Genomic DNA, 72,089 nt, shown 5'->3' on the forward strand with positions numbered 1-72,089 from the left:
AAGGCAAAGAAAAAAACAAATGACTCATTAAAATCATATCATATCTCAAAACTTGAATATTTGTACTTGCAACCGTTATAATAGAATTTTCTATTTTGTGTTCTTGGCTCCATTCCTGGAGATAAAGAGAAACATCAGTAATGACCTTCCTTGGTATTGTAGTTTCAAAATGGGATATCCAGATCAAACAGTAGACTTATGTTTCAGGGCACTCTGAAGAAAGTTGATTGATGATCTGAACAGGTGAGGGGATTTGCTATTTGTAATTTTAGACACCATCAAGAATGAACATGATGCCAAAACAAGATGATCAAATTGCATCCATTCTTTTGGAGATTCTTATCATCTACTTCGGCCAAAATTATCATTCTTTGTTTGGAGAAGATGGGTATAGTTGAGTCTCAAGATTATAAAATGTCAATACTGATAGTTCATACCTTGAAATTACATGTAATGTAGGATAAATCTAACAACTGTTAAAACCTCAACATTACACTTGTTAGGGCAACTGAAAACCATTACATATGCTCCACTCTTCAATCCTAAAATCATCTTCCTGTCTTGAACTGACTCTGAATTATATCTCTAGAATATTGCATTAACTGCTGAGGAGCTATAATGTACTATGGTATGAATGAAGCAAATGCTTTTCAAAACGTTTGATTCGAAAACCATTTAGCCAATAATCAAAGCATTCTTCTTTTCCATAAAGTACATAAGGGATAAAATTTGGCTTCATACAGCCTATATCTTTGATTTTCAGGTGCTATTTTGAATGTAAATTGACATCCACTCCTTGGCTGCGCAGTTGCAAAGCAGATTTAACCAAATGCCATGATGGTGAGGATGTTACTATGGATATTAGTAATGTGTGCTGAAAAGCACGACAAATAACAAATAATGATGAGTCAGTGTGTATGTAAACCATGTTTAACTTCAATGCTCCTTTGCTTTAGCATGTGCAGCTGAACATATGTTCAAAAGCAGAGGGATGCCACTAGTGCTATTTAAAGAAACCATCAGCTACTTTCAGGTTAGTGGCTGATAGATTTTGACTGGCTGTTGCTGAATTTGTAGAGAGAGTGCCATCAGAAAAGAAGAACATAAGGAACAAAATCAGGCATAGATGGCCACTCGACCCTGCTTCATTATTTCATACTTTATGCTGATAAAATCTTGAGTCATCTCAGGGCTGTGAGTTAGAAGGAATTTGGGGATTTACATATACATAGTAATCTATTAAAACCTTCTAACTGGTTATAGATTTAACAGCATCTCAGGCTTGTTTAATACATCCTGATCAGTGGGGTGTGACCCTTTGATTTTTTGCTTATAAATTCTGTATCTCATACCATCTCTCTTACTAACACCTGAAGGAGAGAGGCTCCGAAAGCTTGTGTTTTCAGATAAATCTGTTGGACTATAACCTGGTGATTTCTGATCCCTTGTCCACCCCAGGCCAACACCCACACCTCCACATTATGGGACAATCATGACTGACCTGGGGCTTCAATTCTGTTTACTCACCCACTGCGTACCTCTTGACCTTTGAGACATTAAAAATCTGTCTGTCTCTGCCTTTTGAGTGACAGTGCATTCACAATCTTCTGGGGAACTCCAAAGAATCTCAATCTTTGAATAAAGGAATTTCTCTCCATCTCAGTCCAAAATGCTTTTCCCCTTTATCCTGAGATTTTCTTTCCATGTTTTTAGATTCTCTATCCAGAGGAAGCAACCTGTTAATGTCTATACTGTCAAGGCACTTCAGAATATCAAATATAAAAGCACTACGATGAAATAAATATCCCATAATCTTTTAAGCTCCAGAGGATATGATGCCAATTTATTTAGAATCTCATCATAGGATAACCTTCTCGTTCCAGTTCCAATCTGCTGTGCCTTTGCCATATTGTATGCAGGTACACCCTTCCTTAATTGTGGAGAACAAAACTGCTCACGGCCTTTCAGGTATGGTCTCATCAAAGCCCTTAAAATTCTACTGAGACTTATTTATTCTCATATTGCAATCCTCTTATAATTAAAGTCACGTTCCTATTTGCCTTTCTTATGGTTTGCTGTACTTGCATGCTAACTCTCTAGTATTCCTGGTAACAGCATAGTCACCCTCCAAATCCGCCCCCACACCCATAGCCTCCCTGTCTATACCTTGCTTTCACTGGTGAGTCCCAGAAACCCAGGATCCTCTGGAGCCAATACTCAGCTGCAAGCCAGTGTGATTTCATATTCAAGTAATAACATATTGAAACTGACAGCCTGTCTCTCCCTATGAGCTAGTACATAGCCTGGTGCATTGGAATGAAATGTAAAGCTTACGGATTACAGCAGGTTTACCAACATGCTCACGTTTTCCTTGGATTTTGCCCCCTACTTGCACCAAAACCTAAGGGCTCTCTAACATTAATTTTCACTTTCTCTTGCCGAAAAATCCACAACAAGTTTGTAGTTCACGGTTAAATACTGTCTCTGCCATTTCCAATGTCGTAAAGCCCATGACCTCAGTGTACATCCTGGAAGTATTTTCATGATATTAATATAGTTCTTGTTAACAGAATGAAATGTATGGGGCCTTGTTCACTTCGGAAATTGAAAAGTGATTGTTCACTTAGAGTTGTGTGTAAAAGCTGCTGGCTGGAATTTTACCAACAACATCAAAATCTTGATGTTGGGACTGCAAGACAATGAAATCACTGCATGCATGTGGTGTGGAAACATGAATATGATAATGTTGGGGCTGGCACTTAACAATCGGTGGCCACAGGAACCCACAAGTTAAGATGTGGTTGGAAGGAAGTCAGTCATGTTGGCATAGTCTTACCAGACCATGGGGCTCCTCTTTCTTTAAAGAGAGAGATAACTAGTGGCAATTTAACCTGAGGACCACCATATCTCAGGAAAGGAGAAAGATTGATAGGGAGAGTCCTTCATGGTAACCTCAACTGGTGATGCGAACTGAACCCCACACTGTGGGCATCACGCTGTTTCACAAAACAACCATCCAGCCCGACTGAGCTAAACTCACCCCCATGGAAGGAAGTACCCAGTATATAGGAGAAGAGAACTCACTGAGTGAGAGAAAGATCATGAGCTGGGCGTGCAAATCATGCTGATCTTGACTGCAACTGGACTTTTGAGTGTCACAAAAAAAAAGAAATTGCAAGAAAACCTCAGCAGCTCTGGCAGCATCCGTGGACAGAAATCAGAGTTAACATTTCAGGTTTAGTGACCCGAAATGTTAACTCTGATTTCTTTGCACAGATGCTGCCAGACCTGCTGAGTTTTTCCAGCAATTTCGGTTTCTGATTTCCAACATCCACGGTTCCTTCAGTTTTTAATGATTTCAGCTGTATCTCTGGCGTCCTCATTTGCCATCCTCCATCAGAAGACTAGCATCATCTTGGCAGCAGACTTCACAGTGGATGAATGATGGACCTGCACATCACCATCGCCTCCAGTCTGTCTCCACTGTGCTGACAAAATTCTTCCATTTACTGTAACATCAACCATGAAATGTGCTGCCTGCGGCATCTTAATTGGTGATTGGATTTTCTCAGTTTGTCAACTGTATTATGCACAGTGATCCACACATCATACAAAAAAAAAGAAGCTGCTTTGCATTTGGTAAAGTGGCTAAAGAGTTATGCGAGCTTCATATTTTAGCAGAAGACATTTCCAGTGATAGATAACACTGGCTTTCCCAAGCATGGCCATCTGGATGGCTGTCTGTTGCCTACAGGTTCAGGGGCCTGGCTGTCCTGGTTTACTATTCACTGTTTATGCTGTATGTACACAGCAAAAGTACAAATGAAATATTTCAAAAAAAGCAGAAACCAGTTATTGCAATGCAGGGTTTGGTATGCAGCATTGTTTAAAATATGCAAACACATTGTTAAGTTATAATAAGTAAATGCTGCAAATGATGAAACAGAAGCAGAGAATCCTGGAAACACAAGTTTTGGTCAGTTAGGATCGGAGGAGGGAGAATGTGGAACACAACTCAATGAAAAATGAAAGTGGAGCATGAAAGGGAAGGAGATGAAGGCTGAATTCTGATCTGTAGTGACCGTAGGAACATAGGAATAGACCATTCTATGACGCGGTGACTCAGTGGTTAGTGCTGCTGCCTCTTAGCACCAGGAGCCCGAGTTTGCCCCCAGCCATGAGTGACTGTCTGTGAGGGTGTGATCCCATTCTCTCCCACAGTCCAAACATGTAGAGGTTAGTCGGGTTGACCATGTTAAGTTGCCTATAGTCCCCAGGTTTGGGTTAGCTATGGGAAATGCAAGGTTACAGGGAGAGGGCAGGGGGCTGGGACTGGGTGGGATGCTTTTTGGAGGGTTGATGTGCACTCAATGGGCCGAATGGTCTACTTTCACACTGTAAGGATTCTACTCCTTGAGCCTGCTCTGCTATTTAATTGGTTAATATTCTAATCAGTGGCATAATTTTGACACTGTAGTCATTTGGAGTCATCGAGCCTATTATGGGACAGAAGGTCATTTGGCCCATGTGACCCTACAAAAGCTATCAAAATGAATCCCATGCTGCTGGCCCTCATAACAGCCTAATCCTTGTGGAGCACTGACGGTCATTAGTGTTACAGCAGATTGGACACATTGTGACATCAATCAAAGTCTAAAACTGATTTGATGCCAGCATTTTGCCAGTTGAGCTAACCTCTTAACCGTGTCCAGTTACAGAAAGGACAGCCTAGTCTGTATTTAAAAGGACCATCTTTAACTGGCAGGTAAGCTGTTGATTATCAATGGGGTGCACAGGCTGCTTTTCCAGGGCAGGAGCTGCCTGTGGTGCAGCATCCTATTACACACATGGCCCAGTGACATGCTATCTAATTGCAAAGTTTATTATTCAAGCTCATTTGGCCTCTGACCATATTCAACATATCATGCTGAATACATTCCATCTGGCAGCATCCACAATGCAACTATTTTGTTCTAGTCCACTTGCTATGCCATTAATATTTCACTGTCAGAGTTTGGCTGCAACAGGGGATGTCTACTCCATACCAGGCTCATGATACACCTCTGCAATCCAATCACTGGTGACATGTATGATTATGAAGGCTAAAGTGCCATCATGAAGCAGACCATTGGGGTTTTGAAGCAAAGGTTTCTCTGCCCCAATCTTGGACCAGTCCTCTAGCACCCACACCAATGCCTGGGCTGATTTGTGGTGGTATCCTGAATCCTCCACAACGTGGCCATTGTAAAGGCACACCCCCTTGCCACCAGGGATTTAGTGATCACCTCAGATGGAGGAAGGAGAGAAAGGGAAGGAGGAGAAGGAAAAATGGGAGCAGAGGGAACATGCATACTCCAGATTGATGTTCACAAGCATATTATACCGTTCTGCTTCCCACAACTCCAAATTACCATATTGCAAATGTCCCATACATTGCAATGCCATAATTACAGATGAGATAATATTCTTACTCTCTGTTCATGTGTCTCTGATCAGTTTTTGCCTCTACACCGTCTTCTACAGTTCATACAATACCAGTATTTGATCCAGTGGACAGGAATGTCACATTCAGTGAGGATGTTTCTTCTCAGAGTCTCAGGTTAAGTGTCTTCTTCTTGGCCTTAAATCTCCCTTTGTCTGGCCTGGTTTTTGAACATTTGAAAGTGTAAAGGCTTAATTGACAGATGCATGCTTACACAAACTGCATATTATTAACAGTGACAGATTGCAGGATGAGGGTGTTATGTGACGTGAAATTGGGGTAAGAACACAATATCATCCTATAAGTTGTCAGCCACAGCCTCACTCATGAATACATCAATGATTTGCTGCACCACCTACTCCACAGACATGTGGACATGCCCCACACAGATAAAGTGCTGCAACGTCCAGTTATGGGTCACCTCAGAATCCCTACAGTGTGGAAACAGGCCATTCATTTCAACAAGTCCACACCACCTCTTCAAGGAGCATCCCGCCCAGACCCATTCTCCTACCCCTGCATTTCCCATATCAAACCCACCTAACTTATCCCTGGGGACTATAGCATAGCCAATCCACCTAGCCTGCACATCTTTGGACTGTGAGAGGAAGGCTGGTTTACATGACAGACTGGGCTGTGTTCACAACTCTCAGTAGTATGTTTGGGCCTTGGGAAGGGCAGTTGCCATACCACGGAGCACCCAGAGGAAACCCACGCAGACGTGGGGAGAATGTGCAAACTCCACATAGACAATTGCCCGAGGGTGGAATCAAACCCAGGTCCCTGGTGCTGTGATGCAGCAGTACTGACCACTGAGCCACCGTATGGCCCCTTAAACAGAACCACGTCAGTGAACATGCTGTAATGCAATGACTGATGTGTCTCCCGCACCAAGTGAAGCTGTGAGTGTGAAGGATGAGTCCTGATTGATAAAAAAAATTGTTGGTTGATGGTTGGTAGATGGAACGTAGTGTGGCTAATGGTTTGTTATTTAAGGAAATGGTTAGTAAACATAGTCATTGGTCTACCTACTTCTGTAAAGTTCTGATGGCATTACAACCAGGTCCTTGGGCTGGAGTACCAGTATTGACTATGACAGCTAGTTACCTACTCACAAAACCTTCTGGTTTCCCGAAGGAAGAGGCTATCTCCTCACATACAACTTCTTCACCAAAGCGCCTAGTGTGGCACACACTTTATTTGGCTCGTTACATGATTTTTAAGATTCTCCCTTTTCATTGCACCTTCTGTCACTGCTCCCACGCCCTGCTGCAGCACATGTACACTAATCCTTTCAGAAGTGAGGACTGGTTTTCAGAGGTGCTTGGCATTTACTTAAACCATCCTAACTAGATCTGTTAGCACACACTCTGCAGCAGTGGGGTATGAACCTGAGTCTCACATGTCAGGGGTTGGGGCATGACCATTGCACCCCTTTTAGAGGTGCTATCCATGCATATGGGCTGACTCCTGAAGGGCACAGCCAATTATGGCTGGGTAAGAAGGGCTGAATTGTCTCCCCTCCTTTCAAATTCCCCAGTTTGCTGTAACCAAGGTTTATGTCCCTTTCAGCAGAAGGCTATGCTTTTCTCTCATGAAAATGCAGTCTTATCAAATCAGCAAGGAGCAAATGATAAGGTTTTCTTGAGTGAAAAAGAGAGTGCTCTTTTTAATCAGCTAACCCCAAGAAAAAATAATTAAGATGTGACATCAAACATACATAGAAAAATTCAATCAGTGTCTGGCCACTTTCTTCTTGAGAGGTTGAGAGCACAATTTTGCCAACTGCTTCCAGTTACTAAACCCATCTCTCCTACTCCACCACAGCATCTGCCTGAATTATAAGCAATTTATGCATTCTAGTGTCTGATTTCTTTGATTCCAGTCTGGAACAGTGTGTGTGATATCTTTTATCTTCAAAATATATCATACAGGAGTAACTCAAAATAAGAGATGAGGGTTCACACCTAACTGTAACCTCCTGCTGATTATCTTTTGGCTGGAATATTAATGCCAATTCAGATGACTTCTTTTCAGATTTGTCTATTCCATGTTAGCTTTCCAAAGCTTGACTAGTCAGCTGATTGTTGTGGCTACTTTAAGAATTTCCCTATTTCCTCAGAAGGCTAAGGAAATTCAGCATGTCCACAAGGGCTCTTACCATTTTTTATAGAGTACCATAGAAAGCATCCTACCTGGACATATCACAGCTTGGCACGGCAACTGGTATTCCCAAGACCAAAGAATCTACCGAGAGTTGTGAACACAGCCCAGTCTGACAACAGCCTTCCATCCATTGACTCTATCAAAACGTCCCGCTACCTCGGGAAAGCCATCAACATCATCAAAGGTTCCTCCCACCCTGATTATACTCTCGTTCACCCTCTCCCATCAGACAGAAGCTATAAAAGTTTAAATACACATACAAATAGATTCAAAAACAGTTTCTTCTCCATTGCTGTCAGACTTTTGAATGGATCTCTCAAATGTTAATGTTGTTTTTTTACTCTCTGCACCTTCTTTGCAGCTGTAACACTGTGTTCTGCTCCCCTGATGCACGCTGTATGGTGCAATCTGCCTGTCTCGCATGCAAAACAACACTTTTCACTGTACCTCGGTACATATGACAATAACATATCAATTAATCAGTAACTACAGCCAGTTAGGAAATATATTCAATGAACATCAACTAGCCACAAAATGACATGACCCACTATCACTCGTATCCTTACACACAGATGAGGAAGGTCACCACTTTGATTGGGACAACACATCCATCCTAGGACAAGCCAAACAGAGACACGCACGAGAATTCCTAGAAGCATGGCATTCCAACCGGAACTCCATCAACAAACACATTGATTTGGAGCCAATCTACCATCCCCTGAGAAAAAGAACAGGAAATGACATCACCAACACAGGAAATGACATCACCAACGCAGGAAATGACATCACCAACCCAAGGAAACCTAAACAGATAAATAGAAAGCGGGACATAACACCAGCGCTTCGTCGGAGGCTCACTGATGATGTTGCCTAGAATGGTGACGAAACGTCTGAAAACGAACCTTCCAGCTCAGCAAGCAAACTCATATCCAGGGAAATTATTCTTCTCGAGTGCCATTAAATTATTACAAAGCTTTTTCTAAAATTTGGCTCCAGTGTTTTAAGTGGAAGAAACAGAAGACTATCTACAATGGAGCTAAAGAAGCTTATTTTTATCAACTCATTATTAAACTCTAACATTATTAGTAGAATGGTTCCTCACTGTGTATTAATTGTGCTGGAATGGTTGTAATTTGAAAATTCAGAAAATAATATCCCTACATTCTTGTGAAATGAATAAGGTGTGGGATTCCAGGAGCCTAGTTTATTAATGCTGCAGTTAAAGAGATTATTCAGAATGAGTTTACAAACTGTTTTATTTTAGATTGCTGTTATTAAATTTGCAGTTTATACATGATCCCTGTCATCTAATTTTGCCTGTAGAGTTATATTTTAGTGAATACCTGCATGCTCATGGTGGATTAGTAGCATCAGCTCATATGAGAGCATACAAACATTTTTTTTTGACATTTTTAAAAATCTGTCAGCTCTGTTGGAAAGTTACACCCAAAATGTCAGTCTGCCTTTCTTTTTCAAGTGTGAATGAATGTTCAATGAGTTTTCTGTTTTGATATGTTTATCTTCTTTTCAGAACCTCAGCAAGATTAAAGTCAGTTGCTGACTATATAGGCAATCACAGTGTCAGATATCATTCAGCACCCTTCCAGAGTCTTCATAGACAAGATAAAGCTCCCTTAATAGGTACAAACTGCTAAATGCAGCACTGTGCTTTCAACTTAGGCTGCTGACATTTCAGTAATATTTTGGTATAATATTAAGAATTCATTAAAAATAAAAAGGCTAAGACTGCTAGATAATAATGGCTTGAAAATGAGTATTCAGCAAAAGGAAGTGATGGTCAAATTTGAAATAACCCCACAGAGGCTGGTATCCCATATCAACTCTCAGAGTGAGCTGAGTCTCTGACACTCCTGTTTATATCTAACAGCCAGGGCTCCCTGATTGGACCAGATTAACAGCACCAATCAGGGAACTCATTCAATGATCTTCACCTGGCTGACCTTGTTACAATCACTACATCTCTCCCCCTCTGAGTCTGAAAACATTCGTCAATTCATTTTTATTGCTCTTCCTGGAACATTTTAGCACCAGGTCAGGGTCTTCCAATTCTGCCTTTGATATGGGAGGCATGGATCTCGCTTCTTGCGCCCAGAGCATTTTGGAGGAAACTCATTCTTTTCTTCAGGTGGCAACAGCATTGAGTTGGCAACATCCATTGTGGCCATCTCAGGGTCTGGGGTATCTTCAATGCAACTGCCAAAACTTTCTATTTCACTGGACCTGACTTTGTGTTGATCATGTCTCTTCCCTATTCCCATGATCCTTATACCAACTTTTATCCCCTGATGTAAACTGTCTCACGCTTATTGGAAATAACATGGTGTGAAGCTGAATGAGCACAGCAGGCCAAGCAGCATCAGAGGAGCAGGAAAGCTTGATGTTTTGGGTCGGGACCCTTCTTCAGAAATGGGGGAGGGGAAGGGAATTCTGAAATAAATAGGCAGACAGGGGGAGGGGTATAGAAGATGGATATCTTCTATCTTCTATCCGTCTCCCTGTCTCTATTTTATTTCAGAATCCCCTTCCCCTCTCCCATTTCTGAAGAAGGGTCTCGGCCCGAAACATCAAGCTTTCCGGCTCCTCTGATGCTGCTTGGCCTGCTGTGCTCATTCAGCTTCACACCGTGTTATCTCAGATTCTCCAGCATCGGCAGTTCCTACTGTCTCACGCTTGATGGAGTATGTGTCCAGGATGCCATTTCATCCTTGCTGCCAAGTCCAGGAAGATCAAATTTAACATGGACCAATTCTACAGGAGCTATTCCTGTAGTTGCATGTGGTGTGCTTCTGTGATCAAATAGGAACTGGGACAGTTTGGTTTCTAGTGAAGATGTAGGCTGTTTCTTTAAGCCTGCCTCCAAAGTTTGGACTGCTCTCTCTGCTAAGCCATTGAATAATGGATGGCATGGAACTGCCCTTATATGATGAATACTATTAGACTTTACGACATGTTCAAATTCCCTGGTTGTAAATGATGGTCCGTTATCTTGTGAACAACACTCCCAGGAGGCGATGTCTTGCGAAAGATGCATGCAGTTTTTCCATTGTTGCCCCCGTGTTTGATGAATAAACTCTCTGCATATCCAGCCACTTTCAGTGAGCATCCACAATGACCAGGAATGTTGACCCCTTGAAAGGAGCAGCATAATTGATGTGTAAGTGAGTCCAGAGTTTACTCTGCCCTTCCCACATGCATGGGGGAGTGTCTGGCAGTAATTTTAGTCCTTGTTGGCATTTTGGGCACTGCCCTACCAACGCGGTCATGTCTGCATTCGATCCTGGCCACTAGACTTAACTTCTCACCATCATATTTATTTTGGAAGTCCCTGGATGACCCTGGTGGAGCTCAGCCAGTATCTGGTGGTGAACTTTGCTCAGGACAATCACTGTTACTCCCCATAATAATATGCCATCCTGTACTGTGATCTGGTCTCTCCAGGGCCAAAAAGGTTTCAGTTCTGGTTGTGACAGCCCTTCAGTTTCCCCTATCATCAACAGCTATTTCAGTTTTGCCAGGACCAGACCTTTCTGCGTTCAAAGTCTGATATTGTCAGGTGTGACTGGAAGTGTATCCAGAAAATCTAAAAACACTATGGACCCTTCAAGTGGTGGTACCACCGGTGGTGATGTGGCTAAGTGCATCCACATTTGCTACTTAGCCCTCCAGATGGCATTCCAACTTGCAATTTTATGCACTTTGTATTAGAGCCCATCGTTGAATTTGGCCAGAAGCTTTGGGCGGCACTCCCTTGTGCTTGTTAATTTGACCTAGCAGAGATTTGTGGACCATTAGTATTACAAATTTATATTTATGAAGTCATTAGTGGAATTCCCTGACTCCAAATATGATCACCAAACCTTCCTTCACAATCTGGGCATAGTTATGCATTAACCAAAGTCCTAGACACATCCACTATTAGGCTTTCCCCTCCATTGGGCTATCAATGAGTTAATACTACACAGATTCCGTATGGGGAGGCATCACATGTCAATGCTTAATATATCTTGCAGAAAGAAAGATGTTGTGGTTGTTGGAGAGCAGCCATCCTAACTCTCGGGCATCTCCATAGAAGTTCCTCTGGTGGGACCCCACTTTCTTCAGCTATTTCATCAAAAGCTTTCACTTCAACGCAAGTTCAAAAGTGAGGATTGCCACTGATGAAAGGGTGCAGTGATTATTCAGAACTCTTCAGGTACTGAAGCAATGCTTGCTGAAATGCAAAAACATCTTGACAACATTCAAGCTGGACATAATAAGTGGCAAGTGAAAATCGGCATTGGCAAAGAGTAATAATCGCTGGTTTTGCCAGTGATGCTCTTCTAGCAGTTGATAATAACTTGGAATGGAACTGCTGAAAGATCCTGCTCACCATCAAAAGCATAAGACAGAGGCGATAACCTCATGGTATTATCGCTGGGCTATTAATCTAGAGACCCTGGTAATGTTCCGGGGACCTGGGTTCGAATCCCACCATGGCAGATGGTGGAATCTGAATTCGACAAAATATCTGGAATTAAGAGTCTAATGATGACTGTGAATCCATTGTTGATTGTTGGAAAAACCCATCTGGTTCACTAATATCCCTTGGGGAAGGAAGCTACCATCTCTACCTGGCCTGGCCTACATGTGGCTCCAAACCCACAGCAATGCTGTTGACACTTAGCTGCCCTCTGGCCAATTAGGGATGGGCAATAAATGCTGCCTAGTCAACGATGCACCCGTTCCTTGAGTAAATAAAATGAAGTGTTGGCTCTGTGTGTTTAAGGAAAAGTCATTGACAGCCTAGAGCTCTACGTTGACAGCATTGCTGGAAATTTGAGGGTTCCTACTGATTCATTTGGTGTTCTGCCTGCTGCCTGTGCTCAGTCGGTGATGCATTGGCACAAAAAGTAGTAATGACTATGGCCGCATCGGGTGTACTACCCACTGGAAGCGGATGTAAATATCACAAATGTAATTTCTGGAACGAAATAGACCCAAAAAGGAGACACCCTCAATTTTTATTCATTTCCTGTCCAATGCTTCTCTCAGTGATGTTTAACTTCTTTGGGAAAAAAAAGCTTCATTTAATTATCTGGAGTTATATTTCACAATTTTGAAGTCCTTTTATTTGGTGCTGATTTTGAGCCAGGTAACTGTTTGATTCCTGTCTCAAATGAAGTAAGCCATTTAAACAAATCACTCAGAACAATCAAATCATGTAGATTCCTCTCTTTATTGGGTAGCCTGTTTGAAGACCTGTACATGTTAGTACTTGTTAGCCTGATGATGGTTGCACCACCTAAGTTTAACAGAAATCAAATCGATTGAAGTCTCAGCATCTTTGCAGAAGACGACTTGGACATATTTTTCTAAATCCATGTTAATATAATAAAATGAGCTAATTCACAGTTGCATGCATTTCCATGCTTTCTGTTTGTTGATTTTACAATGACAACCAGTGACCCAATGCTTGCTCCTGCCTCAAAAAGTTATTAGCTACACAGTTTTATTCACTGTTACAATGAAATTGCTGAGTGTACTCAATCACATGGGAAAAAACACTCTGATATTGAAAGTGTTGTCTATGGATCAGAAAGGGTTGATACTAAGGAGTGCAGTAAGTACCATGATGATATCCTTATGGACATGTGTACAGAACACCTTAGATCTAAGAGGAGCAAGTCTTAACATGCAGGTCCTCCTCAAAGTCTCTGAAGCAATGCCTTTCATATCAATGTAACCTATAACTGGAAGTTATACAATCATCTCTTCATAGAATCTCTACAGTGTGGAAGCAGGCCATTCAGCCTACACCAACCCTCCAAAGAGCATCCCACCCAGACCTACTCCCACCCCCAGCCCCACCCTATCATCTTGTATTTCACATGGCTCATCCACCAAGACAGCAATTCCCAGGACACTAGGGGCAATTTAGCATGGCCAATCCACCTAACCCGCATATCTTTGGACTGTGGGTGGAAATTGGAGCACTCAGCAGAAACCCATGCAGACACAGGGAGAATGTGCAAACTCTACACAGACAGTCACCCGAGGATGGAATTGAGCCCAAGTCCCTGGTGCTGTGAGGCAACAACGTTGACCACTGAACCACCAGGTTACACATTCTTATTCAATATGAATGCATCTCTTGTTAGAAGAGTAAATGGCTTTCCTCTGCCACACTAAACTACGTTAGGCCCTGTAAATGCCTACGTGTAAAGACGATGGTGTCTGCATGAGTTACTTGGCAAAACAAGTGAAAAAAATTGAGAACGAGCAAATAACAACTCATTGGAGTAGAAATTGGTATGCATTACATTTGATTTTCAAAGTAAAAATAGGGGCACAGTCTATCATTTTTGTAGTGGGATAACCTGTACAAATATTGACATCTCCTAAATTTGTGGGGACTTATTTATGTGGACCTGGCAGCTGGATGAAACAGGCATTAGTCTTCTTGAACTTATGAGTGAGGATCTAACACTTATTAAAGGATCCGTCCACCAAATTATCCTCCCATGAACAAGTAAAGTACCAGTCATGCTTCATTCAGGATTCTTCAACGGATTATGCAGCTGTTCATTCTTATAAAAGTTTTCTGAAGTGTCATAAGGAGTAGAAGTGCTCCCTCAACTAGTTGCCCAAATAATTGCTCCCTGCTACACGTCCATCAACCTCATGTAAAGGGTGTAACCAGGACTGTAGCTAATGAGATCACAGTGCCAATCCCAAGTTATTTTCTGGATAAACACAGTGTGGAGCTGGAGGAACACAGCAGGCCAGGCAGCATCAGAGGAGCAAGAATGTTGACGTTTCTGGTTGGGGCCCTTATTCAGAAATTTCTGAAGAGGGCTCCCGCCCCGAAACGTCAACTTTCCTGCTCCCTCTGATGCCGCCTGGTCTGCTGCGTTCCTCCAGATTACTGTGTAACCTCTGACTCCAGCATCTGCAGTTCTTCCTATCTCTGCACGAGTTATTTTCAGGGCAGTGATAATGGCAACTGCTGATGCTGGAGAATCCAAGATAACAAAGTGTGGAGCTGGATGAGCAGAGCAGGCCAAGCAGCATCTCAGGAGCACAAAAGCTGACGTTTCAGGCCTAGACTCCTCTCTGATGAAGGGTCTAGGCCCGAAACATCAGCTTTTGTGCTCCTGAGATGCTGCTTGGCCTGCTGTGTTCATCCAGCTCCACACTTTGTTATCTTATTTTCAGGGCAGTTGGTTCTGGCAGTGCTGTTGCAGAGTGCATTGTGTTTCTGCCAGCTCTTTGATAAAATCCTTGCAAACTTACAGAACTGAAGGAATTTGGTGCACTGTTGTGGTTGTGTTGCTCCTTTAAAGATTTAGTTCCTCAGCCGGAAGCACATATCCAACTCTGTTATCTGTATTATTTTCCAGATCCTGAAAATCTACAAGTGAAGAAATTTCTTCTCATTTCTCCCGATGATCTTCTACCAATGACTTTGAGCCTATTTCTCCAGTTATTGATGCAGTCATTACAGAGAATTTCTATTCTCCCTACTCTCTTCAGAACTTAAATGCAAAAATTTACACCCCAGTTCTGTGGTAAGGGAATGCTGCATTATTGCCAGACTTTGGATGAAATGTTAAACTGAGGTCCTGTGTCCTCTATGTCCTCTCATGGCGCTATTCTCGCGACGAGTAGGAGAATTATCCCTGGTGCCCCGGCAAGAATTAATTCCTTAATCAATGTGAGAAAGAAACAATTATCTAATCATTATCATATTGCTGTTTGTGGCCGTTGTGTACAATTAGCTGTCTGTGTTTCCTATATTGCAACATTGACTCTAAGCCAAAAGCATACCATCAGTTGAAAGTGCTTAGATTTACCAGGCTGTTGCAGAGTATGGAAGAATTGAGTTACAAAGAAAGTTTGGATAGTCTGAGGCTTTTTTTTTCACTAGAACTTGGGAGGTTGAGAGGTGACCTTATAGAAGTTTATAAAATTGTGAGGGGTGTAGATAGGTTAATGGTAGGTGTCTCTTCCCTGTGACAGGGGAGCTCAAGAGTAAGGGATACATTGTTAAGGTGAGACATGGGGACACAGAGGGTTTTACACAGAGGGTAGTTCGCTTGTGGAATGAACTTCCTGAGGAAGTGGTGGATGTGGGCACCATTTCAATGTTTAAAAGACATCTGGATTATTACATGAATCAAAAAGATTTGGAGTGATATGGGCCCCCAGCAGGCAAGTGGGACCAGTTTAGTTTGGGATGATGTTCAGCGTGGACTGGTTGGACTGAAGGGCCTGTTTCCATGATGTATGACTATGACTCTATGAACAAGAGTGTAGAAATATGATTATTTGTTTTTACATTTTGTCAAAAGCCTTTCTCCATCTTGAAAACATCTGTTAGGTTAATTTGTGGCCATCTTTCTTCCAGGGGTAACAAGTGGAATTTTTCCTCATAACTGTGGTGCTCATCCTTTTCACATTCTCATGGGCTTGTTCTATATTCAATCTAAAATCTGTACTTTTTTCCTGAAGTGTGGTGCTCAGAATTGTTCCCAACAGTGCAACTGAGTTACAAAGCATAATTTAAAAAATTTAGCGTGTTTTTTTTTGCATTCGTATTCCAGTACTCTATTTATAGAACATAGAACATAGAACGTTACAGCACAGTACAGGCCCTTCAGCCCTCGATGTTGTGCCGATCTGTCATACCGATCTCAAGCCCATCTAACCTACACTATTCCATGTACGTCCATATGCTTATCCAATGACGACTTAAATGTACCTAAAGTTGGCGAATCTACTACTGTTGCAAGCAAAGCATTCCATTCCCTTACTACTCTCTGAGTAAAGAAACTACCTCTGACATCTGTCCTATATCTTTCACCCCTCAATTTAAAGCTATGCCCCTCGTGCTTGCCGTCACCATCCTAGGAAAAAGGCTCTCCCTATCCACTCTATCTAACCCTCTGATTATTTTATATGTTTCAATTAAGTCACCTCTCAACCTTCTTCTCTCTAATGAAAACAGCCTCAAGTCCCTCAGCCTTTCCTCGTAAGACCTTCCCTCCATACCAGGCAACATCCTAGTAAATCTCCTCTGCACCCTTTCCAAAGCTTCCACATCCTTCTTATAATGCGGTGACCAGAACTGTACGCAATACTCCAAGTGCGGCCGCACCAGAGTTTTGTACAGCTTCACCATAACCTCTTGGTTCCGGAACTCGATCCCTCTATTAATAAAAGCTAAAACACTCTATGCCTTCTTAACAGCCCTGTCAACCTGGGTGGCAACTTTCAAGGATCTGTGTACATGGACACCAAGATCTCTCTGCTCATCTACACTACTAAGAATCTTACCATTAGCCCTGTACTTTGCCTTCCGGGTACTCCTACCAAAGTGCATCACCTCACACTTGTCTACATTAAACTCCATTTGCCACCTCTCAGCCCAGCTCTGCAGCTTATCTATGTCTCTCTGCAACCTACAGCATCCTTCGTCACTATCCACAATTCCACCGACCTTAGTGTCATCTGCAAATTTACTAACCCATCCTTCTACGCCCTCATCCAGGTCATTTATAAAAATGCCAAACAGCAGTGGACCCAACACCGACCCTTGCGGTACACCATTAGTAACTGGTCTCCAGGGTGAACATTTCCCATCAACTACCACCCTCTGTCTTCTTTCAGCAAGCCAATTTCCGATCCAAACTGCTATATCTCCCACAATCCCATTCCTGTGCATTTTGTACAATAGCCTATTGTGGGGAACCTTATCGAACGCCTTGCTGAAATCCATATACACCACATCAACTGGTTTACTCTCATCTACCTGTTTGGTCACCTTGTCAAAGAACTCAATAAGGTTTGTGAGGCACGACCTTCCCTACACAAAACTGTGCTGACTATCCCTAATCAAATTATTCTTTTCTAGATGATTATAAATCCTATCCGTTATAACCTTTTCCAACACTTTACCAACAACTGAGGTAAGGCTCACTGATCTATAATTACCAGGGTTGTCTCTACTCCCCTTCTTGAACAGGGGAACCACATTTGCTGTCCTCCAGTCATCTGGCACTATTCCTGTAGTCAATGACGAGTTAAAGATCAATGCCAAAGGCTCGGCAATCTCCTCCCTGGCTTCCCAGAGGATCCTAGGATAAATCCCATCCGGCCAGGGGACTTATCTATCTTCATCCTCTGTAGGATTTCTAATACCTCTTCCTTGTGAACCTCAATCTCACCTAGTCTAGTAGCCTGTATCTCAGTATTCTCCTGGACAACATTGTCGTTTTCTAGAGTGAATACTGTTGAAAAATATTCATTTAGTGCTTCCCCTATCTCTTCTGACTCCACACACAAGATTAGATTTGGTACTGGGTAATGAGCCTGGCCAGGTGTTAGGTTTGGAAGTAGGTGAGCACTTTGGTGAATCTAAATAACCCATGTGCTTTTTCACCAATGTTATCAATTTGCCATGCACTTTTAAGGATTATACATATGCCAAGCACATACATCAATCTCCCTGCTTATCTACACTATTCACAATTATGCTATTTAAAGTGCATCACTTCACATTCTTCGACTCTGAAATCCACCTGCCATGTGCTAATTTACCCCACCATACCGTCAATTCAAAACTTCTTCACTATTACCTATATTATTATGTTTCATTTAATCAGTAGTCTTTACAATGCCATCACTACACTTAAGACAATTATGAGCTCTGTGAAAGAATCATAAACCAAAATAAATCAAATTTAATAAATGATTCCCAAAGAAGAAATGTAAAGCAGCCTTCCACCGATTTTGTAACTTTTACATTAATATGAACCAATGTAATTTGAAAATGAGTTAACTGGCAAATAATACTTCAACTAAAAAGGTAGATTGTAAAATTATGTCTTACACATTGACGAGGATTCCCTTCGGCATAAGGAATCTTACTTAGCAACACAGTTTGACAATATTCTGTTCTTTAGTAATGCAGGTCGTGTCAGAAGTCCTATCCAACAGCAGATTTCATTGCAAAGTTTTGTGGGTATTATTACAATCAGTAAGACATGCTCCTGTATACTTACTTCTGAAGTTCAGACCAATCCTCAAAGATGCAGTTTTCCTGAATTCTTTTCTAACTAACAAAGTAGTAACAGCCAGGTTTACTGTTTAGCCAGCACTTAGGTAGCAGCCTGACATTTGCCATTTGTTAAATTTTACATAACTTTACACAGCTTTTAGGCTGCTCAAACCTCGAAGAACCCATGTTTCCTTGTTAGGTGTGGGAGGACCTGTGAAACTAGGGTTCTCTCAGAGGAAAATATGGCTCCTTCAACTTGGTCAGCTCTCCGCCCTGGCCATACTACCCTGGAGGTCATGACCCTAAAGTCTTACCACATGAACTCACTTGAGGTCCTGACTCTCACTTTGGAAATTCATACCAGAGACATTTTATAGAGATTAGGGACTTACCTCACAAAACCACATCTACTCTGGGATGTCAAGAAAGTTGCAGAGAGTAGTAGATCCAAAACTGACCAATGTAGCTCCTTGCCATGGAGTAAGCAATAATGTTACTGCTCTCTTCCCTCCCCATAATCTAATATATCTTCTTCACCTTCAAAGGTTTACTCAGTAAGGACCTACACAGCTCAGTTTAAAATTAAGATTCTAGGCTATTTGCCAAAATGCCACAGTAATCTATAAATCCTATTGGATTTAGCTGGACCCTAATCCTGATCCTGGTAATGAAAAGATAATGTACCAACAAACACCACAGGCCAATCCTTATTGCTGACCTAATCTTACAGATTCTGGTTATATCTTGGGAGACTCTTGTCCCTTTGGATTGTTGGTGTTAGTTTGCTGAAATATCAGAGAACAACTGATGTCTTTAGATAAATTTATTTCAGTTGCTACAAGCAACAAGTAGTTTTCGATATTCACAACAATATTCTCCTTAATCTGACAGAAATTGTGACATTAGGTTATAACTAAAACACCAAGCCATTGTATCAAACAAGTAAAAGTGATAGATGCCAATATTTCTCTACAGTTTGTTGTATTTCAATAGCCCCTAAGAATTGTCTGGTAAAACATTTTGGGTGGGTGAAACTAGCTGAATACAACTCACTACTTCACTTGTAATTACAAAAAGCAATTTCATGACTTGACTCTGCACCATAATTTCACAATGCGTATATCTCTGTGGGCTACCACATTTGCTTCCTGTCACCACTTATGGCCTCTCAAAATTCCATAGTTCCTATGATTGATCAGAACAAGCTCAGAAGCATGGGCATGGAAAATATTGTCTTTGGCACCGTGGTTCTAACACAAATACAAAAGATTGATCCATGGCAGGGGCTTTTGGATTAATTCTATCGCACTTGCCAATGTAATAAAATGGGTTAATCCCTTGTCAGAATGAAATCAGTTAACTGTTAAATATATATATACATTAAGCAGTTGATGGATGCCTTGTTACAAATGTCCTGTAAATGCTGAATTTGTTTTTGAAGATAGACTTTACATTCTTTGCACATTTTCAGGAAAGCAGTAATCATTAATGAACGTTTGCTCTGAGGGTTATTGCTACGAGGCAGACTGAATGAGCTATAGAGCTATTGTTGATAAGGATTCAAAAGCATTCTAGAGAATAGCACAATGTCAAATGTCTCTTTTAATTTTGCAATGATATATTTTCACTTTACCAGGCAGTTAAATTATTAACCAGACAGAATCTATTGGATTAAAAAGACTGGCGTCTGAGCACTATTTTCTTCCCCAAGTTTGTTCGCTGAAGATCAGAAGTAAATGGACTGATGTATCGAGCTGAGTTTGATGCACAATAGAATCACTGGCGTCAAACACTATGAATAGAAGGATAATGTACACCCAGGGAGCTGACACTGAGCACCTCTGAAAATGTATTCAGCAGCAGCCTTCAGTATTTTGTTAGTTTTCAAGGAATGGAAGTGTAAAAGAAAGCTGTGATCCTTTAATTTTTAGCGAAAAAAAGTGATACAAGGGCCACAGATAGAGAGTGCTAATGATTGAGAGATGACTGGAATTATAACCGGGAATAAGAGGCCAATAGAATACTGAGCAGTCTGCACTTCAATAAGTTTCTGCTTTCCCATTTGATTCCCTTCTCTCTACTTCATTTCTTAGATCTTGAGCCTATGCATTCCAGCATGCATTCCTTAAACAATCTCCACATTTCTGTGGTGCTCTTCCCAGGCAGCATCTGTTCCCATTTTATGTTACCCGTTTTTTTTGCCTAACTGAAGTGCAATTAACCTTCCCCCAGTTGTAAACTTCACCCTGCCGTATGTACCTATCCTTATCCATGATTATATTGAAAGAAACAGACTTATGATCACTACCGCCAAAATGCTCTCCTACCAACAGGTCTAACACTTGGCCTGGTTCATTGCCAAGCACCAAATCCAAAGTGGCCTCTCCTAGTGTTGGTCTATATAAGTACTGTGTCAGGAATCCTTCCTGAATGCACTGGACAAAATCTACTCCAAGTAAACTATTACAACTAAAATGTTTCCAATCAATATTTTGAAAGTTGAAGTCACCCATGATTACAACCCTGTGACTTCTGCACCTTTCCAGTACCTGCCTCCCAATCCGCTCCTCCACTTCTCTGGAACTATTAGGGGGTCTGTAAATACCCCCAACAAAGTGACTGCTCCTTTCTTGTTCCTGACCTCAACCCAAGCTGACTCTAATAGGACAGTAGCACAACAGTGCTTCTTACTGGTTCCGAGGAAGGGTCACCAAATCTGAAACATTAACTCCGTTTTCTCCTTCACAGCTGCTATCAGACCTGTTGAGCTTTTCCAGCAACTTTGTTTTTGTACTATGCTTCTTTCTTGGTCGCTAGGATGAAGAGTTTTCAGCATCCCCACAGGAATGATTGAGGTTTTCTTTTGGCAGGGACAATGTCCGCTCCTTGTAGAATGTAGAGCCCCACCAGCCAAGCTGAGAACTGAAGTTATGAAGAGTCATATTGAACTCAAAATGTTAACTCTGTTTCTCTGCAGATTTTGCCAGACCTGCTGAGGTTCTCCAGAATTTTCTGTCTTGATAACAGATTCACAGCATCTGTAAAATTTTGCATCATATTAGTGTACAGTTCCATGGCTGCCTTCAGGTAACTCATTTAGATTACATCATACTCATGTATGGATTGAGAGTGAATAGCAAAGTGCAGTACAGTCAAATAACCTGAATCAAAGATGATGGGAACTGCAGATGCTGGAGAATCCAAGATAACAAAGTGTGGAGCTGGATGAACACAGCAGGCCAAGCAGCATCTTAGGGGCACAAAAGCTGATGTTTCGGGCCTAGACCCTTCATCAGAGAGGGGGATGGGGATAGGGTTCCGAAATAAATAGGGAGAGAGGGGGAGGCGGACCGAAGATGGATAGAGGAGAAGACAGGTGGAGAGGAAAGTATAGGTGGGCAGGTAGGGAAGGGATAGGTCAGTCCGGGGAGGACAGACAGGTCAAAGAGGCAGGATGAGGGTAGTAGGTAGGAAGTGGAGGTGTGGCTTGAGGTGAGAGGAGGGGATAGGTGAGTGGAAGAACAGGTTAGGGAGGCAGGGACGAGCTGGGCTGGTTTTGGGATGCTGTGGGGGAGGGGACGAGCTGGGCTGGTTTTGGGATGCAGTGGGGGGAGGGGAGATTTTGAAGTTTGTGAAGGCCACATTGATATCATTGGGCTGCAGGGTTCCCAAGCGGAATATGAGTTGCTGTTCCTGCAACCTTCGGGTGCCATCATTGTGGCACTGCAGGAGGCCCACAATGGACATGTCGTCTAAGGAATGGGAGGGGGAGTTAAAATGGTTCGCGACTGGGAGGTGCAGTTGTTTATTGCGAACCGAGTGGAGGTGTTCTGCAAAGCGATCCCCAAGCCTCTGCTTGGTTTCCCCAATGTAGAGGAAGTCACAACGGGTACAGTGGATGCAGTATACTACATTGGCAGATGTGCAGGTGAACATCTGCTGGATACGGAAAGTCATTTGGGGCCTAGAATGGGGGTGAGGGAGGTGGTGTGAGGGAAAGTGTAGCACATCTTGCGGTTGCAGGGGAAGGTGCTGGGTGTGGTGGGGTTGGAGGGGAATGTGGAGCAGACAAGGGAGTCACGGAGAGAGTAGTCACTCTGGAAGGCAGACAACGGTATGGATGGAAAAATGTCTTGGGTGGTGGGGTCAGATTGTAGATGGCAGAAGTATCGGAGGATGGTGCGTTGTATCCGGAGGTTGGTCCTACAGACAAAGGGGGCGGCCATGGGTACCCGCATGGGCCCCAGCTATGCCTGCCTCTTTGTAGGTTACGAGGAACAGTCCCTCTTCCGCACCTACACACGCTCCAAACCCCACCTCTTCCTCCGTTACATTGATGACTGTATCGGCGCCATCTCTTGCCCCCAAGAGGAGCTTGAACAGTTCATCCACTTCACCAACACCTTTCACCCCAACCTCAAGTTCACCTGGGCCATCTCCAACACATCCCTCACCTTCCTGGACCTCTCGGTCTCCATCTCAGGCAACCAGCTAGAATCTGATGTCCATTTCAAGCCCACCGACTCCCACAGCTACCGAGAATACACCTCCTCCCACCCACCCTCCTGCAAAAATTCCATCCCCTATTCCCAATTCCTTCGCCTCCACCGCATCTGCTCCCATGATGAGGCTTTCCACTCTCACACATCCCAGATGTCCGTGTTTTTCAAGGACCGCAACATCCCCCCGCAGTGGTTGAGAACGCCCTCAACCGTGTCTCCTGCATTTCCCGCACCTCATCCCTCACACCCGGCCCCTGCAATAACCGCCCAAAAAGAATCCTCCTCGTCCTCACATACCACCCCACCAACCTCCGGATACAATGCTTCATCCTCCGACACTTCTGCCATCTACAATCCGACCCCACCACCCAAGACATTTTTCCATCCACACCCTTGTCTGCCTTCCGGAGAGACCACTCTCTCCGGGACTCCCTTGTCCGCTCCACATTCCCCTCCAACCCCACCACATCCGGCACCTTCCCCTGCAACCGCAGAAGTGCTATACTTGCCCCCACACCTCCTTCCTCACCCCCATCCCAGGCCCCAAGATGACTTTCCATATCAAGCAGACGTTCACCTGCACATCTGCCAATGTAGTATACTGTATCCATTGTACCCGGTGTGGCTTCTTCTACATTGGGGAAACCAAGCGGAGGCCTGGGGACTGCTTTGCAACTGCACCTCCCAGTCGTGAACCATTTTAACTCTCCCTCCCATTCCTTAGACGAACATGCCCATCCTGGGCCTCCTGTAGTGCCACAATGATGCCACCCGAAGGTTGCAGGAACAGCAACTCATATTCCGCTTGGGAGCCCTGCAGCCCAATGGTATCAATGTGAACTTCACAAGCTTCAAAATCTCCCCTCCCCCCACTGCATCCCAAAACCAGCCCAGTTCTTCCCCTCCCCCCACTGCATCACAAAACCAATCCAGCTCATCCCTGCCTCCCTAACCTGTTCTTCCTCTCACCTATCCCCTCCTCCCACCTCAAGCCACACCTCCATTTCCTACCTACTAACCTCATCCCACCTCCCTGACCTGTCTGTCCTCCCCGGACTGCCCACCCATACTCTCCTCTCCACTTATCTTCTCCTCTACCCATCTTTGGTCCACCTCCCCCTCTCTCCCTATTTATTCCACAACCCTCTCCCCATCCCCCTCTCTGATGAAGGGCCTAGGCCTGAAACATCAGCTTTTGTGCTCCTAAGATGCTGCTTGGCCTGCTGTGGTCATCCAGCTTCACACTTTGTTACTAATCAAACATTTATTTTACAGACCCACATGCATGTCGGATTCATTCATCATTCAAATATTGGTGTCACTTTTTTAAAGGTGCAGGAACCTGAATAAACGTAAATCATCCAAATGACTCACATGGGTTTCTCATTTTGCCTCAAATAAGTTTATTTCACATTATTTGCATTTTTCATGGGGTTTGATCAGATACCAATATTCATACTGTTCAAACCCTCATTGGTTTTTCATTATTTCAGTGTGACTCTTCTATTCAATTTGAATTATGAACCGGAAATGATTGGTGGACTTTGCGACACCTTGCGTTAACTCCAATGGAACTGAGCAACTAAGTTTTTTTTGTTTTTTAGGCCAGGCCTGGAGGTTAATTGCAGACTAAACTTTGATTAAAAAGATTCTATTAGACCCTACAGCAACCCTACAGGAAGAGCATTTCATAACTGGGAATTGGTTCCTGTAAGTCTGGAAGAGACCCTTTGTCAAGCAGATGCCAGTTATTGAATGGTAATTGAAGCCCGAGAAGGAGTTGATCAGTCTATCAGGGCAGAATCACAGTTAAAGTTGTTTGATTAACTTAAGTTTTGTCTTGTTTTATTAATCCTTTAACTACGTTTGTGAGTCTGTCTGTTGTTTGCATGAATGAAGCCGGAATCAAATATTTTGGGTTTAAACCGCAAAGATTAATCAGTTAACTGAGTTATTTAATTTTCACTCTGCTAAAGTTGTTGCATAATTAATAAATTGTTAGATCCTTTGTTTACGTTATGAAAGCTGTGTCTGGAAATTAATTCTTTTGGACAAAGATTTGGAGTGCTTGTTTCCAAAATACGGTTCAGAACCATTGCAATGAATATCTGAGGCACCCATGATGCTTTAATTTTGCTGTGATTTGAATTTTGAGGGAGAAATGCTGCTTTGCTTCAGCTGTCTAATTCAGGTCTGATGTAATACACAGCATCTTCATCTGAAGCGACCAGTATCCTGAAAGGAAAACAGAAATTGTGGAACAAACTCAACAAGACTGGCAGAATTTTCGGAGAGAAAACAGTTAACATTTCAAATCCAGCAATCCGTCTTCTGAACCCAGTATTCCGAAAGTCCTGGGTGACATTGGCGATGGGTTTTGAAGGATGATACCTGACAAATCGTTGTAGCTCCCATGAAAGGATCAGCCTCTCTCAGACGCTATTAAAATGCAATGCTGCAGGCTACAGCACAGTAATTAATTAATATTTTAATTACTTTGTGTAAATCCTCAGAATGACAAAAAGATATCTGCATTTTACACAGATATTCTAAGTGCAAGTTTCTGAATTTCCTCTTACCACATCGCCATAAATTTGTTGGAGACTTTACAGAAATCTTGTTAACGTGTATAAGCTGGGTTTCAACTGAGGTCATAGCAACAGACAAGATGCAGCCCCAAGACTTCTCATTTTGTTTTAGCCTTAATCAAAAAAGCAGAATTACTGCTATTGACCCAGTGGCTGTGAATAGCAAAGATGAGAGCATGGAACATGCTGTACCTCCTGAGACTAAATAGTTCACTTTGAAGTCAATTTCATCTGAGATTGTTGTAACTGTGTTTGACTAAGACAAGGTAATGAGGTCAATACTTGTGTGCAATGAAATCAGACAGGTGTTGGTTAAACTGTCAGCACTGAAAGCAGACCCTTGAAAAAGCTCACTGAAGGAAAGGGGGATCAGATCCATTATTTAAAAGCAGCCTGTGTTCTTTTTGATAATTTTCTAGAACTGATTCCGTGAATTCAACAAAAGCTCCCCTCACTTTCTCTGAGAGGGCGAGCTGGAGACACTGTTTGAGCAAGTAAACAGATGGAAATGTGTATATTTTATCCCACAGAGTTATAGGGTGATACAACACACACATCGACTCTTCAGTCCAACTTGTTCATGCTGACCAGGTATACCAAACTGAACTAGTCCCATTTATCTGTATTTCGCCCATATCCCTTTAAACCTTTCCTATTCATGTAACTGTCCAAATGCCTTATAAATGCTTTAATTGTACCTGTCTCTTCAATCTCCTCTAGCAGCTTGTTCCATTCACACACCATCCACTCTGTGAAAAAGTTGCCTTTCAGGTATCTTTCCCCTCTCACCTTAAACCTGTGCCATCTAGTTTTAGACTCTCCCACCCTGGGAAAAAGTCTTTAGCTATTCATCTTACCAATGCCCCTTATAATTTGATAAACATCTATAAGGTAATCCCTTAGCATCCTACATTCAAGTGGAAGAAGTTCTGGCCTATCCAGCCTCTCTTTGTAATTCAAATCCTCTAGTCCTGGCAATATCCTTGTAAATATTTCCTGTGCCCTTTCTCATTTAAGACGTTCTTCATACAGCGGGGTGACCAAAATTGTATGCAATTTTCTAAAAGTAGCCTCACGAGTGTCCCATACAGCTGCAACATGACCTTCCAGCTCCTATACTCACTGCTCTGCCCAATGAAGGCTAGCATGCCAAACGCCTTCATCATCACCCTGTCTACCTATGACACCACTTTCAAGGAACTAAGAATTTGCACCACTAGGTCCCTCTGTTCAACAACATTCCCCAGGGCCTACCATAAACTGTGTAAGTCTTGCCCTGGTTTGTCTTACTAAAATGCAACACTTCGCTTTTATATAAGTTAAACTCCATCTGCCACTTCTCAGTCCATCTGATCAAGATTTTGTTGTACTCTTGACTAACCTCCTTCACTGTCCACTACACCATCAACTTGGTGCCATCCACAAACTTATTCACCATGTCTTCTAAATTCTCATCCAAATGTGGGCCCAGAACCAAACCCTGTGGCAGTCCGCATAATAATGCTCTACCAACATGCTCAATCATTAAGGCAATTTTGTATCCAATTGGTTATCTCTTCCTTGATCCCATGTGATCTAACCTTGATAAGTAACTAATGCCCAAAATCAGTTTGTCAGAAACACTGGAAAAAGATGGCAGAGCAAATAAATGCCACCAGCAGCATTTCCAAATAGCAGGCTGTTGTAGAGGAAAATGTTCATTGCCTCACTGGGGTAAACCTCACCTCTACTTCTTTCTTAATTTCTCAAAAATACTGCTTCATCATATTTTAACCCCAGCATTCCAATAGGAAACAAAAACTGGCATTTATAGTCTGTTTCAAGACAACAGCCATAGTAGCATAAAGGAAATAAAGCTGGACTAATAAACTAGAGGCTTGACATTATTCTTTGCAAACCATGCGATCAAATGCCAACATGGCAATTAATTACTAACATCTGGAATAAAAGATAAATGACAATTATGCTGATCATTAAACCACTGAGAAGTAGTCTGGCTCAGTAACGTTCCTCTGAAAAGTAAGTTTGACCTCTGCATTCTGATAGCCCTCATGTGATTCTAGATCCACAGCAATGTGGGTGACTTAACTGACCAGTGAAGTTCTCTAGGAAGCCATTCAATTGTATCAAGCTACTTCAGAAAAGTCAAATATGAACAAAACTGATGGGCCTGCTGGCCCCAGGCAAGAGAAAGTACTAAATGCATTCCTTGTCCAGGCAATTATGCAAAGTCATCTTTATGAATGTCTGAGATAATGGGAACTGCAGAGGCTGGAGAATTCCAAGGTAATAAAATGTGAGGCTGGATGAACACAGCAGGCCAAGCAGCATCTCAGGAGCACAAAAGCTGACGTTTCGGGCCTAGGCCCTTCATCAGAGAGGGGGATGGGGAGAGGAAACTGGAATAAATAGGGAGACAGGGGGAGGCGGACCGAAGATGGAGAGTAAAGAAGATAGGTGGAGAGGAGAGTATAGGTGGGGAGGTAGGGAGGGGATAGGTCAGCCCAGGGAAGACGGACAGGTCAAGGAGGTGGGATGAGGTTAGTAGGTAGCTGGGGGTGCGGCTTGTGGTGGGAGGAAGGGATGGGTGAGAGGAAGAACCGGTTAGGGAGGCAGAGACAGGTTGGACTGGTTTTGGGATGCAGTGGGTGGGGGGGAAGAGCTGGGCTGGTTGTGTGGTGCAGTGGGGGGAGGGGACGAACTGGGCTGGTTTAGGGATGCAGTAGGGGAAGGGGAGATTTTGAAACTGGTGAAGTCCACATTGATACCATATGGCTGCAGGGTTCCCAGGCGGAATATGAGTTGCTGTTCCTGCAACCTTCGGGTGGCATCATTGTGGCATTGCAGGAGGCCCATGATGGACATGTCATCAAGAGAATGGGAGGGGGAGTGGAAATGGTTTGCGACTGGGAGGTGCAGTTGTTTGTTGCGAACTGAGCGGAGGTGTTCTGCAAAGCGGTCCCCAAGACTCCGCTTGGTTTCCCCAATGTAGAGGAAGCCACACCGGGTACAGTGGATGCAGTATACCACATTGGCAGATGTGCAGGTGAACCTCTGCTTAATGTGGAATGTCATCTTGGGGCCTGGGATAGGGGTGAGGGAGGAGGTGTGGGGACAAGTGTAGCATTTCCTGCGGTTGCAGGGGAAGGTGCCGGGTGTGGTGGGGTTGGAGGGCAGTGTGGAGCGAACAAGGGAGTCACGGAGAGAGTGGTCTCTCCGGAAAGCAGACAGGGGAGGGGATGGAAAAATGTGTTGGGTGGTGGGGTCGGATTGTAAATGGCGGAAGTGTCGGAGGTTGCCGGAACAGCAACTCATATTCCGCCTGGGAACCCTGCAGCCATATGGTATCAATGTGGACTTCACCAGTTTCAAAATCTCCCCTTCCCCTACTGCATCCCTAAACCAGCCTAGTTCGTCCCCTCCCCCCACTGCACCACACAACCAGCGCAGCTCTTCCCCCCCACCCACTGCATCCCAAAACCAGTCCAACCTGTCTCTGCCTCCCTAACCGGTTCTTCCTCTCACCCATCCCTTCCTCCCACCCCAAGCTGCACCCCCAGCTACCTACTAACCTCATCCCACCTCCTTGACCTGTCCGTCTTCCCTGGACTGACCTATCCCCTCCCTACCTCCCCATCTATACTCTCCTCTCCACCTATCTTCTTTACTCTCCATCTTCGGTCCGCCTCCCCCTCTCTCCCTATTTATTCCAGTTCCCTCTCCCCATCCCCCTCTCTGATGAAGGGCCTAGGCCCGAAACGTCAGCTTTTGTGCTCCTGAGATGCTACTTGGCCTGCTGTGTTCATCCAGCCTCACATTTTATTATTTATGAATGTCTCATGTGTTGGCTCTAAATTGGGAGAGCTATTTCACACAGGCAAAAAAAACTGAATAGCTTGTTTTGTTAAATCATTTTCAGGATGAGGATGTCACTGGCTAGGCCAACATTTATTGTTCTTTCCTACTTCAGACTCGACCATATTGCTGGGGTTCTGAATTCACATGTAGGCCAGATCGGGTATATTAGCAGAGATAACAAAGTGTGGAGCTGGATGAACACAGCATGTCAAGCAGCATCTCAGGAGCACAAAAGCTGATGTTTCGGGCCTAGCTTTTGTGCGCCTGAGATGCTGTTTGGCCTGCTGTGTTCATCCAGCTTCACCATTTGTTATCTTGGATCCTCCAGCATCTGCAGTTCCCATTATCACTGATACAATTTTAACCTCATGTATATTGGCAGTTCCTTTCCCTCAAGGACATGAATAAACCAGATAGGCTTTCCCTGACAATTCATGATAGATTGCTGTGGAGGGTATTTGAACCCAGGTCCCCAGAACATTATTTGGTTTCCTGTATGAACAATCCAGTGGTATTGCCACTTGGCTGTTTCTTGATAATATTTAGATTGAAATGAATTGGCTGTGGACTTAGAATCATGGAATGCTACAGTGTGGTAAGACGCTATTTAGCACATCGAGTCCGCACCAACTCTGTGAATGGCATCCCACCCAGATCCAGCCCTGTAACTCTACATTTCCCATGGCTAATTCCTGCCAATCCCTCAATACTACGGGGAAAGTTAACATGGCCAATCCACCTAATCTGCATGTTTTTTTTGACTGTGGGAAGAAACTGGAGCAATCAGTATTTAAGACAACATCATCGCCATTCAATTGAGGTGAAGGAAAGGAGGTAACCTGGCAGTCCTCAACACTGACTCTGGGCCACGTGAGGTTTCATGGCCATCAGGTCAAACTACTGATTACCATCTACACTCTCCTGCAGCTGAGTTATCACTTCAGAGACATTACACAGACAAAGTCAGGCCTGGAAATAGCCTGTGCCATTCTACATCAGGAAGATTTAGAATGGATCAACCATCTCAAAACAGGGTATTCATGAGGCACGGTGGCCCATCAGCAGCAGCAGAATTCACTCATAATTGGTAACCTCATGGCCCAGTGTATGGCCCACTCTATCATTATTCTCAACCATGAGATCAAGCCTGGTTCATGGAAGAGTACAGGAGGGTATCCCAGGAGAAGCAACAGGTAGCAAAAACATGAGCTACAGCATGGGACTAGCAAGCAACACACTTTGGATATTGTTAAATGCCACAGAAAAGAGAACGCATCAAAGCTCTGGGGTCATCCCACAACCAGCCATGAATGGTAGTGGACAGTTAAATAAGTAGTAACGGAAGGGGGTCCACAAACCTTCTCATTCTCAATGACTGGAGGGAGTCAAGGTTGAGGCATTTGTAACCAGGTTTAGTCAGAAGTACCAGGTAAATTATATTTTTTAGATTCCTCTTGATGTCACCAGTATGACAAATGCAAGCTTGTGTTGGTACGGTGGCTCAGTGGTCAGCACTACTGCCTCACAGCACCAGGTGCCTGAGTTCAATTCCAATTTTGAACGAATGTGTGGAGTTTGAACATTCTTCCCATATCTGTATGGGGCTACTCCAAATTCCTCCCTCAGTCCAGGTGTGCCGGTTGGGTGGATTGGTCATGCTAAATTGTCCATAGTGTGCAGGGATGTGCAGCCATTATCCACAGTAAATGCCGAGTTATGGGGCTGGATCTGGTTAAAATGCTCCTCTTCAAAGAGTTGGTGTGGACTCAGTGGACTGATTAGCCTCTTTCCACACTGTAGGGATTCTAAGTTCCCCAGCCAAAGATATTCAATTCCATCAAAATATGATCAAGAAACAGCTGAAGGCACAGAAGACAAAAACTGCTTTGGGCCCTGAAAACATCCTGGCAATAGAACCTAAGGCTTCTCCTCCAGAGCTGACCATTTCTATTCTAAAACAGTTCCAGTGCTCAATAATTTGGAAAATTTCCCAAACATTTTCCAAAAATTCCCAAACCAGCTAAAGAAAGCAAGGTTAACCCAATTAAAAAGTGATGGAGTCCATCATTAACAGCAATAACCTGTTCACTAACAGTCAGTTTGGGTTATGTCTGGGCCACTCAGTTCCAGACTTTATTACAGCTTTGGGGTAGATATGGGCCATGGGGCTGAATTCAAAAGGTGAGGTCAGAGTGACTGCTCTTGAGATCATGGCTGTATTTGAGTGCGTGTACTGTTATGGAGCCTGGCTGAAGTCAAAACAAATGGTGGAAAAATCTCAACTGGTTGGAGTCATACCTAGCACAAAGGTCAGAGTTTGTTGTTTTTGGAGGTCAACCATCTCAGCTCTAGGCTAATACTATAGTGTTATAGAACATAGAACATAGAACGGTACAGCACAGAACAGGCCCTTCAGCCCACAATGTTGTGCCGACCATTGATCCTCATGTATGCACCCTCAAATTTCTGTTCTTCAGGGCATCATCTTAGGTTTCAATCATCTTCAATTGCTTCATCAATGACCTTCCCTCCACGTTAAGGTCAGAACTGGAAATATATACTGATGTTTATAAACATCAGTATTCATTCCTGAAATACTGAAGCAATCTATTCCTGCTCAGAGACCAAGAAAACTCAGTGATCATTCAGCATCCAGGTAATAAAAGACAATTGGCATTTACTCTATTCCAGGCAAAGACCATTCACAATGAGAAGCAATCTAGCCATTTCCCATGACTTTCAAAATCATTATTCTAACTTAATCTCCGATGATCAATATTCTGGGCTGACCATTGATCAGGAACTAAATTGAACCAGCCAACAAGCCAAATAAATGCTGTGACAATAAAATCAGGTCAGAAACATGAAATGCTGTGGTGAATAACTCATTGTCTGACTCTACAAAGACTGTCCACTATCTACCAGGAATAAGTAAAGACTGTGATGGAGAATTCTCCACTCATCTGAAAAATTCTCACACCCAACTAAATCCAGTCTAAGGACTGCTAGCTGGATCAGGAATGATGTTAATAACATGGGCAGAAACTAAAAAGGTATACAGGACCTGTCTTTAAGGGTGGTAGAAGCAGAAACTCTGATGACATTTTAGATGGCCTTCCTGTATGGAAAAAATATTATTAAGTTGAAGGGTGTTCAGAAGAGATTTACCGGGACATTGCCGAGTGTAGAGAGTTTGAAGTATAAAAAAGGCTGGATAGGCTGTGACATTTTTCACTGCAGCTTCAGACATTGAAAGGCGGCCTTATAGAAGCTTATAAAATAATGAGGGATATCAACAGAATTAGTATTAGCTGTCTTTTCTCTAGGATGGGCATTTCAAGGCTAGGGGGCACATTTGTAAGGTCAGAGGAGAGATTTAAAAAAGACACAAGGAGCAAATCTTTTACACAGAGGGTGTTTGTGTACCAAATGAACTTGCTGAGGAAGTGGTGATGTGGGTACAATTAAAATATTTAAAAGTAATTTGGATAAGTGAGTGACTAGGAGACGTTTGTTGGGATAGCAGGCGGGAGTGGTGTAGTTTGGGATTATGTTTACCATGGGCTGGTTGGACTGAAGGGCCTGTTTCTGCATTGTATGACTCCAGGGCTTGATGTGTACTTGCTATGCCACAGCATACAAAGTTTACGTCAAGTACTGGAATTTGGGATTAGAGTAGTTAGATGCTTGTTTTTGACTAATGCAGTGTCGATGGTGCTTTTTCCAGTGCTAAAAAACTCTATAACTCTATGACAGGTGTATTGTCTCATTTGTTTGGATACTTGAATTCCCAATTTTGCGTCCCACACAGTTTATTCTCAATAATCCCCTATTGGTGTATGCAGTGTAATAGTATATTTTAAATAAAAACCTCCCTTACGTTTATAAGCCCAAAATGAAATACAGGTTTCAAAATACTTCTGCAGAAATATTTCATTTTGATGTCATGTAGTTTCATTTAAATATGTCAATATGATAACGTCCTCAGAAATTTGTGAATAAACTATCAGCACCTAATATCAAATTGTGTTTAATAATTCTCCGGTGAAGCATCTTGGGACATTTTATTATGTTGAAGATTCTATAAGCTACTGCCATTCAAAGAAAGATCTTCAATTTCTCTAGTGTCTTTCATTGTTTTGGAATTTCCAAAAGTGCTTGAAGTCCATTGGAAGTGTAGATATTGTAAGACAAAGGAAGAAGTAACAAGGCCCTAGAAACTGCAAAAAGCAAGACAGAATCTTGTGCTGCTCTCAAGTGCAAGATATTTGGTTGGTCGGGGGGCTTAATTGTATGGGAGCTCAAAATGCAGCTCTCCCCACGATTACACAATTGGAAACCATCTCCAGCAACAGTTTGTAAATGATGGATTCTGATGGAACCATGTGGAATACCTTTTATGGATCCACTGTCACTGAGTCTTCCTGCTAGCATTAATCAAACCACTGATATCAAGTGCAGAAAGCTGCTTACACAATACTTTAAAGGGAAGATGGGATCTGTCACAGTTAAACAGTAAAGGTTTATGAGATGTAGAGAAATCAGATTAATGTTTTGGGTCGAGTGACCCTTAATCCTTTCTGAGGAAGGTTCATTTGATTCGATTTCGCTCCACCAAGCCTGCCAGACCTGGTGAGTTTTTCCAGCATTTTTTGTTTTTGTTTCTGATTTACAACATCCGCAGTTCTTTCAGTTTTTATTAAAGTTTATTTGCTGTTGTAGTAGTTTGTTGCATACGTATATCTAATTGTACCTTTAGATATATTCAATAACGATAACACTCTGGTTATCAACATCAGCACATATACAAACATCTGCCAAAGATGATGTCTGCTCTTTAGATCAATCAAGACAGACAGCTGCAGAAAAGGTGTACGGGAATATTGTGCTTTGCTATGTCCTGCACAACCTCGCTGAGCAGGTAGAGGAGAAATACACAGAGGTGGAGATGGAGGAACCATGTGCCCTGTTTGATCAGGAGGAAATGAGGATGATGCTACTGATGAGGAAGTAGATGGTGCAAATCATCATAGAATCCCTACAGTGTGGAAGTAGGCCATTTGGCCCATCAAGCCCACACTGACTGTCCAAAGAGCATCTCCTCATCCCTGTAACCCTGCATTTCCCATATGTAATCCACCTAGCCTGCACACTATAAGCAACTTAGCATGTCCAATCCACCTAACCTGCACATGTTTGGACTGTGCTAGGAAACTCAGAGCATTTGGAGGAAACCCATGTCGACATGAGGAAAATGTGCAAACTCCACACCAACAGTCACCTGAGGCTGGAATCAAACGTGGGTCACTGGCACTGTGAGGCAGCAGTGCTAACCACTGAGCTGCCGTGCCACAGTAAACAGATCAGCAGATGTTAGAATGGCGTAGTGACATGACAGGTAGGCCCAAGACACCTTTATCTCGACCAGATATCAGTCATCAAAAATTCTCTACACTACCATAGGCTATCAACTTTTGGTGACTATGACCTAACAGCTCTTTCATGGATGCAGCATCACTGTTTTGCTGCATTATACTTGTGGCAGCATTAAATTTGAAATTTCACTATGATTCTACATATATGCCAATCTGAATGAAAACACAAACTTCAGAGTTGGATATGCTGCTCAGAAAAAAAAAGCCATGGGGCAGCAATAGCAGTAGCACCAGGATACCAGCTGTATGAAACAGTTCGTTCCTGGTAGTGCCAGGGAGAGAAACCTGTTTCTCCTGTTTCCAATCCCCTTGTTCATCCCCGATCCCTTTAACATTTGCTGACAATCATGCATTTTCCCCCCTTTCCAAAATTAACCAACCAACTCACTGAACAATCACAGAAAATTCCTTGTAAAATGTTACCACCCATTGTTGGAATCTGGTTACAATTATCATCTGATAAATATGGCATTGGTCATTATTATTGAGACCACCGAGGATATAATGCAATCCACGTTTGTGTGCATCTTATAAATGATCCCACTGTAACTTTTAGACAAAGAGTGCACATTTTACTCCAACAGCATCATGCAATGTTGTTAATTTGACAGGTTAATATCCCATTAGTTATTTACAATACTGTGCAGACAATAACACAGAAATATTCTGCCCATTGCACTGTATGAGCACATTCACATGAAATACTTATTTGGGAGAAAGATTCAATATTTACACCCAGATAAACTAGAGAAGGTTTTTCCCATTCTCAAGATAGAACAAGTAGGGAAGATCCTCCAACCTGGGTATACGCTGTTATTCAGTATGAATACTTCAGACAAGGGGCGTAATTAGATTCTATTAAGTAATCTCACAAGGTGGAAAAATCAAATGATTCCTCAGCAACAAAGTGAAGAAATTGAGACATGTAGGTCTTCAGTGTTACTGAGAAATGTTGGTGCTCTTGAAAGTCTCTGTGCAAGAGGCCAGAGGGCAAAGGCTGAATGGCTCATAATTGTATCTATGTCTTGATCTGAACATCTGAAGACTCTTTCGATTGCTACTCCTCACCATAAATTTTTAATACCTACTATGCCACACAATATTTCAATATCTCAAAAACATCACAAACATCAAGATAGAGTGGGATAAAAGGTGGGTAAACAAAATGATGAAATTGAAGTCAATAGGAAGGCTATTCAGAGCCAAGTGAAGTGTAAAACAGATTATTGATTCACTTCCAGTTCATTACACATTCGTGCTTTGCCAATTTCACTCTACAAAGCCTGATCTCAGCCAATGTCCATTAACAATAAAATGCACAGAACTCCAGTCTGCTTGTGATCATTATAGATGTTTTATAGATGACAAAAGCCTTCTGCCCCCTCCTATCTCGTTCATCCAGATTAATCTACAAACATGTACATACATGTTAAGAACAGGAATAAGCCTTTCAGCCCCTCAAGCCTGCTCTCCAATTTATAAAAAAAAACCTATATTGTATCAGTGCCTACAACTCAAGTGGTTGTAAGGCAACTTGAGACTTCATTGAAGGTGCTTTACAAATGTAGGTTTGTCTTTCTTTCATCAAAGTTTCAAACAATATGCCATGTGTTTGGAAAAATGGTACAATTGGAGGTTCAACGCTGATTTTCTCAGGATAGTTATTCACAGAACAATCAATTGAAGTTAGATCATAAGACATAAGAGCAGAAGTTAGGCCATTCAGCCCATTGAGTCTGGTCCACCATTTAATCATGGCTGATAAGTTCCTCAACCCCATTCTCCCACTTTCTCCCCATAACCTGTGATACCCTTGATAATCAAGAACCTATCTATCTCAATCTTAAATGTACTCAAGGGAAGTGACCACAAACAAATCATTACATTTACAAAGCAATTCAACTCTGTAGCTAATGCAACCTTACCAGCCTGACTTCTCTGGCATCAACCCACAGTGCATCAAAAATGGCATTGAGTCCTTTTACCCTATTGACACTATCCGTAGATTTGTTAATCAGAGCAGCTCAGGAAATTGTGGATTGAATTGTTGCTTTAGTGAAGAATTATATCTGGGGCAAATTTCAGTGCAACCTTAACACAAGAATTGGATTCTTTCCCCTTCCTCCAGAAGCTATCATGTAAAATGTATTGTACGCCTTGAATTTATAGCCTACCCCCACAGTTTTCATATTATATGCGTTACATTTGTGATAAATAAATTTGCAAGATTTTTTTTATTTACGAGCGGTACAGGCAAATCACAGCAAATAAAGGATGTGCTGATCAACAATATTTCAAGAGTCACTCCAGTATATCCATTTGTCATCATCAAACATGAGGCACCCTTACTGAATTAAGAAGCTCTCTCTCCATCCTTCCTGGCCTGTTTGGCAGCTTCCTCCTCAAAAGGATTGCGGCCAAAGCATTGCATGTTTCCAAGAAGGATTTAGATATATTCCTGAGGGTTAAAAGGACAAAAGGGTTTAGGAGAAAATTGGAATGATGTACTGAGTTGGATGATTAGCCATGATCATATTAAATGGCAGAACAAGCTCAATGTGCTGAATAGCCTAATGCTGTTTATGGGCAGCATGGTATCTCAGTAGTTAGCATTGCTGCCCCACAGTGCCAGGGAACTAGGTTCGATTCCACCTTCAGGCGACTGTCTGTGTGGAGGTTACACATTTTCCCTGTGTCAGTGTGGGTTTCCTCTGAGTGCTGCAGTTTCCTCCCACAGGCATCAGATATGCAGGCTAGATGGCTTGGCCATGCTAAATTGCCCATAGTGTCCAGGGATAGCAGGCTAGAAATGTGGGGTTACAGGGATAGGGTGGGGAAGTGGGTTTGGGTGGGATGCCCTTCAGAGGGTTGCTGTGGATCTGATGTGCCAAATGGGCTCCTTCTGCACTGTAGGTGTTCTACAATTCTATCTTTTATATGTTTGTATGATTCACTTGTCTAGGATTCTTCCAACAGTGCTTGTTCCTTCCCATTATGTGGCACAATCAACAATATGTTTACTGCTGATTGTACATTCCAAGAAGTGAAATTGGAGGGTGACATGAATATTTAATGCCACCTGCACTGAGGAAGCATCATGCTCTGGGTAATGCCCATCTTGTGATCTCTGTGCCTTTTCTCGGGTTCCATAACATTTTGTGGCTCACGGTTTTATAAAAGATGAACATAAAGTTTTATTTGAGGTACATGTGTCATGTGTTTTTAATTGAGTAGTGGTCAAATATGTGATTATAATATTATCTAAAAACAGTGTATACATGTGGACTGGCTTACACCCATCACCTCTCCAGCTCTTTCTCTAATGCCTATGTAACTCATGAAAATCAATAAAGCTCCAGCTTATCCTTTTTTATTTCAGAGCTCCAGCAACTCTGCTTCTGCCTGTCACATATTTAATGCTCAATTTAAATAGGTTTCATTTGCAATTAGACTTTCACCTATGGAAGTTTAACTGTCCAAGTCAGTGACTGGTCTTAATTCAGCTGTAAAATACCGCAACAGAAAATTTAATAACAGCAAAAATATACAAGACACATGGAAAATTGTGCTGTGTGTGTCACATTAAAGACAACCTTCAAAACTGTCACAGTGAGAGAGATAACGTAATACTTTGACGGCAGGAGATGCTCACCAAACTCAAGCTTAACTCAGGAATAGGACAGCCAGGACTGGATGAACAACTGAGCTTTGGGAAGCATAAGCAACTGTTTCTATTTTGAAGTTTTCATTAAACAACCAACACTGACAATTGCTGCCAAATGAGCTGAAGAGCTTTTGTACCCAATAATCACAGTATAAGGCACTTTGAAATAGAAAAGTTGCTATTTTCTGTCAATAGGCCTAACATTAGGCATTGAACTTGCAAAGGCATTTTCACCGCAAACATCTCTGATTACAGCAATGTTTGCTGAGCAATTGTGTGTTGCGGAGAACACTTGGCACTTTCATTTACAGAGTAGCAACAGCTGCAGCTGCTATTTGGCCAGAGTCTGAACAGAGACAGTGAAGGAATCACCCCTCAAGTGCAATACACAGATTATAAGCTAATTATTTACCTTGTTCCGAAAGGCTGAGTTGGTGGAGAATGGTTAGTAGATGTCGCATGGAGTCATGACAAGGATTTTAAGCAGGAATTTGCAAACTGCAGTGTACATGCTGTTGCCTGCACCCTCACAAGATTTTTTCATTGAAAAATAATATGAGTGGCTACTTTTGGCATCAAAATGATACAAGAGATTCTCACAAAACTTTTAACAAACAGAATGCCCAATGACAGAAAAACATCACAACGCACGAAGCAAAGCTGTGACACCAGTTCTCCACGTCATGGTCACTAAGTAACATGTAACCATTTATGCAATAATATAAGTAGGCATGTATAGCTCCAGCATCCCACTATGTATGAGGCAATTTCACATTTAGCAGCATCATTGACTGCTAATATACACCATTTTGCTGTTGTCACACATCAACAAGTACTTTGCCTTCCATGAAAGCTAAATGCAGCTCTCAAAATTTCACAAAATTTCCACCAACATTAAACAAGACTCAGAAGCAAAACGAAGAAATTGACACAGACAAATCCTTTGAACACTATGCCCAAGTTGTTTTGCACGTGCGAAATCACTTCACCCTTCTGGTTTGTGTTCTGGATGTACTCTGAGCAATATATTTTGAGGTTGGCAGCATTTAGCAGGTTATAAAGCAACTCTGCCTGAAATAGGTAAGGCAATATGAATTGAATGCAAGAAGTAAAAGGAGAGTTCAGGATAGTGTCGAGAGCTGAATTATACTGGGCATGGTGTGATTTCCTCTACCCCAGCTAAAAAGTTGGGAGAAACCACCCACAATCTCAATGTCTGGGGAGCAATGTTGGAAGCATTGCTTCTCTCATTTCTTGGATAGACCAACATCTCTGTGGATAGCTGTAGCCTCAGCTGGAACTACAAATTGTGTCAGCAAGGCAAGGAGCTCAGATTAGCCTGTAGTCAGGTGTCATGACAATGGAGATAAGGAAGGGAGGCATTGGTTCATGAAGCCTCAGGAAGGAATTAGGGAAGCTCAAAAGATGTTCTCCTCTCTCTCCATGTTTGCCTTGATACAGCTAAAGCATTCATTCATTGGTGGTTTCTCGCAGATGAGGCTGACTCTCTTCCACTCTCAGGATGAGTCTGTAGGCAACTGTACAGGCTGATGCAGCTACCACAGGCTCTGTCACACCTAGGGCAGAAGGTGGTCGCAGGAAGGGCTGGCTGGGACGTTGGTGTGGCACCACATGCCTTTTGCTAAAGCCACGCGACCTGTGCCTGCTGTGGGTGAAATAACAGCAGCGTCGACACAGTGTCCTTTAATTGGCCACTTAAAAGTCCCAATAGACACAACGGTGGCTTCACTGGTGCCTCCATTGCCCTCTGTAACATTGCCCACAAGTCAGGGTCAAGAGCAAAGATGGTGGGCACTCAAACCCACCAGTAGGGCAGGATGGAATCCAACTCAAAGGTAACCTCACAGAAGCATATCATTTAGTCAAACTGATTCATTGCAGCATTGACCCACTAACTTAGCAAATATTTATGACAATCCTTTCCCAACTTACTCTCATATTCTGACAACTCTTCTTCCTCTATCTGCTCTTACTGTACCCCATTTCCTTTGCCCCCATGTCCAAACAAATTGTGTTTTTTTTCTTTGTTTGGGATTAAGTGGCCTAACTATTATAAAGAATCCTCTTAAAAAATGTCGCAAAAGAGCTATTAAGTGATGGCCTCTATGTGCAAGAATGGTCACAACATCTCCCATCTTTTGCTATTCTGTTCAGCATACCCTCCCCTGGCCTGAGTGTCACTTCCCACAGTCTCCACTTGGACTCTGTGATTCTCCAGAGGAGTTTACATGAGGCCCACAAGGGAACATAACAGCAGTCTGTCAACAGGAGGAGACACTGGCCCCTCCCACAGCCCTCACACTCTGGGCAAAAACTTATAGAGACCAAAGTGACATGAGATTTGTGGTGGAATCAAACGAGATGTTCGGTAAGGCCCGGCTCATTGCCTGGAGCATCTCCTTCCATTTTGAATGCTTATCACAAGCAGCTGACAAGCTTCTCACTCAGAACAGCGCGTTTCTCTTTAAGGGACATTCATCTTGTTGTACACCATGCTGGCAGCCCTACCCATCTCATTAATATCCAGCTTTCTACCTTACCAAAATCTCCAAAATGAGCTGGACATAGGGAGAATCCCTTCAGTGCAGATAGAGGCCATTCAGTCACTCGAGTCTGCACCGACACTCTAAAGAGCATTCTACACAATCCCTGTAACCCCACATTTACTGTAGCTAACTCACCTTGCTTGCACACTGTAGGACAATTTAGTATGGCAAACCCAGTTAACCTGCATATCTTTGGACAGTGGGATGAAACCGGAGCACTTGGAGGAAACACGCACCGACATGGGCAGAACTTCTAAACTCCACCTTTGATCCATTTGCCTTTCTGCACTCTGCCCTCTTAGCCAGCAATACAAGGGTTACATCCTTTGCTTTACCTTGATCTTTAGCGCAGACACAAAGGAAGAAAGCTCCTCATGGTTGATAGCAGGTCTTTGTTGAGTCAAGGGAGTTAGCCTTCCCTCAGAGGTTCCTGAATCACCAAGTCAAGGATAACCCTCAATATGATTCCAGGTGCATTGAAATGGCCAGTTGGCTACTTGGTGTGGTCAGCAAAATAGCTAAAACAAATGTAAGATTCAGCCACACAAATGGAGATTGCTGGGGAAACTCAGCATTTGTGGAGAGAGAAAGCCAATTTCATGTTTCGGGTGCCTTCTTAAGACCCTTCTTAAGACTCATCCATCTGCACTTAGGGAAAAATAGTAATTGTGTTACAAAACGCTAGTGCTAAATGCATCTGGTGAATAATATTTTAAAAAGCTCCAATACTGATTCTTTTTCAGTGATTGGGCGTAGTCCACGTAGCATTACATCCCACTTTTCCTGGTTTCAATGGACGAATCTTATCTGTATCCAACAGGAATAGAGGATTGGAGAATTTTCTGGATGAAAGAAATAGCAAAGCGAGAGGGAGATGTGATTAAATGAGCAGGAGACCGTCTATCAAAAGACACAATTTGAAATCATTCATCTCTGAACGTGGTTTGGCACTTGGCCACAAATTGCTGTTTCTGTGTGCGCTCATGAAATTGAATTCCACATTTTAAAGAGGATTAGTGTGAGTATTTGTCAGTTTACCCCAGACAACTTTGAGTAACATTAATCTTTTTCAAAAATAAAATGCCCATTGATGGGAGCAAGTAACCCAGTAAGATTTTTCATCAGAATCACTACTCTGACAAGTAGCAATATTGCATTTTTATGAATCAACTCTATGTACATGGACAGTGTCATGCTATGCATCATATCCATCATATCAAACACAATGCATATTAAGTACTGGAAATAATGGGAACTGCAAATGCTGGAGAATCCAAGATAATAAAGTGTGAAGCTGGATGAACACAGCAGGCCAAGCAGCATCTCAGGAGCACAAAAGCTGACGTTTTGGGCCTAGACCCTTCATCAGAGATGCTGCTTGGCCTGCTGCGTTCATCCAGCTTCACACTTTATTATCGCATATTAAGTACTTGTCATTTATTTTATCAACTATACGCTATAATTATCCACCAACTGCAAATATTTATCCATCATTTATAGATTCAAATGGAACATGCACATCGTAACAATTGCCAAATGCCACTCTAGGAATCCTGTTTCTTCGACCTTACATCGTTCTTTCCCAACTAAAATCAAAATACTGCAGAAGTTAGGAATCTGAAATGAAAACAGAAAATACAGGAGAAACTTTCCAGGGGTGCAGCCAGACCTGCTGACTTCCTCCAGTGGGTTCTGTTTTTATTTAATCTTTCTTTCTCAAAACATTTCTGAAAAATTGACCACTCTGAACCTTATATCCTCCAGTCAATGGATGTTTTCTTTAAAAATTCCTCCTTCACACTGGTGAACAGGGTGAAAGTAAATGTTTGTAATTTGAAAACAACACAATTGTTTCAAGCCTTGGGGTCAATTTGCATTCTTCAAATTCTTTCTTTCACTGGTTTGGAGAACATAGAACGTAGAACATAGAACAGTACAGCACAGAACAGGCCCTTCAGCCCACAATGTTGTGCCGACCATTGATCCTCATGTATGCACCCTCAAATTTCTGTGACCATATACATGTCCAGCAGTCTCTTAAATGACCCCAATGACCTTGCTTCCACAACTGCTGCTGGCAACGCATTCCATGCTCTCACAACTCTCTGCGTAAAGAACCTGCCTCTGACATTCCCTCTATACTTTCCACCAACCAGCTTAAAACTATGACCCCTCGTGCTAGCCATTTCTGCCCTGGGAAATAGTCTCTGGCTATCAACTCTATCTATGCCTCTCATTATCTTGTATACCTCAATTAGGTCCCCTCTCCTCCTCTTTTTCTCCAATGAAAAGAGACCGAGCTCAGTCAACCTCTCTTCATAAGATAAGCCCTCCAGTCCAGGCAGCATCCTGGTAAACCTCCTCTGAACCCTCTCCAAAGCATCCACATCTTTCCTATAATAGGGCGCCCAGAACTGGACGCAGTATTCCAAGTGCGGTCTAACCAAAGTTTTATAGAGCTGCAACAAGATCTCACGACTCTTAAACTCAATCCCCCTGTTAATGAAAGCCAAAACACCATATGCTTTCTTAACAACCCTGTCCACTTGGGTGGCCATTTTAAGGGATCTATGTATCTGCACACCAAGATCCCTCTGTTCCTCCACGCTGCCAAGAATCCTATCCTTAATCCTGTACTCAGCTTTCAAATTCGACCTTCCAAAATGCATCACCTCGCATTTATCCAGGTTGAACTCCATCTGCCACCTCTCAGCCCATCTCTGCATCCTGTCAATGTCCCGCTGCAGCCTACAACAGCCCTCTACACTGTCAACGACACCTCCGACCTTTGTGTCGTCTGCAAACTTGCTGACCCATCCTTCAATCCCCTCATCCAAGTCATTAATAAAAATTACAAACAGTAGAGGCCCAAGGACAGAGCCCTGTGGAACCCCACTCACCACTGACTTCCAGGCAGAATATTTTCCTCCTACTACCACTCGCTGTCTTCTGTTGGCCAGCCAATTCTGTATCCAAGCAGCTAAGTTCCCCTGTATCCCATTCCTCCTGACCTTCTGGATGAGCCTACCATGGGGAACCTTATCAAATGCCTTACTGAAGTCCATATACACCACATCCACAGCTCAACCCTCATCAACTTTTCTAGTCACATCCTCAAAAAAACTCGATAAGGTTTGTAAGGCATGACCTACCCCTCACAAAGCCGTGTTGACTGTATTTGATAAAGCCATGCTCTTCCAGATGGTCATAAATCTTATCCCTCAGAATCCTTTCTAACACCTTGCAGATGACAGACGTGAGACTTACTGGTCTATAATTGCCGGGGATTTTCCTATTTCCTTTCTTGAAGAGAGGAATTACATTTGCCTCTCTCCAGTCCTCAGGTACGACTCCAGTGGAGAGCGAGGATGCAAAGATCTTCGCAAGTGGCGAAGCAATTGCATTTCTCGCTTCCCAAAGCAGCCGAGGACAAATCTGGTCCGGGCCTGGCGACTTGTCAATCTTAATGTTTGACAAAATTTTCAGCACATCAGCTTCCTCTATCTCTATCCATTCCAGCATGCACACCTGCTCTTCAAAGGTTTCATTCACTACAAAGTTCGTTTCTTTCGTAAAGACAGAAGCAAAAAACTCATTTAGGGCTTTCCCTACCTCCTCAGGCTCCACACACAAGTTCCCTATGCTATCCCTGATCGGCCCTACTCTTTCTTTGATCATTCTCTTATTCCTCACATAAGTGTAAAATGCCTTTGTGTTTTCCCGGATTCCTTCTGCCAAGCCTTTCTCGTGCCCCCTCCTGGCTTTCCTCAGACCATTTTTGAGCTCCTTCCTTGCCTGCGTGTAATCCTCTCTAGCTGAGCTTGACCCTAGCTTCCTCCACCTTATGTAAGCTACCTTCTTCCTTTTCACAAGAAGCTCCACCGCTCTCGTCATCTAAGGTTCCTTTATCTTACCCCTTCTTGCCTGTCTCAGAGGGACATATTTACTCATCACTTCCGACAACTGTTCCTTAAACAGTCTCCACATGTCTATAGTTCCCTTACCATGGAACAACTGCTCCCAGTCCATGCTTCCTAACTCATGTCTAATCGCATCATAGTTTCCTCTTCCCCAATTAAATATTCTCCCATTTTGCCTAATCCTCTCCTTCTCCATAGCTATGTAGAATGTGAGGCAATTATGGTCACTATCACCAAAATGCTCTCCCACCACAAGATCTGATACCTGCCCCGGCTCGTTTCTGAGCACCAAGTCTAGAATGGCCTCTCCCCTCGTCGGCCTGTCAACGTACTGCGTTAGGAAACCCTCCTGAACACACCTTACAAAAACAGCTCCATTCAAATCTTCTGCTCGAAGGAGGTTCCAATCAATATTAGGAAAGTTAAAGTCACCCATTACAACAACCCTACTGCGTCCACACTTTTCCAAAATCTGTCGACCTATGCTTTCTTCAATCTCCCTGCTGCTATTGGGGGGCCTGTAGTAAACCCCTAACGAGGTGACTACTCCCTTGCTGTTCCTAATTTCCACCCATACTGACTCAGTAGGCAGATCTTCCTCGACAATGGAAGCTTCTGTAGCTGTGATACCCTCTCTGATTAGTAGTGCTACACCCCCTCCTCTTTTTCCCCCCTCCCTATTCTTTTTAAATGTTCTAAACCCTGGAACATGCAGCAACCATTCCTGCCCATGAGAAACCCATGTCTCTGTTATGGCCACAACATCATAGCACCAGGTACTGATCCATGCTCTAAGTTCATCACTTTTATTCCTGATACTCCTTGCATTAAAGCAAACACACTTTAACCGATCCCTTGGTTCCTTCCCAGGAAAATCCTTCCCACTAGCTGGTCTACCTCTTGCTACTGCCTCACCTGCATCAACGCTCACCTCTGGTATACAGCTCAGGTTCCCACCCCCCTGCCATACTAGTTTAAACCCTCTCGAACTACTCGAACAAACCTTCCACCCAGGACATTGGTCCCCTTCCAGTTCAGATGCAAACCGTCCTTCTTGTACAGGTCCCACCTTCCCCAGAAGGCATCCCAATTGTCTACATATCTGAAGCCCTCCCTCCTACACCAGCTGCGTAGCCACGTGTTCAGCTGCGCCCGCTCCCTGTTCCTCACCTCGCTATCTCGTGGCACCAGTAGTAAACCAGAGAACACTACTCTGTTCGTCCTGCTCTGCAGCTTCCATCCTAACTCCCTGAAATCACTTTTTATATCCTCAACCCTATTTCTGGCTATATCATCTGTGCCAATATGTAACACGATTTCTGGCTGTTCGCCCTCCCCTTTTAGAACCTTATACACCCGATCGGAGACGTCCCAGACCCTGGCACCAGGGAGGCAACATACCTTCCGGGAATCCCGATCTTGACCACAAAATCTCCTGTCGATACCCCTAACTATCGAGTCCCCTACCACGAGTACTTTTCTATTCTGCTCCCTTCCCTTCTTTGCCACAGTGTCAGGCTCAGTGCCAGAGAACTGACTACTATGGCTTTCCTCTGGTAGGTCGTCCCCCCCAGCAGTATCCAAAACAGTATACTTATTGCTGAGGGGAATGCCCACAGGGGATCTCGGCACTGTCTGTCTGTCCCCTTTCCTCCCCCTAACTGTAACCCATCTATCCTCGTCCTGAGCCTTAGGAGTGACCAACTCCCGATAACTCCTCTCAATTACCCCCTCTGCCTCCCGAATGATCCGTAGTTCATCCAGCTCCAGCTTCATTTCCCTAACACGGTTTTCAAGGAGCTGTAGTTGGGTGCACTTCCCGCAGATGTAGCCAGTGGAGACGTGTGCCACATCTCCCAACTGCCACATTCTGCAGGAGGAGCAAGCAACTGCCCTAGCATCCATACCCCACTTATCTGAACACCCACTCAATACTAAAGCAGAAAGCTTACTTCAAGTAATAATAACAAATTAATAACAAACTTATATTCAATAGAGAAAGTTTAGAATGAACCTTACCTTATTAACTAGGTTTCGAGGAGGAGGGCGGGTGGGAGACTCTACAGTTGTAGAGTCTCGGGTTTAGCCGCCTTGCTGATATATATGGTCACTGCTTTCCTTCCCGGCTGCCCCTCTGGTCCTCGTCACTTCCTCTGCTGCTCCCGCTCCTTCTCTCTGGAGCTTCTTGTTCCTCTGTATTTTATTGATAAGAAAAATGTTAATGGTTCTTTATCTCTGTCATGACCATGAATCATAAATCTGGATCACCTAAGGACATATTATATTTTTACTCCATTTTCTTTATAAATTACTGCAAATTCTGGATATACAGAGAGAAAGAGAGAGAGGGAGAGACTGGAATGTAACACCTGAAGAGGTGTTAAGGCAGATTCAAAGAAATGATCTTAAACGGAGCAAATGCATTACAAAATGAATTGGAATCTCTGTTCTTGCATGTTAGCCTGTGAAAACTAAGGAAGAAATTTGATCGAATAATATTTGTGATAACGTCCTCTTTTAGGAGTGCACAAGAACGAGGGTTAAAAGCTAGATTAATCCTGGGCTGTGATTGAAACCCTTTGACAGGCCCAAAACATTAACATTCCTGCTCCTCGGATGCTGTCTGATCTGCTGTGTGTTTCTAGCCTCATACCTATAGACTGTGGCTTCCAGCTTCTGCAGTTCTTTTTGTCTTCTTTGTCAATGCATTTACCAAAGCTCAAAATTCAACAGTCCCAAATAGATTGTCTGCAAGTTCAAAGCTTGACAAAGAAAGACATGAAAAACCATCATGCAATCTTCATTGTATGGCAATGCGTTCTAACACCAAGTCATTTTTCTGAACAATAGGAGCATTGATTTCTGGTGACAAGACTGAAGCTGCTTAGCAGACAGTGTGAAAGGAATTAATTCATTTTCACCTATAAAGATTTTACTCTGCAAAAACTGAACCATAAACTTGTCTGGAAATCCAGAAACTTGCAACTCTCATTCATCTTTCTAGATGAGAGAGAACATATCCATAGAAAAGCAAAAAATGAAAACAGGAAGTGCTGGAAAAGAGATCAGAGTTAACGTTTCGGGTAACCCTTCCTCACAACAGTTCTGAGGAAGGGTCACGGGACCCAAAACATTAACTTCGATTTCTCTTCACAGATGTTGCCAGACCTGCTGAGCTTTTCCAGCACTTTTTGTTTTTGTTTCTGATTTACAACATGTGCAGTTCTTTCGGTTTTTATTGAGAACTTATCCAGGCCAGAAATGCAAGGCAAAGGTAAAGCTGCCGTACTCTTACAAGAGTATAGAATTGTTCTCTTGTTACAGAATGGTGTTTAACCTGGTCACCATGCCTCAAGTGAAGGGAAAGGTTGAGAAGGAGAACGCTTTTGGTAATCTCAGCCGGTGTGGGGATTGAACCCATGCTATTGGTATCACTCTGCATCACAAACTAGCTGCGCAGCCAACTGTGCTAACCAAAATATGGGACTATTTCACCACATCATTTGCATTTTGTTACTCTTCTAATTATCTAGCTGCAAGCTTTCTTCTCTAGACTCCTTCTCTACTCGTGTATATTGTCCATGTGCATGACAGAGTAAGTGTTTTTGTTGCTTTTACATTTCAGGGAGTTGTGTGAGTAAACATTATCTTTTCCTGGGATTTAAATGTCAAGGATGAAGGAGCAACACTCTGAAAACTTCTGATTTCAAATAAACCACTAGGAGTATAACATTGCATCAGAGATAATGGGAACTGCAAATGTCGGAGAATCTGAGGTACCATTGGGCTGCAGCTGTATCAATGTGGACTTCACCAGCTTCAAAATCTCCCCTTCCCCCACCACATCCCACAACCAGCCCAGTTCGTCCCCTCCCCCCACTGCATCACACAACCAGCCCAGCCTGTCTCCGCCTCCCTAACCTGTTCTTCCTCTCACCCATCCCTTCCTCCCACCCCAAGCCCCACCTCCATCTACCTACTAACCTCATCCCACCTCCTTGACCTGTCCGTCTTCCCCGGACTGACCTATCCCCTCCCTACCTCCCCACCTATACTCTCCTCTCCACCTATCTTCTTTTCTCTCCATCTTCGGTCCGCCTCCCCCTCTCTCCCTATTTATTCCAGAACCCTCACCCCATCCCCCTCTCTGATGAAGGGTCTAGGCCCAAAACGTCAGCTTTTGTGCTCCTGAGATGCTGCTTGGCCTGCTGTGTTCATCCAGCTCCACACTTTGTTATCTTGGGTTCTCCAGCATCTGCAGTTCCCATTATCTCTGAGAAAGTAAAGTGGCCTGGAAATAATTGAAATGAAAAGCAAGCAAGTATGAATCATTTGAAACAGAATGTGGTACCATTCTGCACAATTTAATTCAATTAATTGCTAAAAATATACCTTACAGGATCAAGCACGCATTAAAACTCGAGCTGTTATGATTCCAAACATTGTTCTGTTAATTTTTTGTTTCCATCCTAAAGATTTGTTTAGATATTTTATATTACTCAAGATATTGACTATGATGTATGATTCCATGCCTGTGGAGTACCATTAAATCAAAAGATTCAATTATACAGGTTGAAAATTAATGAGTAAGAACATTTATAAATAATTAGTAAAATATTTGTCATATTTGTTTTCTATGCATTACCTGCTCAGCACCTAACTGTGCATTAAAATAATGTGGTTATGCTTGTGTTTTTGATGCTGTCTACAGGACCTCAGACAATTGATCCATTATTGTTTGTCCTGTCGAACAAAAAATGCAAAATCTCTTACTCGTACTTTGTTTTAAGAATTATCTTTATTCAGATTTGATCAAGATTTAACAGCTGCTATAGCACAGGACTTCCTGCTTTGAAGGCATTTGGATGAGTTTATAAATGGAAAGGGTTTAGAGGGATATGGACCAAACACTGGCCAATGGGGCTCGATTAATTTAGGGTATTTGGTCAGCATGGACACGTTGTTCTAAATGACCTGTTTCTTGTATGACTGTATGACTCTCCGTCTGGCCAAGTGGAGGAATCACAAGCCTCCAAATAACAAAATGGATATAGGAAAAGTGGAGAACTCTTATCAAAGATCTAAAAAACTGATCCCAAAATTAATGGGCACAATTGTCTAGCCAGACAACGCAGGCTGGTGGTCTTTATGTGAGAATAGCAGTAACCTCGTAGACGTCTTTAACATTAAGTTACATTTGCCCCACACAAATGCCAGGCAATGACCTTCGCCAATAAGAGACAATCTGACCACTGCTCTTTGACATGCATTAGTGTTATCATCACTGAATGCCAATGATGGAGATTGTTCAAAATCTCACCTGGATTCATCACATAAACACTGACTACAAGAGTTGGTCAGAAGCTAGGAATGCCACGGCGACTAACTCTCCTGCTGACTCACCAGAGCCTGCCTACTATCTACCACAAGTCAAGAGTATGATGGAGTACCCCCCACCCGCAGCTGAAGATAGTTGTGCCGAGGACATTACCCTGAGAAGCTTCTGCAGAGATGCTCCATTGTTGGGTTGGTTGATATCTGCACAAACACAACAATATTTCTTTGCGTTGAATATGACACGAATCAATCAAGAGTTTTCCTCCTGATTTCCATTGACTCCACTTTTGCTCAGGTTTCTTGGTCCCACACTTGGAGAGAAGATATCTTGGTGTTAAGGCCAGACTCAACTCCTTTCTCAAGTTCAGCACATTTACCATGTTCGGAACAAGTCCATAATGAGGTCAGGAAACCAGTGGTCCTGGCAGAATCCAAACTAAGCATCTGTGAGCAGACTATTGCAGTGTAAATAGCACTATCAATGGCACAAGCTATCACTTTGTAGATGATTCAGAAGTCAATGGAGAACCAGTTAACTAGCTGGAGTGTAGTGCTAGATAATAAAATGTGAGGCTGGATGAACACAGCAGGCCAAGCAGCATCTCAGCTTGGCCTGCTGTGTTCATCCAGCCTCACATTTTATTATCTTGGAATTCTCCAGCATCTGCAGTTCCCATTATCTTTGAGTGTAGTGCTGATGTACCTACTGTTTAGTACCTCATTAAAAACACTAGACTGCATTGTCAAATAATTTTATCAGGTTTGTTAGATTTCATAGCTTTTCAGAATCAATGGCTACTTATTTTCACATTGTATGTCTCTGGTTATCTTTCCCATATTATTTAGTATAGGTTCCAAGCCTTTTGCTAAATGACTAGAGGAAGCCATCCATAGCTTGCAGCTGTTGATTTATCTCCCTGTGTAATGGAACCCTGTTAGCTGTCTGCTGGTCCTCTGTCACTGCACTATCTTATGTGAAATGTTTGGTTTCTGTTCATCACTGGCAAGGCCAGCATTCATTGTTCATGCCTAATTGCCCTTGAGAAGGTGGTAATGAGTTGCCTTCTTAAATTGGCACAGTTCATATGGTGAAGGTAGTTCCACCAGCCCTGTTAGAAAAGGAGACACAGAATGTTGACCCAGTGATAATGAATGAGCAGTGACATAGCCACAAGCCAGGTTGGTGCCTGACTTGGAAGGGAACCTGCAAGTAATAAGTTAGCTTTGAATGTTTGTTTTACATTTGCTTTTGTTTTTGAATTGGAGCCACCACCATGCTGTGATCATCACAGGGACCGAGGGAAGGCAAAGTGTCCAGTGTGAGATCGAAGGGAATGTGTGGCAGCTTGAGAGTGAAAGTAGAGTGAAGCAGAAACAGGGGAACGGTAAGGCGCAAAGTAACAAAGAGAATTTAAAGTGTGACAGTAAGGAGTGAGAGTAGCGATGGAGAGAGGTAATGTGTGAGAGTAACCAGGGAGAGAGGGTAATGTGTGACAATAACCAGGGAGAGAGGGTAATGTGTGACAATAACCAGGGAGAGAGGGTAAGGTGTGACAATAACCAGGGAGAGAGGGTAATGTGTGAGAGTAACCAGGGAGAGAGGGTAATGTGTGAGAGTAACCAGGGAGAGAGGGTAAGGTGTGACAGTAACCAGGGAGAGAGGGTAATGTGTGACAGTAACCAGGGAGAGAGGGTAAGGTGTGAGAGTAACCAGGGAGAGAGGGTAATGTATGACAATAACCAGGGAGAGAGGGTAAGGTGTGACAGTAACCATATATGTGTTCCCATATATCCGATACTCTTGCACTTTTCAGTGGTAGAGGTTTCTAGTTTGGAGCCTTTCAGAGGGTAAATATTACTGTCATTCTCTGCAGTGAAAAGAATAAAGATTTAAGGTTTTTGGTTCTTGTTCAATGAAGAAGTTCGAAACTCAAAGACTGTTTTGGTGTGGGAATGGACGTGTAGAAGGATTTGTGCCCATAGTTAAAAGGAGAAAGCTGAGCTGGAAATTGCTAAAGTGACACAGGGCTGGATGCATTTAATTCTCTCTTTCTGGAAGAAGCAGGCAGAAAGGGAGGATGTGATTATGTGAGGATTATAGTGCGCTGTTGACTGCAGGTATGTCACATTGCCCTCTGTGCGTGCCAAACCTGGCGTGTAGCACAAGCTGAAGGAGATCCAGGCTCAAAACCCAGCTGCTTTGTAACTATACACAACATCACATCAGCATTCCCTGTGTGTTACACAGCTGCACCCCTGTTTGGTGCACAGTGATTAGGATGCTGATGTGCATTGCAGCATTGACTTCCAGTTCCCAACATTGATACTGCACACCGACCGTGGAAGGAACCAAAATTGAATAAAATTATCTAAATCAACATTCAGTATCTTGACAAAAGTCGTGATATTTCATTTTGCACTAGTTATCTGGACCAAATGTAACTTCTCCATTCTATCACACAGGACAGTAGTTGCTGTGTAACAGGAGCTGCTCTCTGACTACCTGGATCATGGCTCTGATGCAAATGTAAATTCTCCACTCACCAACAGACCAACACCTTACCCTTTCTCCCTGGTTACTGTCACACGTTACATTCTCTCCCTAGTTACTGTCACACGTTACATTCTCTCCCTGGTTATTGTCACACATAACCCTCTCTCCCTGGTTACTGTCACACATTACCCTCTCTCTCTGGTTATTGTCACACATAACCCTCTCTCCCTGGTTACTCTCACACCTTACCCTCTCTCCCTGGTTACTCTCACACATAACCCTCTCTCCCTGGTTACTGTCACACATTACCCTCTCTCTCTGGTTACTCTCACACATAACCCTCTCTCCCTGGTTATTGTCACACATTACCCTCTCTCTCTGGTTACTCTCACACCTTACCCTCTCTCCCTGGTTACTGTCATCCATTACACTCTCTCTCTGGTTACTGTCACACCTTACCCTCTCTCCATCGCTACTCTCACTCCTTACTGTCACACTTTAAATTCTCTTTGTTACTTTGCGCCTTACCGTTCCCCTGTTTCTGCTTCACTCTACTTTCACTCTCAAGCTGCCACACATTCCCTTCGATCTCACACTGGACACTTTGCCTTCCCTCAGTCCCTGTGATGATCACAGCATGTTGGTGGCTACAATTTAAAAACAAAAGCAAATGTAAAACAAACATTCAAAGCTAACTTTACAAGTCACTTTCATATTACATGTAAACCTCAACTCTTCACTCTTGTGCATTCCCTTAGCGCCCATCTTCTTGTGCCTTTGGCCTGAACTTGTCCTCCTTACTCAGTGTTATGGTAGTGACTGCTGGATTGCGTTGATAGAGACAGCAGGATGACCTTGCAAAGCTCATAGAGCCCTTACAGCACAGAAGCAGGGCAAATGGCCCACCGCGTCCAACACTGACCCTCTAATAAAGGATCACCTTTACACCCACGGCCTCTACCCTATTACTCTGCATTCCTCATGGCCAATCCACCTAACCTTCATATCTCTGGTCAGGGTGGAATTCAGAGGGAGCCTACGCAGACACAGAATGTGCGAACTCCACACAGGCAGTCACCCGAGACTGGAATCGAACCCAGGGGTCCGGCACTGCAAGGTAACGTGCTACTGAGCCACTGAAACAACCATTCTGGGTCTAGTAGGCCAGGCTCAGATTAAAGCATCAAAAGTCTCATATAGGCCAGACCAGGCGAGGATGGCATTTTCTTTGCCGAAAGGACAAGAATGATTTTGATGAGATATCTGCCAATCAGCATTAGGCTCTTAATTCTAGATTTTTATTGAATTCAAATTCCAACATCTATCATAACACATTGTACAGCTGGATGAACACAGCAGGCCAAGCAGCATCAGAGGAGCAGGAAAGCTGACATTTTGGGTTGAGACTCCTGGTCTGGCCTATACATGACTCCAGACCCACAGAAATGTCGTCTTTCCGGGCAATTAGGGATGGGGATTAATGCTGTCCCAGCAGTGAGGCTTGCAACTTGTGAATTGAGAGAAAAAAAATTCACTTGTTCTCACACTTAGTCACCAGCTCAGATTCTGACTTTAGACACTAGTTTAGCGACAGTGGCTGTATACGATGACTCGTCATGCGTATTTTGTTACAAGATACAGTGAAAAGTGTCGCATAGTGTCGCCACTCTTTGGTGCCATATTAAACTACAGGAAAACAAAACAAAACACAGAATATAAAGGCAGAAAATAAATGAATAAAGAAAAAAGTGTTCCGCTTTACAGAACAGCTTGTTGAGTGCGCTGCCATGGGCCGTAGGCCTGGTATGAGTTCCCCTCGCTGTGCCAATGCCGCTGGGCCAAAAACTCACCACGCTTCAGCACAATCCCGCCTCCACCGACACCCTCACCACTATGAATCCTCACTGGGCCTCAGCAATGCAAAAACCATCCACCCGAACCCACCTCCACCATGAGTCCACTTTGGGCCCACCTCAGTGAGACACGGGCACAAGCGAGAGACGACAGGGGAACTGGCCTACTGGTAAAGGCCGCACAGGGAGCACAGTGAAATCCCTGACACAACCAGAAAAGCTGTCCCTCATTGCCAAGGAGCGGGAAGGAGACTGACATCAAATTGGCGCATGGCTTTCAGCAGGAAATAGAGCGTGGAAATTTGCGGCGTGGAGCTGGTGACCAACTGTCTCGATGCAATAGCAAACCTGACTAGAAAAGCAGTGCCTGGTGGCTGATCACTGACCTTCCACTGCAGCTTAAACAGAAGCCTCCTGGCCTGCTGTTTTAGATTTCCTACAGTGTGGAAGCAGTCCATTCAGCTCAACAAATCCACACTGCCTCTTGAAGCATCCCATCCAGGCCCATTCCCCTATAACCCACACGCTCCTGAACACTACGGACAATTTAGCATGGCCAATCCACCTAGCCTGCACATCTTTGGACTGTGGGAAGAAACCGGAGCACCCGGATGAAACCCACGCAGACACAGGGAGAATGTGCAAGCTCCACGCAGACAATTGCCCGAGGCTGGAATCGAACCCGAGTCCTTGGTGCTGTGAGGCTGCAGTGCTAACCGCTGAGCCATCCAGCTCGATACCTTATTATCTCAGATTGTCCAGCATCGGCAGTTCCTACTATCTCTCCACCATCTGTCATGACAAGATTTGAAGTCAGGCCCTCAGAACATTACCTGGGTCTTTGGATTAATAGTATAGTGATAAAACCAGTAGGCAGCTTTTGTGCTCCTGGGATGCTGCTTGGCTTGCTGTGTTCATCCAGCCTCACATTTTATTATCCAGGCAGTCCCCTCTCCTTGGTTTGTTTTCTCTTCATCACTGTCTTGCTGTTGATTCATGTTTCTCTCTCCCACCACTGCCTGGTCAGGTTGCAATTCTGATCAATCCTTTCTGGTGATAGGTAATGACCTGAATTGTTAACTCTGTCTCATTCTCCATGGGTGCTGTCAGACCTACTGAGTGTAATGCTTCATATTCTGCTGCATAGTACGTTCTATAACAATAGGTAGTTCTGGGATTCTTTTCCTTCTTTTGCACAAAAATGCCAAGCAGGATTCCCTCAGCACTTCCAAACTTCAAGTCCTGCAATGACATGAAAATATCATAGAGAGGAAAGAAGGCCCAGCAATCACAGGCAAACAAACATATTGGACTACAGCATTGTATCATGTGCCACTGTGCGACTGTCTTATAGAATTATTGGGTCATACAGCACAGAAACAGACTCTTCAGTACAACCAGTGTATGCAAAACATCATCACAAACTAAACTAAAGTGCTCCTAGCCCATATTCCTCCAAACCTTTCCTATTCATGAACTTACCTAAGTGTCTTTTAAATGTTGTATCTGTACCCACATCCACCACTTCCTCTGGAAATGCATTCCACGCATAAATTACCCATTGTGAAAAAAATTGCCTCTCTTGTCTTTTTTGAAATCTCTCTCCTTTTGTCTTAAAAATATGCCTCCTAGATTTGAAATCCCCATTCTAGGGAAAAGGCAAATACCATTAACCTTATGTATATCTCTCTTGATTTTATAAACCTCTATAAGGTCACCTCTCAGCCATCTCTACTCCAGTGAAAAAAGTTCTCAGCCTTTCCAGATAACAAAGTGTGGAGCTGGATGAACACAGCAGGCCAAGCAGCATCTCAGGAGCACAAAAGCTGACGTTTTGGGCCTAGAGCCTTCATCGGATCTAGGCCCGAAACTTCAGCTTTTGTGCTCCTAAGATGCTGCTTGGCCTGCTGTGTTCATCCAGCTCCACACTTTGTTATCTTGAATTCTCCAACATCTGCAGTTCCCATTATCTCTGTCAGCCTTTCCAGCCTTGTTTTTATAACTCACACCTTCCATGCCTGGCAATATCCTGGTAAATCTCATCTGAGCCGCCTCCAGCTTAATAATATCCCTCCTATAACAGGACGACCAGAACGGGACACAGCACTCCAAAAAAGCCTCATCAATGCCCTGAACAACCTCAACATGATGTCCCAACTTCAATACTCGGAGTAAATTTGTAATTCTAACAGATTGAGACGCGGAATCTAACATGGCTCAATAGCAGCACTCTCCAAACCCTTTGCGTGAGAGGCCACATTACAATTCTGTTCTCAGGGCTCACTTTGACTCTCTTACTCACTCTCTCACTCCCTCACACAAACACAGAGGTTCCTTCATACTCCCCTTCTCCCATTCCCTTCCTCACTCTCTCATTCACTCACTCCTTCAGACATGCTCCCTCTCCTACTATCACACAAAGTCCCGTTAATGTCATTCCCTCACACAGGTTCAATCGCTCGCACTGTCTCAATCCCTCACTCTCCTTCTCTATATCACCCCGAATAAAGGCTATGCATCTCCCTCATTTCCTCACACACATTCACTTCTGTTCTCGCTCACCTACTCCACCCTCACACTCCCCATCTCAGTATCACTTCTCACCTCTGTCTCCTCTCTCACCACCCCGCGCCCCCCCATCTCTTCTCAATCAGATCTCCTTTCTCCTGTGCATCTTCCAATCTTCACATCTCCTGTCTCACTCTCTCACACATGCATCATCGCCTTCTGCCTGACCCTGCCACATACGCAATTTAACACTTGGACTTACTCACAGATCCTGCCCCTTACTCTCTCAGTGATTCACACTTCTTGGGCCATCTGACTTGCTGGGAAATGCCTTCTCACTAGAATCTTTCATGGGGCTGGTGCCTACCCAAGAGATCAGGTTGTCCCCTATTGCCTGGTGCCTGAGGCCTTCTGCAATCCCCAGATCAGGCTGCAGGCTGAATGAAGCCTCTCACTGTTGAACTACTCATCTCTCCTTCAATCACAGAATGTTTCTGTGGAACTCTGAACAATAGCCTCTCGACTCAAAACATCAAGTCTGCTTTCTGCCTCCACTGATGCTGCCAGACCGACTGAGTTTCTCCAGCAATTTCTGTTTTTTTTTGTTCCTGCAGAGTGTTTCTCTCCTGCATTTGCCATCCAGGGGCTGATTAGAGGTTCTGTATTGAGCCTAATCAGCAGCAAAAATGGGAGGGAACTGTCTGTGATTGTCGGGTTCATTTACTTGTGTTTTGAATGCTTGCGATGTAGTTACACGGTAGGACAGATTCCGGCCTCCAGGTGGCAAGTTAGGAAAACCAGGTTATAACAAAACAGGAAAATGAAAGATTAAGTCAAACATATACTGACTACAAACTATATTATGCAATACACAAAACACTCTTCTCCTCACAATTTGCAGATATTTTTATTTAACCTATCTTTCTATTAATGTTATTACACACTTTTGGAGTAGGTGGGACTTGAACATGAGCCTCCTAGTCCAGGGGTAGGCACATTACCACTGTACCAAAACATGTTCTAAAAATATTCAATTCTCTGTACACTGCATATGCTTCGGATTGGTTTTGAGCTTTCCAGCATCAATCTTTGACAAACAACTTTTATTGAAGGATGAAAAATTGAAACGGACTTGCAAAGCAAAATTATCTTTCCACGCAAAAAAAACTCACTGAACACCAGAGATAACAAGATGTAGAGCTGGATGAACACAGCAGGCCAAGCAGCAGCATAGGAACAGGGAGGCTAACATTTCAGGCCTAGATCCTTCACCGAAACGTCAGCTTTCCTGCTCCTCTGATGCTGCTTGGCCTGCTGTGTTCATCCAGCTCTACACCTTGTTATCTCCAATTCTCCAGCATCTGCAGTTCCTGCTATCACTGAGCACCAGTGTGTTTATACTGGAACAAGAGGTGACAGCAACATCTGGTATAAAAATGGAGTAATTGAATGGAGAAATTCTTGTGACAATGAAAACATTATATTGACACAGGTGTCATGTCCAAAGCCTGTCATCTCAAAAATCACACTTGAGACAAAGTGAGGCAGCTATCTCATCCTGTCTTCTGAACTACAGATTGGAGAACAGTTAAACTGACTTATTAACACAGGAGCTAGAAAGTCTCTTCCAGAGCCTCATTTAACAAAAGACAAAGAACCTAAGGCATTATATTCTGTGTACAGATCTGAGGAGCAGTTATAGTCTGACCAACATAACTCTTTTCGTTACTCCTGTCTCATGATTAAACTCTAAAGGGCTTTAAACAACAATTGGATTTCCTGGCTGTACACAACTCAGCATCAGAGTGAAACCTGTATTTATATGTAACATCAATATTATCTTGCAGTGTGTTTTATGATTTGTCATAATTCAAAACCAGGCCTTCATTTTAACTCACACCTAGCTACTTGGGCTGAGCAAGAAACTGGGAGATTGGCAAGTGAGGCAATCCTTCGGGTGAATCCCTTTCTAAATATCTTGTCTGGTCAGTGTTTAGTATTTAAATGAAATTCACTGCCCAGGTAAAGTTTAAGTTTCCTTCAGTTTGAAGCAGGGATAAACAAGCTCTCAACTGGAGAGTGGCTGCAATGAGTTGATCAGTTAGTTTAATCTGAATTTTCTTCCCCAAGGTAAGCTGATCCTTCTGTAGGTGTGAGGTAGTTTATCTGTGATGTGGAGGTGCTGGTGTTGGGCTGGAGTGGGCAAGGTCAGAAGTCAACGACACCGAGCTATGGTCCAACAGGTTTATTTGAAAACACAAGCTTACGGAGCCTCGCTCCTTCTTCAGGGGTTAATAATTCAGGTAGTTTATTGATGGGGGTCTGACTGTAGCTTGCATAGATTGCCATCTAGACTGAGTAAGGGATTTTGGAAAATCTGTTCCTTTCTTTTCCTAACTCCTTCAGCTCATGAATATCCAAGAATATTTCACATTTGAAAAGGATCAGGAAATGTGACTTTGTTCGTAGTCTTAATACAGGACAAAATCAGTGTATTAGTAAGAGAGATTGAAAGGTCTAAATGTGGATTCAGCTTAGGTGGAGCAAAGGAACAACAAGGGGCAGGAACACCAGTTCCTTATAGAATAGAAACAAGAAAGATAATACTGGGCCTAAGATAAATCAGCAAACTAGAGGAGTGTTTGATGGTACCCCATTGTATCGGGCAAGCTGGTGTCCTCTGTGAAATGTAACATTCAAAGTACGCTCAGTTCTAAATGTTGCTAGATGGCAACATTCAATACATCATGCAATGGGGAAGGGGCCAATTGCAAGATTTTTAGTTGGGGAGGGTTGTAGAGAGAGCCTTAGCCACAATTTGATGCGTTGTGTGAGAGAGTTTGATCACAGAGTTAACAGGTAAACTCTGGGTGGTAGATGTAAGTTGTACATGTGTAGCAAGTTACATTACTGTATGGTAAAATATTGCTTGTTCAAAGGCATGGAATCTTGTGGCTCTATTTTCTTGTCTACTTTAAGGTCATTGGTATCAAACCAGATCATGATATAATTTGGGTCATGTCACCTGGGATCATATATAAAATTGTTGGTCTGGTCTGTGATCATAACTAATGTAACTTGGTAATACAATAACAGTGGGTGGCTTCAATTGGCATACGGACTGGATAAACATAATCTGCAGTAATGCGCAGGTATCCACCAGCCAAAGGGAAAGGCTGAGGTGGCAATGAACATCATCAAGAAAGCTGGGACCTGGTTAGAGCAGTGAGCGCAGTGGGCGTGAACAACTCGATTAGAAAGTTACATCCGCAAGCTAGATAGGCACTGCCGAAGAAACTGTTCCTCAGCTGCAGGTCACTGCTCATGGGGTGAATTCACCACCTTCACAGATTACTCATCAACCATTAGACACAGACATCCGCAGCAAACCAACAAAAGATAGTGACTAGCAGCTGCTATGACTGTTGACATACTCACTCCCCAGCGAAGCAACATCACCCAGGTGAGCAGCCAGCCATAGAAATGTGCACATCCTCCATTAAGTGGACCAGCATGATTTAGGGACTGTGTGTGCAATGTATACACAGAGACTGATGGGAATAATGAACTGTTCATGCATGGCAACAGTTGTCTCTATTTTGTAACACGTGTAATTAAAAATCTACATGATGAGGCACGAATTTTGTTTGCTTTTGTACGAAAAGCTGGGATTGAAATACCATCACCTACAAATGTCTCCCATAATCATGTGACCTCTGCCATGAGGCAAACATCTTGGGTTCACTTCAATAAAGGCCTTGTAATGAAAATGCCGCTGTGTTGGACAGTTGAAGCACCTTGCCCCTCCCCACTACTTGCTTCAAATCTAGCATTTTTAATCTAATTATCCCCAGCTCTGATTAAAAGTCATTGACCTGAAGCAGTATCTGGTTCTCTGTCCACAGATGAAGCCCGACATATGCTGTGCTTTTCCATTATTTTCTTTTGTACTTCGGTTGGTGCTAACATGGTGGCTCGCAGCAACAGGAAACTTTGGTTTAATTCCACCCTTGGGCGACTGTCCGTGTGGAGTTTGCACAGTTTCCCTTTGTCTGCATGGGTTTCCTCCCGCAGTGCAAAGATATGCTGGTTAGGTGGATTGGTCATACAAAATTGCTCACAGCATCTAGGGATGTGCAGGCTAGATGGGTTAGCCATGGGAAATGCAGGGTCACAGGGATAGTGTAGGGAGATGGGTTTGGGTAGGATTCTCTTCAGAGGGACAGTGTGGACCCGATGGGCTGAATGGCCTGCTTCCATACTTTAAGAATTCTATGTTTGAGCCACCTATCTGTTTGAAACATGTAATGTTACAACAGATGAGCTAATTGTAATTATCAGGTCTGTCAGTGAATCAATGAAAAACTCATTAACAGTCCTTCACACTGGCTTGTCTCCATTGGTACTATTGTTAGAATAAAGTATTAATCAGCAGAATCTCTGTCTACACCAGTGTCAGCCAACAGGGGTATGGTTGAACTTACAGGAATTACACACGAATGGCAAAACCATAAAAATCTATTTACTGTGTATGTTTAAAAAGCCTTTCCTATTGTATTTTATGTGTTGGAGATGCACAGATGTAACTCACCAGTTTTTATGAGAAACAGGAATTTATTCACGAATGCCTGACTACAGCACAGAGAACAGAGATGAGTCAATAGAAACACGCATACAATCAAATGCTGAATACTATATCTCAGCAATGAGACAAACAGAAATCTGCTACCACATCCCATAAAAGCTGTTGTTTCCTCAGGCAAAGTGCAGTGATTGGAGGTAGCTACTAATACAAATGATGTACAAGACATAAAAGCAATCTCAATCATGCAGCCTCAAGGAAGACAGAGACAGCACTACTTTCACAGTTTCTGAAAGTACATAGAATGGCACTAAAATTCCGATATGCTCATCCCAGCAAATCCATGCTGCAATTTATATTCCACATGACAGCTGCCCTAGCATTGTGTTCCTGACCCTGTTGCCGCGTATTTTGTCTTTCAATCAGCACTCAAAAATATTCTTAAATTGTTAACTTGGTATGTCCTTCTGAGCTAGCTCTGATAGTGCACAAAGGATTCTCCTGCCCCCATCCTAAATTGCTTACAATTCCTCCAATCTCTTGAAAACAAAACATGCTGGAGATCACAGTAGGTCAGATAGCATCCACAGAGTGAGAGCAAGTCAAAGTTTCGAATCTACATGAAGAGTCATCTAGACTCAAAATATCAGCCTTCTCTCCATGGATGCTGCCTGACCTGCTGTGATTTCCATCGGGTTCACTAATGTCCTTTAGGGAAGGAAGCTGCCATCCTTACCTGATCTGGCCTTTATAATACTCTAGACCCACCTTAAAGTGGTTGACTCTCAACTGTCCTCTAGGCATTTAGGTGTGGGCAATAAGTGCTGCTTGACCAGCGATGCCCTCATCCCATGAATAAATAAAGAAAAATGAATATCCAGCACTTTTTTGTTTTCAGAACAGATTCCAGCATGTGCGATAATTTGCTCGTCCAATCCCTTTGTCCATTTATCCCAGATGCGCCCCATTTCAAGACTAAGAGACTTGAGTTACATGGATCGATTGGAGAAGCTTAAGGGAGTGTTGAGAGGATACTTGATAGATATGTTCAAAATCATGAAGGGCTTAGGTAGACAGGAAAACTGTTGTCACTGGTAGAAGAGTGAGTTTTGAGAAGATTTGTAGCTCAGGTTGAGTTTCTGGATGTGAGTTTGCTCGCTGAGCTGGAAGGTTAGTTTTCAGACATTTCGTCACCATTCTAGGTAACATTATCAGTGTGCCTCCGACGAAGCGCTAGTGTTATGTCCCGCTTTCTATTTATCTTTTGAGGTTTCCTTGGGTTGGTGATGTCATTTCCTGCATTGATGATGTCATTTCCTGTTCTTTTTCTCAGAGGATGGTAGATTGGCTCCAAATCAATGTGTTTGTTGACGGAGTTCCGGTTGGAATGCCATGCTTCTAGGAATTCTCGTGCGTGTCTCTGTTTGGCTTGTCCTAGGTTGGATGTGTTGTCCCAATCAAAGTGGTGTCCTTCCTCATCTGTGTGTAAGGATACGAGTGATAGTGGGCCATGTCTTTTTGTGGCTAGTTGATGTTCATGTATCCTGGTGGCTAGCTTTCTGCCTGTTTGTCCAATGTAGTGTTTGTCACAGTTCTTGCAAGGTATTTTGTAGATGACGTTCGTTTTGCTTGTTGTCTGTATAGGGTCTTTTAAGTTCATTAGCTGCTGTTTTAGTGTGTTGATGGGTTTGTGGGCTACCCTGATGCCAAGAGGTCCGAGTAGTCTGGCAGTCATTTCGGAAATGTCTTTGATGTAGGGGAGAGTGGTTATGGTTTCTGGGCCCGTTTTGTCTGTTTGTTTGGGTTTGTTGCCGAGAAATCAGTGGACTGTGTTCATTGGGTACCTGTTCTTTTTGAATACGCTGTATACGTGATTTTCTTCTGCTCTTCGTAGTTCCTCTGTGCTGCAGTGTGTGGTGGCTCATTGGAATAATGTTCTAATGCAGCTTCGTTTGTGGGTGTTGGGATGGTTGCTCCTGTAGTTCAGTATTTGGTCCGTATGTGTTGTTTTCCTGTAGACACCGACACACTGAAACAGCAGCTAATGAACTTGAAAGACCCTATACAGACAACAAGCAAAACGAACGTCATCTACAAAATACCTTGCAAGAACTGTGACAAACACTACATTGGACAAACTGGCAGAAAGCTAGCCACCAGGATATGTGAACATCAACCAGCCACAAAACGACATGACCCACTATCACTCGTATCCTTACATACAGATGAGGAAGGACACCACTTTGATTGGGACAACACATCCATCCTAGGACAAACCAAACAGAGACATGCACGAGAATTCCTAGAAGCATGGCATTCCAACCTGAACTCCGTCAACAAACACATTGATTTGGAGCCAATCTACCATCCTCTGAGAAAAAGAACAGGAAATGACATCATCAATGCAGGAAATGGCATCACCAACCCAAGGAAACCTAAAGAGATAAATAGAAAGCGGGACATAACACCAGCGCTTCATCGGAGGCTCACTGATGATGTTACCTAGAATGGTGGCGAAACGTCTGAAAACTAACCTTCCAGCTCAGCGAGCAAACTCACATCCAGAACTGGTAGAAGAGACCAGAACCAGAAAACACCAGTTTAATGCCACTGACTGGCAAGAGAGCTAAAGGTGATATTGCTTTTTTCCACAGTGTTTATGGGAAGAAATTTTTATGATGTTGACCCAGTGACATAAAGTGTAATCTGATGGGACACTAACTGGCCAGATTAGATTTGTTTTCGCAGACAGGATCAGTACCTGGACAATTTTCAACACTATCTGTAGATCTGAACGGTGTTGTTCTAGAAGCTTGACTTCAGGCACATTTGGAGCGCAAGTTTTTGATATTACATCAGGATGTTGTCAAACCCATAACCTTGATATCACAAATCAGACGGGTGGCTGAATATTAGCATCTGTCTGTGCTGGAATCTCAAGACGAAACCAAGATGAAATTGTCCACTGAGCACTTGGCTAAAGATGGTTAAAAATGCTTCAGCTTTACTTTTGGTATTGATGTGTTGATCCATTGGTTATGGGCGTTGTTTATTGATTTAACATGCTTATTCTGCTTCTAATGTTCATGTCAGATAGGTTTAGAATCTCATTCGTAGAATCCCTACAGAGTGGAAGTAGGCCATTCAGCCCACACTGACCCTCTGAAGAAGCGTCCCACCAAAATCCACCCATTTCCTCTAAGATTGTATTTCCCATGGCTTATCCACCTAACCTGCACACCCCAGGGCTGTGGGAGGAAACCAGACCAAACAGAGGAACACCCCCACCGAAAATGTGTAAACTCCACACAGGCACTCACCCAAGATTGGGATCGAACCCGGGTCCCTAGCACTGTGAGGTACAGTGCTAATCACTGATCCACTATACCACACAAATGATGGAGCACTCTTAGGTATGTCTGCTGTTGCTTCTGGCACATTGTCTTGCATACCTCAAGGGGTTCATCCCCTGGCTTCGTATTAAAAGTAGAGTGGAGGAAATGTTGGGACATGAGGTTACAGCTTGTGATGGAATTCAACTTTGCTGCAGCCTACAGCCAAGATGCACCTCACTAATGCCTCAATTTGCTGGATCTGGTTTGAATGTAACCCACTTAGCACAGTGGCAGTTCCACAGGACTTTTCAAGTTGCAAACAATTTTTAAGGCTTTTGACAGACATCCACAATCCAAAACCCATGTACACATTTCATTTTCTCATGCAATTCATATTGATTCAGCGAGTTCTTAACTCATTTTCAAACAGCACAGAAAAATATGAAGGAGGATATCTGAGTTCAGTGGTCAATGGAAGTACACATTTAAATAAACAACCATACACAAGGGTCACTGGCTACTTATTCAATTTTCCACAACCCCAGGATCAACGGTGTCTTTAAATAAATGCCTTTTATACCAGCTTGTTTCAAATTCTGGAATTCCTGAAACAGTGAAACTGGAATGCAGCAGCATTTAGTTCCTCAACACCTTGTTAGTACAGTATATCAAATATTTTGAATTAATTTGGAAATAATGTTTTAAAAAGTTAGTTAGATTTATTTACAAATGATAATTAAATGCAAATTGAGCTTTCTTTTTGATCACAAAGTAGGAGAGTTCAGAGCTTTCACAATGTGCAGGATAATATGCATCTTTCAACAAATAAGGTCAGCACTGAGGGGGTGGCAGAACGATCAAAACTGCAGGCTACTGCCTCATTTGTAATTAAAAAAGACAATGAATGTGGTGGAGTTTGTATTTAAACTAATCTCTGAGTTCGTCTCTCCACAGCTCACATATTTCAACCAAGGACACATGCGCTCGTAGCTGTCTGTCAGGAGACAGGGAAGAAATTGGCTATCAGCTGTCCTCCCAGTCTGTTCACACTGCCACTTAACGATGAGTGCAATATTCCCTCACTGTCTTAACATGCATCACAAACGGAAGAAATGTGCACATCGAGTACAAAAATAGAAAGCTGTAGGCAGTTTGCTTGTGGATTGTTTAAGAAACGTATATATAGTATCAACTTTAATTATGGAATATCTAAAAGTAGATCCCAAAACATTCTGAATTGGACTTTGCAGAAAATGCAATAATATAACTCTTTTCCATTTTGCGTATTGCACTGCTTCAGTCCAATTGTAGTACTTGTGACATTTACAATTCGCATTCAGTAAAAACACACAGCTGAGCTGGCCCTCTACATTCCAGCTCCTATAAGACCATAAGACACGGGAGCAGAAGTTAGTCCATTTAGCCCATAGAGTCGGTTCTGCCATTCAATCACAGATGAGAAGTTTCTCAACCCCCATTCTCTCGCTTACTCCCTGTCACCCTTGATCTCCTTGACAATTAGGAACATATCCATCTCTGTCTTAAATGTGCTCAATGACCTGGCCTCCACATCCTTCTGTGGCAGTGAATTTCATAGATTCACCACTCTCTGGCTGAAGAAGTTTCTCCTTATCTCCGTTCTAAAAGACCTAAAAGGTCTTTCCTTTATTCTAAGATTGAGCCTTCGGGTCCTTGTCTCTCCTAACAATGGAAATATTTTCTCTACTTGCACTCTCCAGGCCATTCCATATTCTGTAGGTTTCAATTAGATCCCTCTTTGTCCTTCTAAACTCAGCTAAAAGACTTTAGACAGTGACTTTTCCCCTGCTGCTCCCATGCAGCTGCAGACCCAGGCTTTAGCCGGTCCGTAGTGTGTTGTCGTGGATCTTGGAACGTGCCAGTCTGTAATATTCATTTAACAGCAACAAATGTCTTTCATAGAGTTGATGGTCCTTCAGCAGCAATTGATGTTTGTCTTGATTATATCGCTGGGGACACAGAATTCTGCATCATGGAACTGTCTGAAATGAATCTGGACCAAAATTATTGCATCTATCTTCAGGCCTTCATTGAAAAGGGGCATTCTTAAAGGAGGTGTCGAAAGGTCTCTTCACCAATGCAGCTGTCTCGAGGGCAGCGTATTGTCACATAAAGATTCCAGGCACTCATGAATAATCTGACTTGAAGTGCACTTTCCAGAATGCCCACTTCTTACCACATTTAGTTACAGCTCTCAGATTGCCCTGAATGTCGAAATCACATCAACAGAGGTTTAAGGTGATGGTGAAGATGACAAAGAGTCAGTCTGCCTTGTTCTCAAAAAACATGGCCTCGCTCTCATTTTGATTTATCCGAGGCCACTTCAAACTGGTCATAGATAATCAATGGTCTATGGCATCCATAGCGGATCTGAACACAATGTGACATAATGTTGTCCATATCCAGGCAGGTTTGACCTGCAAGCCTCTGCTGCCTGGGATCATCAACCCTCTTTCTGATGGACTCAGCAAATCCTTCTTGGCAAAATGCAAACAGAGCAGGAGACAAAGCAAGGGACAACTCTGCTTGACTCCAGTTTGACTGGAAAATGTTCTGATTCCCACCAATGATCAAAATTAACAATTCCTGATGTTTGTGGTGAGCAGAGACAAACACCAGTTTGAAGAGCACACCCATCATACCGGCGTTTGTAATGTTCTGTCAAAGGCCTTCCCTTGGTCCAGCTGACTGATGAACCACCTTGGCCGATACATAGGTGATGGTATCTCTGGAGTAACACAGGCTGTCAGAGCTCTTCCGACTGGGCATCAAACACAACTGATCAGAGTCGGTTATCTAATCCAGATCAGATCTGACCCAATTGACCCTTTTACTGCAATGTCTAATTTCCTTCCTCTTCCTTTTCCACTTGTCTATGAGAGTGATGATGCCTTTCTTCATGAATTTGAACACATTGCCTACCAGAGGCATGCATATTTACATACACCTCCAGAAGGTTATGGCTAATCAGGGCAAACTCAAAAAAAAAGCTGTCAGGACTTTTACCCCTTCTAAAAAACTGGAGAGCCCAAGTCAGCTCTCTTCGTCAGAGTTAACAACATCTCAAGATTCTCCTACATGCTGCCACGTGAGCCTTTTATAATAAGGGAGAAGACCGAATCAAAGGCAGTGCTGTCTGTGGGACTCCACATCATTCAGTTTGTTGTAAAATGGATTTGCTGTTCACCAAAATGTCAGACTGCAATGATTTTGATGTAGTATTGCTTCTCCAAGTTAGTCTGAGCTGGGGTGTGCTGATTGCATTGCATCCCAAAGATGGTCTTCCTTGGGTCCTTCACCATCTCCTGTCTTTCTCAGCTGGGCCACCTTCATCTCCTATACCACCTTGATGCTTTGCTGCTTCTTTCATTTGACAGCTTTCTTGTCCTTCCTCATTTCAATCCACCAGTGGCTGATTGGAGCACCTGGCACATATTACTGGCCAGCAAATGTTTGCTTCTATAATATTTTACTCTTTAGGTTTGAACATAGAACATAGAACATAGAACAGTACAGCACAGAACAGGCCCTTCAGCCCACAATGTTGTGCCGACCATTGATCCTCATGTATGCACCCTCAAATTTCTGTGACCATTTGCATGTCCAGCAGTCTCTCAAATGACCCCAATGACCTTGCTTCCACAACTGCTGCTGGCAACGCATTCCATGCTCTCACAACTCTCTGTGTAAAGAACCCGCCTCTGACATCCCCTCTATACTTTCCTCCAACCAGCTTAAAACTATGACCCCTCGTGTTAGCCATTTCTGCCCTGGGAAATAATCTCTGGCTATCAACTCTATCTATGCCTCTCATTATCTTGTATACCTCAATTAGGTCCCCTCTCCTCCTCCTTTTCTCCAATGAAAACAGTCCAAGCTCAGTCAACCTCTCCTCATAAGATAAGCCCTCCAGTCCAGGCAGCATCCTGGTAAACCTCCTCTGAACCCTCTCCAAAGCATTCACATCTTTCCTATAATAGGGCGACCAGAACTGGACGCAGTATTCCAAGTGCGGTCTAACCAAAGTTTTATAGAGCTGCAACAAGATCTCACGACTCTTAAACTCAATCCCCCTGTTAATGAAAGCCAAAACACCATATGCTTTCTTAACAACCCTGTCCACTTGGGTGGCCATTTTAAGGGATCTATGTATCTGCACACCAAGATCCCTCTGTTCCTCCACGCTGCCAAGAATCCTATCCTTAATCCTGTACTCAGCTTTCAAATTCGACCTTCCAAAATGCATCACCTCGCATTTATCCAGGTTGAACTCCATCTGCCACCTCTCAGCCCATCTCTGCATCCTGTCAATGTCCTGCTGCAGCCTACAACAGCCCTCTATACTGTCAACGACACCTCCAACCTTAGAGTCATATCATTTTAAAGCAGGAAACAGGCCCTTCAGTCCAACTCATCCATGCTGTCCAAATATCCTAAATTAATCTAGTCCCATTTACCAGCATTTGGCCCAAATCCCTCTAAACCCCTCCTATTCATGTACCCATCCCAATGCTTTTGAAATGTTGTATTTGCACCACCCTCTACATAAAAAAGTTGCTCCTTAAGTCTCTCTTAAATCTTTCCCATCTTACCTTAAACCTTATGCCCTCTAGTTTTGGACTCCCCTACCTTGGCTATTCACACTATTCTTGCTCGCCATGATTTTATAAGCCTCTATAAGATTGTGCAGAGATAGCAGTGCATTTGGGACTTGTCTTTGTGGATGTGGTTAAACACCTCTCAGGAGTTGCAGCACTGGCTGGGTATAGTATTGGCCTTTTCATGATGTTTTAATTTTTGTTGTTGAATGGATTTAGGCATTTCTGTCAATGTTACCTTCTCAATAATACTTAATAATACTGGCTGCCAGATACTTTATGCTGTAGATGAGTGACATGGATGGAGCAGCTTTAACAACTGCTTAAAAGCTGCTAAAAATAGGTATATAAAAGATAGCTACTCCAAAGCATAAGTTCCTGTGTTATTTTTCAACTTCCATTTGGAGCATTTTCCACTCCTAGTGTTTTCAGTCATGTAACCAGCATAAACTAACATGTTAAATTAAATCAATGTCAACTAACATCTGATTAAATGCCTTAAATCTCTACCTATGGTGCAGTGCAATCTATAGAGGCAGTAGATTGCTGATATTGAGCAATAACAGATTAACTGGTTAATCATTCATTTGCTATTTGTGGGATCTGCCTGTCAATAAATCTTGACTATTATGTTTGGCAACATGATAGGAGTAGCTGCAATTCAAAATAAATCCACTGATTGATTGTTAAACACCTTGGGGCATGCTGAGGATGCAATAAAATAAATGACAATTGTTCCTTCCATCTTTCTGATTTATTCAATCCAATTCACTTAAAATTCCCCCTACCAGTTGCAAAATGACAAAAGCATCTTTTTCACTGGAGACAGTGAGAAATTGAGCTTTTTTACACTCAATTTTTTAACCTCCATGTAGTCTCCTAATGATCACAAATGGAACATAGGAAGTCAAAAAAAAAGAACTTTTTCGAATAAACCATTTATCCCGTCAATTCCAGCATTCTATGAGATCACAGCTGATCTGTGATCTAACTCAATAAACCACATTAGACCCAGAAGCTATATTAGCTTTAGTAACAAAATTCTCAGTTCTAAGTTTAATAAACAACCTAGCGTCAATTACCATTTGCAGAAATGTACCACAACCCTACCTGGCTTTGTGTTTTGTAGATTTCATTTGTGAAAGGTCTGCTTCGCATTTTGATAATTCTAATTTCTAATATAACTCAGAGGGCTAGACTTGCAAATTAGCCAAAGAAAAATTTCAACTCTATCAATGTTACTTGCTTGTCATGAAAACTTTGATCAAAACATCCCATAATCCCGTGGATCATTGACATGACATACATATTGTCTGTTTCTCTCCACATCCTCTGGTTAACCTGTGGACTGTTTCCAGCATTTTCTACTTTCACTTCAGTATATTGATATCAGGAACAAGGGGGCTATCTGATGAGGAGGGATTGAGTACAATGGTTCTATATTACCTCGACTCTACAAGAATGAGTGGTGATCACATTGAAACATAAAATCTTTAATGTGTTAGGAGGGTAATTCTTGATAGGATGTTTCTTCACGCTATATGTGCTGGAATAGAGAACTGTAAACTTAGCGTTATAGGTTAGCTACTTCAGACTGAGTAGAGAATTTGACAAATGTATTCAAGTGTTTTGAGAATATAACAAGGTAGGTGGATGAAGGAGAACTGATAAATGTAGGGTACTTGAATTTCCAAAGAAAACATTTGATAAGATGCCAGATAAAAAGGTCACAGGATGGTTTTGGAATGATAAATCAGCATGGATATAGGATTGGCTAGCTAACAGGAAACGGGAAGTTGGGATAAATGTGTCATTTTAAGTTTGGCAAAATGTAATGGAATTGTAATTGTAGTGGAGTGCCATTGGGATCAGGGCTGGGGCCTCAACTACTCAAAATCTATATTGGTGTCTTAGATGAAGAGGCCGACTTTATTGTAAACCAACATTAGAAAGACGGGGCACAAAACAAGTAGTAACGAGGTACAAAAAACCTAGCAGGAGTGGATTGGATTAACTGAGAAAGCAAATGTTTTGAGAATTGATATATAATGAGGATAGACATGGCATTTTCAATTTTAGTGGGAATAATTTAGAAAAACAAC

This window comes from Stegostoma tigrinum, chromosome 6, assembly GCF_030684315.1.
Source record: "Stegostoma tigrinum isolate sSteTig4 chromosome 6, sSteTig4.hap1, whole genome shotgun sequence".
Classification (NCBI taxonomy): domain Eukaryota; kingdom Metazoa; phylum Chordata; class Chondrichthyes; order Orectolobiformes; family Stegostomatidae; genus Stegostoma; species Stegostoma tigrinum.